General features: G+C 39.4%; 2 protein-coding genes across 2 annotated transcripts; both read left to right on the top strand.

Annotated features, from left to right (window-relative positions):
• Positions 1 to 1,297: 1,297 nt before the first annotated feature.
• Positions 1,298 to 21,665, top strand: ptpn2a (protein tyrosine phosphatase non-receptor type 2a). Its single transcript, XM_038306258.1, has 9 exons — positions 1,298 to 1,354; positions 3,585 to 3,675; positions 3,763 to 3,863; positions 3,955 to 4,053; positions 8,458 to 8,595; positions 14,333 to 14,542; positions 15,219 to 15,383; positions 16,563 to 16,747; positions 20,175 to 21,665. Exons 1-9 carry the CDS (start codon positions 1,298 to 1,300, stop codon positions 20,359 to 20,361), a joined length of 1,233 nt encoding a protein of 410 aa, XP_038162186.1. The 3' UTR covers positions 20,362 to 21,665.
• Positions 21,666 to 27,105: 5,440 nt separating this feature from the next.
• cep76 (centrosomal protein 76) lies at positions 27,106 to 46,508 on the top strand. Its single transcript, XM_038306237.1, has 13 exons — positions 27,106 to 27,326; positions 30,793 to 30,948; positions 33,058 to 33,142; positions 33,242 to 33,466; positions 33,556 to 33,741; positions 36,376 to 36,473; positions 37,085 to 37,213; positions 37,455 to 37,643; positions 42,587 to 42,753; positions 43,732 to 43,891; positions 44,039 to 44,212; positions 44,583 to 44,800; positions 46,198 to 46,508. Exons 1-13 carry the CDS (start codon positions 27,264 to 27,266, stop codon positions 46,334 to 46,336), a joined length of 1,989 nt encoding a protein of 662 aa, XP_038162165.1. The 5' UTR covers positions 27,106 to 27,263; the 3' UTR covers positions 46,337 to 46,508.
• Positions 46,509 to 72,089: the final 25,581 nt, after the last annotated feature.

Here is a 72,089-nt window from a genome sequence, read left to right on the forward strand (position 1 = left end):
GGAGAGAAATATCAGCTGTGCTGCTTCCATCAACACCCTTGTTTGTAGATGCTGGAGATCTGCCTGTTTTTCAGTGTAGTCCTGTTTCTCTAGCTGTGACTAAATGGATGTGTTCTCTTCATCCTCTGACATGGGAGCTGGCTCAGGGCTCGTCTGGCTGGCTGTGTGTTTCCTGGACAGGGCCGCCTTTTACAGTTGCCTTTTCTATCTCTGCTTCTGTCTCCTTGAACCCCAGTCGGCCTCAGCAGATGGTCGCTCACACTGAGCCTGGTTCTGCTGGAGATTACTTCCTGTTAAAAGGGAGTTTTTCCTCTCCATTGTCACTACAGGCCTGCTTAGTGTGAGGGATTGCCTTCAAGTCAATGAGTCGATGCAATCAGCTGGTTTTCCTTAGATAGAAAACTTTTAATCAATCTGACAGTATGATGTGGTTGAATTGTAGAGCGCCTTTAGATAATGTGTGTTTATGTGAATTTGCACCATAGACATAAACTGAATTGAAATAGAATTGATAAGCAGTCATTAAAAAAAAAAACTAATTTAAATCCTGAAGGGTTCAGTCCAATCTATACCTTCTAATTATGTGTTATTTAGTCCCCAGCATTCTTCAGTTTGTACCAGCCACATTGGTTTGATGCTTTTTTTTTATTAGGGTTTATTTAAAAGGGTTTTCTTTGATTTACTCATGGTTACCGTAAGGAAAGCTGTTTTTTTCCCACTTAATTGGGTTTAAACAGTGTCCTTAACTATCATATTTCCTAAAATTCAACTAGAAAAAGGATCAGAACATAGAAAAATGATTTATTATCTAAATGTCTACATATGCTCATTAACTGTTATTCATCTGGATTTAATTAAAGTCTGCATGAAACTGCTTATCTATCAGCAATCAAACCAAAATATTGACCACTTAGAGAAATAATCACATAACATTGATGTGAAGGGTTTGATTGAAAGTAGATGTAAGAAGGGATTATATTACTAAGTAGGATTACGTAGTAGTCAAATCCTGGGACGTCATTGGCTGTCAGATGATCACATATCAAATGAAGCGTCTCCAGGTCAGGCTCATAATAACTAAGCTGTTAGGGGATCAAAAGTGCGAAACGAGCGACTGAACTGAGCAAACCTGGCAACCCGCGGGACTCACAGAGGAGCCCACTGACTCCCCGCAGGGATTCACCAGGTCACACAAACTGCTCCTCAGATGGCTAACCGACAGCAATAAGTTGGAGAACGGTGCCGAAAACACCCTGAGGTCACCCCGCTGACTTCTCTGCTCACCAACCGCGCCGTAATGGAGCGAGAATTCGAGAAAATGGATTCGTCCGGAAAATGGCAGAACCTTTACAATGTAAGTCTGGACACCGAGGGCCTCTCATGTTTCTATGACGATCTGTTGGTAATTGACTTAGCCGGCTTCATCTGTCAGACTCATCTCCCTGTGTTTGGATGCTCTTTTGGTTTTATTTTTGCTCGTATTCCGATGCTGAGTAGTGGGTTTTATCACTGTGCGTGGCGCAGACTGAACCCGCAGCAGTAGCCGCTAGCAGCAGCGCTAACTTCCGTAGCATCTGCAGCCCTCTGCTGCTGGCTGACGCTCGCTGACGTCAGCTGCAGTTTCTGAGAACTCAGCAAGACTTCCAGAGAAAGGCGCGTGTGTTTTATCAGCAGTCTGACACGTTTAGGTGAAGTTTGGTTCCTCCTGAGGACCTGCAGCCCTAACCCTGTTCGCCTCTCTGGGCTGAAGGGAGGTCAGAGTCAGGAGCAGGTTTATTTATTAGTTTGTTTATTAGACTCTATGCTGGTGGTTTTATTTAACGTTGTACAACTAAAATAAGAGCTTTAAGCGTGAGTTTTTTTTTTAAACCCGTTAAGTTTGTTTTGATATAAAGTTGACTGACAGCAGCATGGGATTTGATTTAAGCTTTAATATATGGATGATAATATTTCTGCAGGATTTGAATAGATTAACTGAATGAATGATGTGATAATTACAATGTAGGTAAATTCAATTCAGCTTAATTCACAACACATGTCATCTCAAGGCACTTTACAATCCATCCATCATCCATCCATCCATCCATCCATCCATCCATCCATCCATCCATCCATCCATCTTCCGCTTATCGGGGGTCGGGTCGCAGGGGTTGCAGCTTTAGTAGGTAGGCCCAGACGTCCCTCTCCCCAGCCACTTGGGCCAGCTCCTCCAGGTGAACCCCAAGGCTCTCCCAGGCCAGCGAAGAAACATAGTCCCTTCAGCGTGTCCTGGGTCTCCCCCTGGGCCTCCTCCCGGGGGGATGTGCCTGGAACACCAGATGCCCAGTCAGATTGATTGAAAGTTTTCTAAGGAAAGCCAGCTGATTGCATTGACTCTTCAGCAATCCCTCACACTAAGCATGCTTGTAGCGACAGTGGAGAGGAAAAACTCCCTTTTAACAGGAAAAAAACCTCCAGCAGAACCAGACTCAGTGTGAGCGGCCATCTGCTGAGGCCAACTGTTAGAGTTTGAACTGAACACAGCCTTTGCAGCAAGAAGGTTCCAGGTTTGATTTCTGCCCCTTTCTTGCATAGAGTTTGCATGTTCTCCCCTGTGCTTGCGTGGGTTCTCTCCGGGTACTCCAGCTTCCTCCCACAGTCCAAAAACATGACTGTCAGGTTAATTGGCTTCTCTAAATTCTCCTTATGTGTGAGTGTGTGGTAAATGAATGGTTTTGTGTCTCTGTGTTGCCATGCGATGGACTGGCGACGTGTCCAGTGTGGACCCCACCTCTTGCCTGTTGACAGCTGGAGCACCAGCACCCTTTGTGACCCCGCTTGGGATAAGCGTGACAGAAAATGGATGGTTTGAACTAACAGATTCTGTAGAATGGGAGGATAGAGGTAGAATGAAACAGAATGTGGGGAAAAGGGTCCCTATGTCCTCCAGCAGTCTAAGCCTATAGCAGCATAACTATAGAGATAGCTCAGGATAACCTGAACCACTCTAAGCTTTATCAAAAAGGAAAGCTGGAAACATAAAGATATCATAAAGATATCACTCATTCAGTTGAGAATCTGTTTCGAGATATACAAAATAACAAATTATAACAATTAATAATAATAACCAATGCCCTTTATTATCAGAATTTTACATAAATAAAAAGCACTATTCCCTTCAGCATTGCGCAACATTATGAAATAAAGTAAACAAATAAAAAAAAGATTCCAATTCTGCACTAGAAATATACTGAATTTTTGTGATGCTGATCAGGCATGTGAATATCTTTCATTTCAAGGATAAAATAAAGCAATTTAGAGTTTATTTCTCCAGGCTGTGATTAGTATTGCTTTGCCACATTGAAAGCCACCTTCTCCTTGAAAAACCTTGAATGTGTGTAATCGCTGCCTCTCCATCCATCCACCCACATGCACTCTTAAGGTGTAGGAAATCTATTAGAAAATGTTTTCCCTTACGACATGCTGAGACTGTCAGTGAATTAAGCAAAGCTAAGTGTCTGTGATAAAGATCTCTCTGTATGTTTTATGATGTTTATCTAAATCCTAATAACTAACCGTTCGGTCTGTCTTCCTCACTGCATCAGGACATCCGCAACCAAGCCATTGAATATCCGTACAAGATAGCTAAACTTCCAATGAACAGGAATCTGAATCGCTACAGAGATGTCAGCCCATGTGAGTCTCTTCAGCAGCTTTCTTTTATGACGTAGCTGAGAATCCCATCGTTGTAATCACCTGGCTGCCTCTTGTTTCTTTCATTAGATGATCACAGTCGAGTAAAGCTTGAAAACTCCGAAAATGACTACATTAACGCAAGCCTAGTGGCTGTAAAAGAAGCAGAAAGAGCTTACATTCTATCTCAGGTAAGGATGCTCACTGTCTCACTTTTTTACTCAATATCTAACAAACATTTTAACCTCATGTCTTTGTTCCTTCTGTGTTTGTCTGTGGCAGGGCCCTTTGAGGAACACGTGTGGCCATTTCTGGTTGATGATCTGGGAGCAATGTTCTAAAGCTGTTATAATGCTCAACAGAGTGATAGAGAAAGGATCTGTGAGTAACTCCACAGCTGATGCTGACTAACATTTTACATACAAGGACTGGGGTTGGTACAGAGTACAGCACTCACTAGATTTACACGTGAGGTTGAAAATATGTATACCCCAAACAGGTTTAGTCATTTCCATTCAGTTTAGAGGTGGGGAAGAAGGTTTTAGAACTCATTCATCAGAAATCTTGAAATACCGGTACCAAGAAAATTCCTCTAGAAACAAAACAGCACATGGTATATAATATTGTGATTTGGATTTGATCTTTACGGTGGCCGGGAAGTGCAAACCAACATTACAAAATCTAAAAACAGGGTTCCTGCGAGTCCTTAAAAAGTCTTAAAAGGCATTGAATTCTTCAAAATAAAACTAAGGCCTTAATTGGTATTAAAATGTCTTAAATTAGTCTTTTCAGGTCTTAATTGTTAAAACATAAATAGGATTATTTTTATTATGATTTATTTTTGTAATCTAATTTTATAAAAAATAAAAAATAAATAAATAAAAATAACGGCTCGCCATTATTGGTTCCGTCCCGATAGCGGAACCAATAAAAGGGTTGTTGCGGCCGGGACATTTGGGAGATGCGCCATTTACTTTTTGTCTGGATAATATGAGCAAGTGTAAAAGTAATGAAAATTGGCTCCAGCCAAGAGTTTTCTCCATGGCTAAAACCAGGGAACATACATGAGGCTCAGTGGATTTTGTGCAAGAAGCGATTAAAGCTCGGAATGATGGGAATTAAGGCAGTGGAGTCGCACATGCGAAGTACGAAACACAAAGCGTCAAAATCGAGTTACCGAGAAACAGCCGGTATTTCTCGGTGTAGTTCCACCCTTGTCTCTGCAACGCCTCCACTTATCACCAAATCAAACATACTAAGAAAACGATGCAAAGAAAAATAGCTGCAAAAAAGACTTAGCACTGGTTATGTTGTGGCTTTAGAACTGATTTGTTTTGTTCCCTGCTAAAACAAAGTTTGTGGATTCAGTTAAATAATTGTTAAAATATATCTGTCATTTGTGTGTTTTTAGCTTTCTTCCTGTATGAAACATTAGTGCAGTGGTTTATGTTAAAATAAACCTTTGCGTTAAGTTGTTGCAAGCAGGTTTTTCTTGTGTTTCTTGTGAATTTGGTTTTACATTTTTATTTCAAGTTGCATTAAAAAGTCTTAAAAAGTCTTGAATTTAACTTGCCTTATGCTGTAGGAACCCTGAAAAAACTTTTACAAGTTCCAAAACAAATGACCATTTTAGGAATTCAACCGGAAAGGGTGGGAACTAACTCCGAGGCTGAACCGGTCTTGTACGAAATTCTGTTTCTGTTCCTCCTGTGTCGGGAGCAAGCATTGCAGCCAGAGAGGCGGCGCTGACCATTTTTACGGCGCTCCTGATCGTTTCTCGGTAAAAACAGCTCATATAATCATGTCAACTTTGCAACATTCAGTTTGATCGGTTGCTCTTTTTACTAATTTGTAAAATAAATACATTAACGAGGTCTTTTTACGCTGTTTTGTGTTGTTTTTTTAAACGCCAAGAGAATCGGTATTTCTCCAACTTCTGTCCCTTCAGCCTGACAGAAATAAACTTCAGTCACCAAACACAGATTTCCAACATGTAGTGTATTTTAAATTTTGTATTGCTGATTTAAGAGGATGGAAACTGGCTGATAGCAGGGCACACAAATTAAGACGTCCTGCGAAGATGAGAGGGTAGAATTTCTGGTTAATCCCCTTCTAATGTAAAATATGACAGATTGCTGGATTAAGGACATTTCTAGTTTAAACATATCACACATCAATTTTAGAGAAATTGGAAACAGTTGCTCTTTATTTACCTCCATGGGAGGAGGAGAGGAGAGAATGGATGTTTAAGCTAACTGAAATAATCTGTTCCTCCTCCATAACATCGGAAGAAATTAGTGTACCTGCAAGTCTTTAACCGTGCTTATTCCTATGACCATCAACACCAAATCCTGTGGATTTGGCCATATTTACTCTTCATTTGCCATAATTAAAAGAGAATGAAATAATGCCTCTCTGGCTGCAATGTGCACTCCTGACACAGGGGGACAGAAACAGAATTTCGTACAAGTTCCCACCCTTTCCGGTTGAATTCCTGAAATGGTAATGTTTTTTGGGACTTGTAAAAGTGTTTTGAATGTTTTTTATTTGTTTTCTGAAAATGCTATTTGTTTAGATTTTTAAAAAATGTAAATTTGTTTTCTGAAATGATAATTTGTTTTGGAACTTGTAAAAGTTTTTTTAGATTTTGTAATGTTGGTTTGCACCTCCTGACCACCGTAGGTCTTTCATACCAATACATTTTGTTCCATTATTGATGCAGCAAAGAACACATTTTTTTATTAGAAAAAAATAAAATGCAATCCAGAATGAAACTTTGAAAAATGCTCCTTCTACAGTGAAAGGCCTGCCCCCCCAGAAGTAAAGAGAATGTGCTCTGTAAAAAGCAACCCGAACAGACTGCAGTTTGTTCAAATCAATCTATAAAACAGAAAAATCATTCATATATAATAATGTATACAGTAGCAGTCATTCAAAATGGCCTTTCCCAGTCAAACGGCAGCCGAATGGAGGACAACTGGAGTGACCCCCTCCGTCTCCTGGGCGTGTATATTTCTTACTCTGACTCCACCCTTTCACTGAATGACAGGGTCTGACCAGGAGATGACGCTTCTCTTTAGATCGTAATGTCCACAAATGAAAGAATATTTTAGTACAAAGACGTTTAAAAAGGAATTGTAGGGGACCAGCCAAGGACCCATCAAGGAAAGTGGGGAAATTTTGAATACCTACTACTGTATATGTGTGTGTGTGTGTATATGTGGCAATGATGTAAGAGTTGAATAAAGTGGAACATGCCCTTTCAGACTGCAATGGCTTTGAAAATGATCCGATTAAACACCACATATGGAAGCGGTTTTAAATCAGATATTTTGGAGGTGAAAATATCCGGATTGAGGCGTACAGACTGGTGTGAAAGGTTGGATATTGGTTAGAATTGGGTTGCATGTTTCTGTAGTGCAAACAGCCTTTTTTTAGGTGACAATAATTAGCAGGAACAGTATTTTTTAAATAAAATTAAAATGTCCATCACCATCTCTGATCTTATGGCTTTTCTTGCCGTGGTATTTTTTGTTCATTATGCTTTGCAGGTATCTCTCTTTACTTAGTGTCTCTGCTTTGCTTCTCTGACCATGAAAACATTTTTGTCAAAGTTTAAGATGGCAAACGGCTTCACTGTCATCTCTATTGTTCGTGTTTAAAGAAGAGGCTGCTTGGTGCCCTCAGTCCTGTAGCTGTTAACAGATGTAAATAGTTTGACCCCCCATCACTGCACTCAACACTTGCTTTGAGCCTTTTTTAAATTTTGAGTCAGCAAAAATGCTCTTTCTTTAAAAAAAAGTCCCAGCAGACTTTCTTCGGTCTTGTAGGTTCAAATCAAGTACTGACCTTTCCCCTTCCCAACCCACTCAAACCAGCCACACTGGTTCTTGTCAGCTTGTTCTTATGAACTTAAACATACTGAGGTCTGGGGAGTTTGGAAAATGGCTTTTTTCTTAGATTTCATTTTATTTGTATTTTTTTTTTACACTGATTTCATATAAAAAAATTTCAGAATGAATTTTTATAATTGCCTTCTTTTCAAATTCTGTTTACAGATCCCAAATAGAAGTGGTTTTATTGCTTGTGAAAATTTAAATGGCTGGATGGAGTTGCTTTCTTTATGCTAGCATATGCTGCTGGACCTGGTTTCCAAATTTGAAGACATTTCTCTTCCCATCCAGGAAGCTTTTTCAATTTAAAATGTCAGAAATAGTGTTGATTTCGAGGTTTTATACAGTAGCCCAACAAAGCCTTGTTTTTGTTTTGAAAACATGCAAATTAGACGAAGGGCTCCACCCATTTGTTCTGGGGGTCGTTTGGCTTCTTTTACACTCTGACAAAAGATTAATTTTCTTGTTGCAACCAGGTTTCTGTGAGACAATGCGAATCCTTTTGATTTCCACAAATCAACTCGTTAACCAGAAAAAAGAAATTGAAGGAATCTTGTCCTCAATAAACCATATTTAAATGTTAAATAAATGCTGAAGAAAAGAGATACGATCTCATCTGTGGATCAGTCGTTTCAGTGCGTTGGATTTGTTCCTACTTGCCGTCTGAGGTTCTATATTCAAAGCTTAACTTGTCTTCGTTTACTAGTTTGTTTTTGCACCGTACTTTTATATTCTAGCTTAGCATGTATTAAAAACAATGCAATACATCATGTATTATCTCTGAGTTTCTAAACGTCACAGAGCCGCTACCAGTTTTGGGTTAGATTTAAACGGCTGCAGTGAACGCACGCCGTCCTGTCCAAGGTTGATTTTATTTGTTCTGTCTCCACAGGAAAAGTGTGCGCAGTACTGGCCCACTCCAGACGAGCCTCAGATGTCATTCACAGATACAGGTTTTGTTGTTCGACTGTTGTCAGAGGAGGACCAATCCCACTATACAATCAGGGTGCTAGAGCTAGAGAACACAAAGGTGAGCATGAAACTAACCACGGATGCCGCTGCTTAGAGAACTAATAGCAAGTGTCATCATTCTGTTTAGCCCATTTCTACATGTCGGCCCTAATGTCAGATTATGAGGGTAAAATATTCCTTCAAAAAACACAATGTTAGCTTGTATCGGTGAATAAATGTACCACATCAAGCTAATAACTTCTACAATTAATATTTAGATAAGTCTTATTTTGAAAGATGATCATAATTAATAAGTAAAAAAAACAAAACCTAATGATTTATCGTCTCTCTTCATCAGATTGGTTCACTTTGACCAAAGTTTATTTCTTTATCAAGTTTCAGTTACATTGTAATTGAAAGGGCTTGACATGATGACAAGAGAAGTTTGAATGATAAAGCAAAGTGGTTAAACTACAGACGCTCAGGGATGGAGCTGATGGATGAAATACGTTTTTTATGTGCTACAAAATTAGACTAGCATTAATAAACCAACACTGTAACTTTTCACCAAACTATTAGCTTAAAGGCATAAAGGAGGATGTTCTTTTTCCGGGTGGATCATCAAAATCAGTGCTCCTCCTAATTGTCAATCATCCTTCAAAACGAAATTTGGTTTTGTTCAGCTTTCAGACAGTAAACCAGCAGCAGTTATGTTTACATAAGGCCATCCTACGTGCTTGTTCCCATTTTCATTTACCAGCAGTGAGTCTGACATAATGGAAGCTTTACTAATCTTCTTTTGGAAAGTAAGCTTGTATGAGCGATGCAAACAGCAACTTTTAAACAGAGTGTGCACAAGTAGAAACAAGCTTGTGCATTCTGTCGCACGAGTTTAATAGACGTTTCGTCTCTGGAGCGGGTACAGGGTTGTGCATGTGTAAGAGGAGAGTCATATGAGATGAAATGAAGGTTTTTTTTAGGCCAATATTGCTGCATATCAATGCTCCACAGAAACTCCCCCGGGGTCGGATCCCTCTCTAAACAGCCGTCTGAGCTTCCCTTAAAAACTAGAGATAACTTGGATTAAAGTTGTTTTTAGCAACAAAGCAAATCTGACTCTTATCTGATCAGATTTATTTTTGTTTCTCCGATGTAGGATTTAATCTCGAGGGGTGACCCGGTCGCTGTTTTTACCAGTAACTCCATGACTTCTCCGCCTGCTGGTCCAAAGTGGTCTGCTATCAGAACCAGAACACGGAGGGAGGCTGTTAAATGACAGTGCAGTGTTAACGGTTGCTTTGTCTGTTTCTGAAACAGACCAGCAGCTAAGTAGTTGCTGTGATTCCTTTTATTGTGATTTAGTGACAGCTACATAGAACAATATGGGGCTTTTTAAGTTTCCCCAAATTCCGCTTTGTTCACTTTTAATTTTACTAAATCCATGTGAACTGAGCAGAAAATACCTTATGGTTATAATTAATAAGAGCATTTACTGCGGCCGTTTCTCAATATGTGTACTTGAGCGTTCACATGTGCTCGTGAAACCGAGAACGGACAAAGTCCCTAGATGTTGTTCTCGCCCTTCCCCCTTTACCCAGCATGCATCAGAGCAGACTTGTCCGTTCTTGAGATTGACAGCTGTCCCAGCATGCACTGCGGTAGCAGCAGCTTCCAGGTTAGCACTCACAGAGCTCAGAGTATGTAAGTTGTATGTAAACTCAGAGTAAGTTTAAAGTTCTGTTTTCTGTGGTCGTTCTATACATTTTTGTTTCGAGATCATTTAAAGGGGTCATAGAATGTAAAACCGAGTTTCCTTTGTCATAGATGAATAATAGTTCAGTGGGTGAAATGGACGTACAGAGAAGGTCAAACCCCATCGACTCCTCCTTTCTCTGCAAATCTCACAATTTTAAAATTCCATCATAAAACGAAGTCCTGAGTTGACATAAACCCGGGGATGTTGCCTTATTGGAACGGTTCACAAAATCCACGGTTCGGTTCGGTTCATGGTTTCGTGGTCAGGGTTTTCGGTTCGGTATATATTGTTGTTACACTGAAAAATTAAGAAATTAATAAAAAATTATAAAAATTAATGAAAAAATAAAAATGAAAGAAATCAATGAAAAATCCCCAAAAATTAATGAATTGTAATTTTTTTTAATGATCCGCGGAAACCATGGATCATTTCCGCATGTTTTGCTGCTTTGAATTTAATCATCTCGCGCATGCTCTCTACGATCTCCAAGGAACTCAGAGTGGAGCGGACGGGAGCCACAGAGGAGGCTGTAGGCTTTGCTTTGTGCAGGCAGTCTGGAGCGCAGCGGGGCGGAGCGCTGATGGAGTATGTGGGACTTCAGGGTTAGCCTAACATGTTTGTCCTGTTGCCGTTAGCATAAACAAAACGTGTTGCACAATGCTTGCACACTGTTGCACTTTTATCCACAACTTTCTTTCCGCCGTCATCGTAGGTCACTCTAAATGCAAAGTGGTCCCATACAGCAGACCTATAAAGTGCTGCTGGCGCGTCTTCCAACTCCTGTTCTTTCCCACTCGCCATACCCACACAATTCTCCACAACAACAGATTTTTTTCTGCTACACCCGGCTACGCTGCTTCACTTCTTCTTCTTCTTGTTTACTACTGGTGGTTGGCTTTGGTCGCAGTACCGCCACCTTCTGCTCTGGAGTGTAAACGCTTCGCCTATGAGAAAAAGGAGCAGAGCACGAACCGAACGCAACACACGCGAACCGAACCGAGACAGTCGAACTGAACGGTTCGGACGGTTTTCATAAACCATTCCATCCCTAATAAATATATATATATATATAAATAAATATATATATATATATATATATATATATATATATATATATATATATATATATATATATATATATATATATATATATATATATATATATTAGTGCTGTCAAAATTATCGCGTTATTAACGCGTTAACGCGAGGCCATTTTAACGGCGATAATTTTTTTAACGTGAGATTAACGTTATGTGGTTTTATGGTACAATTTTCCAAGTACATCCCGCTGCAGCCTGCGGGAAGGCGGGGCTATTTTCCCCCAGTCTATGCATTTCTCATAGGCTTCGAGAGCGGAGCTCCTCAAGGGAAAAAGACGCTGATACACTGGGTAGCGCTAGTGCCTTTTCTTTAAGCCCCACCACCAACAAACAAGTTGAGTGTCTGGTAACTAGTAGCAACCTGAAATACGCTGAGAAAACAGATTACTGAGGTGAAATGGAATCTGCTACGGCACTCTTGCCGCATGTGTACGCCACAGCTCGGTATCGCGTGTGTGTGGGTGGGTGTGTCTGTGTGTGTTCTCATTTTTGTTAAGAGGCTGAAAAGTAACTTTCTAGAGCATAGAACGTCCATCTAGTGATGTCGGTCTATTGATTTTGATGTATTGATTGAAAATTGTTCATTATTATCTTGGTTAATTAACATCTAATGTTAACTGTACTACATTTTATAGCAGTAGGGTAAAATGCTTGTCTTTGTTCAAAAGACTGTATTAACTGTAAAGACTGTCTTTTACATCAGCCTGTTTTCAGGGCCTTTTTTTTTTGGCTACATATTTGTTATTTTTTGCTACATGCCTCCCCATCTTCTTGCCATATGTTTCTATGGCATAAATCAGTGTCTGTGACCTGTTTTCATTTAAAAAAAAGAACATTGGGACAAACCTAGCCTGTATGTATTTTTTTGTATGTCATCGAGAGTATTTAAATTATTTTCAATCAGGAAAAAAATGTGCGATTAAAATGCGATTAATCGCGAGTTAACTCAGGCATTGATGCGATTAATCGCGATTAAAAAATTTAATCGATTGACAGCACTAATATATATATATATATATATATATATATATATATATATATGGGAGTCAAGGGTACTTGTTGATGGCATTAAATTTGTTTCTAAAAGCCTTAAAGGAGCATTAAAGTAGAGTTACTCATTCCTGTATACCCTGTACCCTAAAAGTTCCTCTTTTTTTTTTTGGTATTTGGCAAAATTCTGATTTGATCAATCAGTGGATGATGGAGTGTTGACTGCTTGGCCACCGACTGGACCGGACCTTAGAAGAGAGCCCTGGCTGCCATGAGGGGGGCTAACAGAAGCCAGGGCTAATGATAGCCCGTCTGCAGCAGCTCTCTCTCTGCATAGCTGTGTGTGAAGGACCGCTGGCTCTGATGGCGATTTTTTTTCTTTTTTATTTGGCAAAATGTTCATTTGATTTGTGTTTATCTACCTGCGTTCATTATTATTCCTCCACTAAATGAAAAAAGTATGAATTTATTATGATCTAGAGACTTTTAATAACAGAAGATGAAATGCAGCTCCAGACGAGCTGAGCATGTGGTGATGTCATCAGTACGCTTCTGTTCCAGACCAGTTGACCCAGATTTATGCTGCCATCTCCCGTTCTCCCAAAGTCCACACTTACCTGTGTTCTTGTCAAGAACATACTTGTCGAGGACACGAGTCCGTACTCGCGTTATTGTGAATTCAGAAATGGCCAATGGCTCCACACGGTGACGGCGAGCAAAAGGAACCTATGCCAAAAAACCAAGAGCTCCCCATATCTATTTGAGAGCACAAGTTCACCTACTTTTACCCAAAATGCTCTCATTCAAAACTTCTGCTTTCTCAAAAATATCTTCTCATCTCCATCAAATATTTGTTTCTGCTCTCAGCTCTAATGCTTCTCGCAGAGAAGAGGTTGCTTGGCGACAATCTGACTCCATTCTGAGAGAGGGCAAAAAAAAACTCCAGAAGCAGAGCTAAGGGGTCTGCAAGCGTATCTTTGACTCGAGCAGATTGGTTTGCCACAACAAGAATATGAACAAAAGGAAAATATTTGTATAAGAAGCATCCAGTCTGAGAGAGTTGATGGAGAAGAGAATATATTTGATAGGAAGCAGAAGTTTTGAATGTCAGCATCACATGTTTTCAATGCAAGTAGATGAAATCCTGCTCTGAAAGCAAGACTGCGGTAAATACTCAGAATCACATCAATCCGACAGGAAACTGGAAAATCACAGCAACCGGAATTTCAAAACCAACTCACTAATGACGACTTTATTTGCCCAAAAATTGTCTTATATCTATTTATTGATGAGATTATATATATATGAATGTGTATATTATTAACTGCAAACAGAAGTACTGGGCTGTGTTTACATAGGTTATAAAAACGCACCAATACTGGCAACAAATAAAGCGTCTCTGCGCTCAGTTTACTGAACTATTGTGGAATATAAGAGGTTAATATTGTTCCAAAAGTGTAAAAAGTAACCATACAAGCTTTTGTATTTAAAGGAGACGCCTGTAGACTCCTCTCCATGGACATTTGGAGCATTTTATTGGTGCAGAATTATTACCATGATGCGGCCATTATGTCGCAACCATGAATTCATGCTCCTTCTCTGGGCTCTCTGCTGTTTTATGAGCCTGCAGCTTCACTCATACTCAGGTGTGGACCTCTTTCTTTGCCATTATGTCAACTTTTGTCACTTTGAGAAAGGAACCAACCTGAGAAAGTAAACTGCATGTGAAATTTCTACTTTTTAGAAAATCCCGCCTCTTAAGATTGTACTGATTTCTTTCTGGTTGTGGATTGTAACCTTAGCAACGCATCTTCATTTTTTTTATAAGCAATAAGCATTTGCTTCTTGTGGGCTTCTTTAAAGTCTGGTTTTTATCCCACCTGTATTTTTCTCTGTTTCCTGTTAAAGCAGCAGTGTGGAACTTCTCCGTGCTGCGTGTCATTCATGGCTGATGTCATTTGTTTTGCCAGACCGGGGAATCCAGACAGATCTACCACTTTCACTACACCACATGGCCTGACTTTGGAGTACCCGAATCTCCTGCATCCTTTCTCAACTTCCTCTTCAAGGTTCGGGAGTCAGGGTCGTTGGGCCCGGAACACGGCCCCTCAGTGGTGCATTGTAGCGCAGGGATCGGACGCTCAGGGACCTTTGCCTTGGTGGACACCTGCCTGGTACTGGTGAGAAACTTTCACTGTTAATAGATTTGACGTTATAGAGAGCGATTGTTCAGTGTTTGATTTAGGAGCAAAGGGTTTAGGAGTTTGTGAAGTGATCCATGCTCCACAAGATGAGTCACTCATGAAGGATGATAGCTGAGGGCTACAGAGAGAAGTTGTGGCATGTTGGTTCTAAGCTTCATTCAGTAAATGTTTAGTTTGTGCACTGAGGCAGAAACATTGATGTCAGTGATTATCTGGAAATGCCTTCCAACAACCTACCATTCACATGCATTTTAACAGCAGGAACACTTTGTCTATCAACACTTGGTGTCGATTTTTTTTTCTCACTCTTTAATTTCAAAGTCAAAGATCATGTAGAACTGGATTTTCTTTTCAATTGTTTTGTGTTTTTAAGCAAGAGTTCAAAACTTAACCCAAAGCTCATAGGTGCACTGGGGTGCACCTATGAGCCCACTAGGAGGTCCCAACCGCCACATAGGAGACCTCTGGTTTAGATAAATATTTAACCCTTCATTATTTTTATTTAGTCTCTAAACAGCTTTAAGGTTGTGACATTGCGACCCTGTAACATCCTGTTAAGAATTCAGATCTGAATCACTGCTGAGTGGAAACACTGACTTAACCTCTGAGTCTCTCCTATTTTATTGTATAAACGGATAAATCTGCTTTTCAGATGGACAGGAGTAAGAGCTCGTCATCTGTGGACATACAGAAGGTGCTGCTAGATATGAGGGAATATCGCATGGGCCTGATCCAGACGCCAGACCAGCTGCGCTTCTCCTACATGTCCATCATCGAGGGAGCCAAAAACATCCTGAGCAACGTCGCCGTAGAACAGGTAGCTGGACCTGAACTACAGAAAAAGGGATTTTTGGACACTGAGACCACTTGGTGTTACAGAACCACATGATAAATGTGCCTCAATGAGAAGTATCCAAACCAGCAGGTATGCTAAGCGCTTTAAAACATACAAAAGATGCATGACCCCAAACAACAGGAGCAGTTCTGCTGTTTCAAGCCTCTGGTTTACTTTGAAATTGATCACAGGGAGAAAGATGTCAGTGATGAGGCCTGAAGGATCTCATTTGTCATGGTTGCATCAACCGGATCAACTGACAGGATCTGAGTCTTTGTAGTCGATGTCCTTATTTTAAGTTTTACTAAAAAGTCAAACAAAGCATTTATCTTCAACCCTTTTTACAGTAGTAGCCGTTCAGAATTTCCCCACTTTCCTTGATGGGTCCTTGGCTGGTTCCCTAAAATTCCTTTTTAAGCATCAATATTTGTGCTAAAATATTCCTACTGTCATGATTTGTGGACATTAAGATCTAAAGAGAATCTCCTGGTCAGACCCTGTATTTCAATGGAAGAGTGGAGATATGGAAGAGTAAAAAATATGCACGCCCAGGAGAAGGAGACGTTCACCACTAAAGCTGGAAGTTTGCTGCCATCCGGCTGGCGTTTGCCTGGGAAGGGCCATTTTGAATGGCTGCTGCTGTACACGCAGATGCACTCATGCCGAGGCTGAGTGACCTCTGAACTTTAGCTACATGTTTGTCGTACGCAGGTCTGTAAGGAGACAAGCCTGCTTAAAAGAGTCAGATTTGTTGCAACGTGGTGCTGATGTAAAGTAAACTTCAACAACATGTAAATTTAAAAATCATCCTGTGTGACCATCCAAATAAAACAACATTAAAAAGCTACAGTAGCTACGTTATTTGGGTTCTAGTTATTTCCTCCGCAGGTTTGATCATCTTTGGTTAAACTCTGAACTTTGCTGAATATTGATGCAAATTGACATCTTTAGGAAAAAGATTAGACTGGATTTATAGTCAAAATTAAAAAATCCCTTAAAGACACATAGTCATGAAATATGTTTATACCAAATAGACCAATTATGATAATGGCGACGTACTAAAAGTGTCCTGATGGTGTTTGTGTTGTTCATTTTTAGCCTAGATATAGTTTTGATATAATGAATATTGCCCAAATGTCTGCATCTCATCCTTTATGGCAGATCTCAGAGGAAAGGCTGCTCAGAGATCACCTGGAACCAGAAATGGCTCCTCCAACGCCTCCCCCCAGACCCCACCTCAATGACAGCAGGCCCAACGGCCCATGCTTGGACCCAGAGCCCAGCGCAGGAGACCCCGCCTCAGCAGGAGATCCATGCCGCCACAGTGAGGCTGATAACTCTGTGCAGTAAGTGATTGTTCACCATGTTTCAGAGCCTTTTAAAGTCAACTATAGGCAGAATATTCACTTCTTATGGCATCTTAAGATGTTTTATGTTGCTTATTATTTTCAACCCAGTAGAAAAGGGGCGTGGCTTCACTGGGTGCTGCCCTATAGCTTCTGCTCAGAGAACAGAATTCATTAGGATTACTCAGACATAAGTGAATGAAGCCAAATCTCACTTTTGGCACAATGAGGGAAAAACACAAGAAGTGGATTTTACCTTATAAACGTCCTTTAATTCCCTAGGATCATGCAGACGGGACGGAGTGAATTTTGAATGTGAGCATCACAAGTTTTCAGTGCAAGTAGATGAAATCCTGCTTTAAAATGAAAATTGCTACTCCTGGTGTTGGCAGGACAAGTCCTCCATTAGAACGCGGGCTGAATTCAATTCTATTCTATTTTTGCTGGACACAGCAGCAAGACTGCAGTAAATACTCAGGAATCACATCAATCCGACAGGAAACTGGACAATCACAGCAGCAATCACAATTTCAAAACCAACTCACTAATGACAATTTTATTTGCCTAAAAATCATCCTATATATTGCTGAGATTATTTATAAGAATGTGTATATTATTAACTGCACACAGAAGTACTGGGCTACGTTTATGTAGGTGATGAAAACGCACCAATTTTAGCATTAAAGTAAAAAGTAACTATACAAGCTGTTTTATTTAAAACAGACACCTGTCAGCTCCTCAATGCACATTTTGAGCATTTTATTGTAAATGGGAAATAAAAAAAAATATTTTATATAGCATTCTATAAAATGCAATATAAATAGCATTTTATGCTACTCGTACTCAATTCACAAGAACGCGAGTACGGACTCATGTCCTCTCCAAGTATGTTCTTGAGAAGAACAAAGGAAAGTCTGGACTCTGGGAGAACGCAGCATACATATGGCTCAATTGGAACAGAAGCGTACTGATGACGTCACCTAAAGCTCGGTTCTTCTGGAGCTGCATTTCACCTCCTGTTATTAATAGTCTCTAGATAATAATAAATTATTACTTTTTTCATTTAGTGGGGGAATAATAATGAAAACAGTCAGAGAAACACAAATCAAATCAACATTTTGCCAAATAAAACAAACAAATCGCCATCAGAGCCAGCAGTATTTCACTAATGGCTATGCAGAGAGCGGTCCGCTGCAGGCAGGCTGTGGTCAGCCTCGGAGCTCTGCTGGTTGCCGCAGTCCTCTTAACTTCAGAATAAATAAAAAAAATTACACATTAAATGGGTAAATGGGCCATATAGTGATGCTTCAAAGGATAATCATCTTAAAACGTACTTTTTATGAACAACAGCAACAGAAAAGAGAACTTTTAACTTAATACTCAGTTCTGTGAGCGCTCCATTAGAAGCTGCTGCTGCCGCAGTGCATGCTTTGACAGCTGTTAATCTCCAGATTGGACAGGTGTGACCTGATGCATGCTGGGACAGCTGTTAATTTCAAGAACAGATAAGTCTGTTCTGATTTTCCTCACGTCTGGGGGGGGGAAGCTTTCCCTTGGATTGAGGAGCAGAGATGCATTTCTATTGGTCCTCATCGATGTTAGCAACATTTTTATTAATCAAGGAGTGTTTGGATTTGGCTTGCAGTGAAGTGAATGTGATCTGTGAGTTGTAATAAAAAAGATGCAATTTGCCAAACTCAATTAAAAATATAAAAATGCAAAAGCAAACTGCAAAAGCAAACATAAAACAACATTTTATCAGAAGAAAATACAGAAAATGAATTTGAAAATAAGAAATAAAGGGGAAAAACAAATCTGAGAAAACAGCAAAGTTACTCTCCAAATGTTATTTAGGGCTGAAACGATTCATCTGATTATTGAAATAATCATCAACTAATTTACTTAGTGATTAATCCTTAAATGGAGTATAGAGGACCTAAAAATTGCCTTTAGCTGACAGAGCAACCCGCTCAAAGCAGTAATTATATAAAAATTGTTAAAAGATATATAAATATTTTGCATTTAAAATAAAAAGATGTTTTTGTCTGTCAGTATGCTCTATTCAGAACTCCGCAATTGGAAAACTTTTTGTTTCACCTATTTTAATTTTGTAAAAAACTCTTTATGGCCCCTTTGGCTATCTGATTATTAAATCATTAGTTGCAGCCCTAATGTTATTAATATATGGTATTTTTTACTTTCAAATTTCCATTTACAAAATGTCCTCGGTAACACTTTCTATTACAGTACATCAATAACCAAAAACATAGCAAGTTACTCTATATTACTTGGTAACAAGAATTTTGGTAAGTGTTGTGCTTCAAACTTCAGGCAGACGAGGTAAAGTTGGACTTCTTAGATTTCAGGCATTTATTACCAGGAAACTCATTCATGTCACAGACAGCAATACATTTATGTGTTATTATCTAGTAAAATGCAGTTTTTCACTTGACATATAACAAAAAAAACTAGAAGACAACTTCAGTTCAGTTTTATAACGCTTTAGTATCTTGATCATAAGTTACAATGTACTTTGTAAGCCGTTGGTAGGTGGTGGCCACTAATAGAAACTGTTATGTGCTAACCTAATAGCAACTACCCACCAAAAGTCTCCATCGTTACTTAGTAAAATACAGTTTTGATAATAAAAAAGATAATTACTTTTGAAATTATAAACCTTCATTTCAGCGTAAATGCCAAATAAAGGTTTTCTTGTTACGGTGTAATGTAATGTGGCCTGCTGTTTTATTACCGTGTTATTACATGGTTATTGATGTACTGTAAGTGTTACCATGTCCTCTTTGCTTGCAACAAGAATGTAACAAAACTTTCCCCATTTATGATTTAAGTGAATTTCAGTAAATACTCTGACTTCATCCTCGCTGCCTTGTTTGTCACAGACTGAAAATGGCAAAATCCTGCTTGTTTTATAAATCATAATTTTTTTGAGACGAGCCTAATTTGCAGCCACTGCTTTGCATCCCATGTGTTGGCGAGCATACCCGGTTACACCAGCATACCCATAGTCAATACCCATTTATCCCTTTAAACTACCTCAATGGGCGTGTATCCCTTTAATCATGTACAAAAAAAACCTTTTAATTACTCACCTTTTGGTGTAGTTTTAAAGCATTTGGCGATTTCACCTTAATTAGTTTTTTTTTGTACATTACTAAAGGGACACACGCTCATTGAGATATTTTACAGTCTATTTTTAATACAAACTAAAGGGATAAACACAAATCTGACATCTTGCTTATGCATATTGACTTATGGGTATGCTGGTCTGACGTAGTATTCTGATCTGACAGAACAGCGGCAATCTAATCCTGCACTTTTTTTGTTCTGTTTGCTGTTCTCATGCAGCATTTGTATTTTTTATGCACTGTCTACATATTTCCCTCACTGTTTCTTTCTGGTATAATAGGTTGAGGAAGCGGCACCGTGAGGAGAGGATTGCTGGCACTGCTCAGAAGGTGCTGCAGATGAAACAAAAACTGACTGATTCAGAGAAGAGACAGGAGAAGTGGCAGTACTGGAGGCCCATCCTGCTCAATGTGGGTGCTGGGACTGCCCTGCTCGTCGGTGTTTTGTGTTTGATGTACTTCCAGTGAAATCTCTGGTTCCCCTCAGAAAGCTGACTCCTATTTTGCACCAACACCTTGAATTAGGTACTTCCTTAAGTAGATGTAGATTGTAATCTGTGCATTACTGAGGGTATTTATTGAGGTCAAAATGCAGGAGCACTAGATCAAACGAGTTTGTGTATATTTTCTCATTAGATCTACAAAAAAACAAAACATCTCAGGATCTTGGTGCCAGCACAGTGATTTCTTTCCCTGTCTTTGTCACTGTTCAAGAATGTACTGTGTCATAGAAACATGGCTTCGAATGGAACTTACTAGAGGTGCAGTACACAAAGAAAAAAAAATCAGACAGGTTTATTTTTGCATTCTTTATTTGTAATAATCAAATGTGTGTTTATCCTCTTTGGATACATTTTTACATTTCAAATTCACTGTTAATGACTGTAGATCCCACATTCAAAACAATGTAGGGAGACCCAGAGCCAAGAGGTCAACTTTGGAGTTTTATTTATAACAAAATGCATGTTTTTGCCAGGTTTTCTACAGCACCATCTCTTCTTCCACTGTTCATAAGCAGAGCATCCCATTATTATTTAGTTTTTCTTTTTCCCCCTTTTAAACTTCGCTTCTAAGATGCGTTTTGGTTGCCATGTATGTCATACAAACTGCCAGGTTTCTTGCCATCTGCTGCATGTATTTACCCACTGGTTGGGTCAAAGTTGTTTTGTTCTTTAGAAAACCAAAGCCAAGCTGTCTTGGTTTCAGGACGGTAACAGCCAGGCCAGCTCACGGATGAAAAAAGCCTTGTACTCCCAGAATGTATTTTTTTTTTTTTCCCTTCTTGGATTTTTCACATAACTCAAACCTGTGTTACAAAAATGAAACTATTCATGAAACCCAATGAGGTATTTTGTTGAGTCCTTTCTTTTTTAATCCACAGCATCAACAAAACTCTTTCAGGTTAACGCCTAAAGATCAGCTATAAATCCCAAACAGTCGAAGGTAACATATCTGCAGAGGTTTCCAAGAGTCATTGGTCTGGCTTTGAACCTGTGACGAAGGATTTGTTAACGGTGCGTTTTGTGCAATATCTGAAAATGGTTAATTTCCCAAAGTTCTTTAGCATCAACGGATCCCTGAAATGAGATGTTATTTGCTGCCGTTGCAGCAAATGGATTTTAGTTTTTTATGGAAGCCAAAGATATACTGTGGCTCTTTTTGTTATTTAGAAAAAAATACTCTGCTAAATCATTTCCAAAATATTTTCACATTTAAATGTGTTTATATCCTGTACAAATAAACTGAAAAAAATAAAGAGAGATGCCACATGTCCACATTGTTTAAGCACCTGGTTAAATTTCCCCCTTCAGGCCTCCTTGGTGAGCAGCAGGAGATGAGGAAACAATGGCTGCCCACTCTGACATTGAACTGTTCTCTAAACACATTTCTAGTCTGCAGCACACACATTTTTTAAGTCTTTTTGGACGCTGGCTGACGTGCCTAGATGTCGGCCATCTTGGGTCGGACCACAGTTCAGACAGCTGCTGTCGGAATGAATAGGAGGCGCCTTAAACCTCATTTTAATCACATGAAAGACGAGTCAGAGATATTACAATAATCTCTTACATGTCACAACCAATTAAAACCCAAAACAAACTAAAATATTAAAATATATATTATATATGATGCACATTAACTGATTAAAACACAAATGTTACATATAAGCATAAATAAGGATTAAAAAAACAGATGGAAAAAGGGTTTTGGAAAAAGTTTAGACAAACTTATAAGGACAAAAAGCCTTTAGATAGACACAACATAAATTTACCATTCACTAGGATTTCACAACAAAAAAATGACAAAAAAATAAATTAAAATTGATAAAAAAAACTTTACTCTTTTGTAAATCACATTACAACAAATTTTCTTCTATAGATCATAATACTCATTATCGAAGAGCTATCCTTAAAAATACTGAATTATGATATACTATATAAATATGTACTATTTTTAAAACAATCTTATATTAAAAACTTTGTTTATCATATTAATATTTAATTGCAAAATATATAACTGCATAAATCTCATCCAGATTCAGTTTAAATAGTTTTTAATCTGAATAAAAATTTATAATCTAACTGAAAGGTCATGTAAGACATTAGCCTCGATTCCCACAGCCACTCTGAACTGTGCTCCAATCCAAGATGGCCGCCCTCTAGGCACGTCGGCCTCGCTGCTGACCTCATCCATGTCTATGGTCGACAGACCGTCTTATCGAGGTTGTTTCTGCACTAGATCAGGTCGTCCCAGATCTTTCTCATACAGTAAATTCAGCTGTTATGTCGTTCTTCCATACAGGCTTGAAGTCCCAGTGGGTTTGATTTTTTAAAATTAATCTTCAGAAGACATTGAGGGATTTTCAAGGCAAAGATCTCCAGTGTTTAGAGCATTTCAAAATTTTTCCCACTATGATTTAAAAAAATCCAGTTTAGTCTAAAACATTATTAGACTGGAGATAAGGAGAATATAGAGGATTGTTTCCCTGGAGATCCTACAGTATTACTGCCAGCCTTCCCGACCCATTTCTACCCTTCTACAGATATCATGTGTGATGTACCATGGTGAACATATAGCTGAGACAGTGGAACTGGTAACGCTTTCTTCTGGTGAACACTTTTTCACCTCTGTGTGGACTCTGACTTTCAGTCAAAGGAAGATGTGTCTGGATGATCCAGCTGGGAGAAACAAACTTTATCCAATCTGATCGAAAACTAAATGCTGAAAAAAACAATGTGTTTCCATGTGGTTTTAAGTAATCGAAACAAAAGACTTACCTTTTTTCTTTCTTTTTTTTAGTTTTGTTTTACAAACCTGCTTGCTAAAGGAAAGCTCTGTGTTTACACCTTGAAGCTTTCTCTCTCTGGCTCTTTATCCTGAAAAGAAATCACTCAGGACAAACTCTTTAAATAAAACTAAGTATTAAATAAGCTATAGGTTGTTACTATGATTTCACATCAGTTTATGGCTGCCCTACCTTATCTTGAGTTATCTTTGTTTTTATTAAATAGTAATTGAGTATTTTTTGGTCTGGCAGCCCTCTAATACCTCAATTATTATTGTCATTTCACTGTTTGTGTGCTGCAACATGCTCATCCACACCCCCCAGGGGAGCAAAACTTTAGAGAGACACTGGAAAAATGATCTAGAAATAGGTAAAAATGTCTTAAATCAAGTGTATTTACCCTTAATTTGAGGACGTTAATGAGATAGTTTGCCAATGGAATTAATATTTTTACACTTAAGATAATTAAATAAATGAAATTGTGTTTTCTTATTTTGAGTGTAAATTGTCTCTAAAATGTCTCTTTTACCTCCTCAATCAAAGAAGAAATGCACTTTTTTAAGAATAAATGACAAAAAATCCAGAGCAAATGATGTTAAGAGCAGCTTTAAGAGCTCCTTTTAATGCTTTTTAAGAATATAATTCAGTCACATATTCTGACAAACATCTGATCATCAATAATCAAGTTTTACTTCTATTTTTCTTTGCCTGGATTTCTAGGTATATGTTGTTCAGAACAAGCAGCCTCTTATAGCATAACAGGCCTGAAGTTGCTGTAAGTCTCAATGTATTAAACATAAAAACTAAAAAGACAGTGTGAATGCACTGTCACAAGAAAGTCTTGTTTTCATTTGTGGGTTTTACTATCATTTTATCATTACCAGGTGGACCCTGTCGCTGCTCAAATGGCCAAAAAATAAATGTGTTCCCAGTCCCTGATTTAATCCCAGAAACTTTAAATCCATCAAACAGATCTTTTTAATCTGTGATATTATTTGATTTGGTGTTTTTCTTCCTTCCCTCTTGTTTGTTTAAATAGTTTGACACATATATTTAACTTTTCTTTAATTATATTGAATGGATGATTATTAACAATAGTTATGAAGCACTTTATTAGTCAAAATTACTAATCCAGAAATGAAAGTTTTACATGACAAGAGTTCTACTCTTTCCATTGAGCCATAGTAGAGTATTTATAGAGTTAAATATTTATTTGTAATTATTTAAGTAGGCATATGATCATGGAAATCATTTGTCATGATATAATTTCACAAAAATCAGTTAGTAGTACAGGGTATAGCGATTGAATGTTAACCTATAGGCTTGGATTTCAGGTAGTCCTTCAGAAAGAATCTGGTGGTACAATTAATTAAATGATTAGAGCAACGATGTAATGGAAGATTTTTGTTGTTTTCTTTAAAATGCAAAATGTCGATGACAAACATTAGTGCTCCTGCTGTCAATTCCTAGTTGGATCCCTTTTCATGGAGCCTCCCAACAGTTTACATGGTTGGAGGTGGAGAGAGGGGGTCTTCTTCTCTCTTTATTTGGCTCCACAAATTTCTACAGGATTTAAGTTTAGAGACACGGAAAAAAAGATTCCTCATTTGATTTGACACTGAAATTTGGAACCGAAATGAATAGAATAGAATTTCAAGGCATATAAAAGGAGCATGGCTTAAGCTCACAACAGCAAACAATTTGGCCATAAAGGAAAAGTCTGGTCATTTTCAGAATTCAAACTTCTGAAAGAAATAACCAATATACATAACATTTTTACGGTAATGGATATTTGAAAAATAGAAGCAACATCAGAGATGTGCAAAATGACTTTACAATAACCCCCCCACCCCAAAGTAAAAAAGAAACTGTTTTGAAAAGTATTCATTCTTTTCCTGCTTTGTGTGTCAACTGTCACGGTTGCTAGGCGACAGAGCGTAAGGCGGTAAAAGCCGCATAAGGTACAGCTGTTTGAATTCAGAGGCAAAACTATTCCGGTCTCCTTATTTTCAAAGACTTCAAAGGACCCAGTCCAGGTAGACCGGATGCTTGGAAGACGCTGCCTATAAATTCGAACGTACCCATTAACATTAGCATTAACATTAGCATTAACCTGAGCATTAACAAACTTCTTCTTCTTCTTCTAATGGGGTTTTATGGCGGTTGGCAGACTTGTGAATTGTGCATTACCGCCACCAACTGATATGGAGTAAAGCAAGAAAACAGAAAACGATTCACCCCCCCCCCCCCCCCCCCCAAAAAAAAAAAAAAAAAAAAAAAAAAAAAAAAAAAAAAAAAAAAAAACCTGTGTAACTTAAACCAACATAATACTAAATCACATTTGCCCATATAATTTTTAATTTACTCTAGGTCATCTTAACTCTGCCAGTTTCTGATGGTCCCATCGGTCCTCCCATCATACTTCCAACCATCTCCCAGTTCAAATCTTTAATGTCCAGATATTTTTCTGCAGCCTTCACTATTATTTTGATTTTTTCCGTTTTTTTTGTTGTCTGTGCAGTACAATTAATTACTTCTACCATGAAAAGAACAAAATTTGTCTTTTTAACAATAAGTGAGTCTTCATCAATTTTTTGATTCTCTAGAGGTTTGGAATTTGCCGTGTGTTGAACTGTAGGTTTGGGTTTTTCTGACTGAGATGGGATCCTTTTTGCAGCTTCAGCGTAGGTTATTCCGAGCTCAAATTTCATTTTTTTAATTTCCTCAGACCTTTTGCTTGCTTCACAGCCGCGATAGGCAGCAGTATGTTCTCCACCACAATTACAGCATTTTATTTTAGCTTCTTTTCCACATTTTCCGTACTCATGTTCTCCTGCACACCTTCCACACCTCTGTTTCCCTTTACAAACTGCTGCAATGTGACCGAATTTTTGGCATTTGAAACATCTCAATGGTGGAGGATTGTAGATTTTGACATTATAGCTTATGTAACCGATGAATACTTTGCTTGGTAATTGCTCTTCCTCAAATTTAATTAGCACTGATAAACTGTCAGATCTTTCTCCGTTTCTTGTTGTTTTTAACCGTTTTACTTCTTTTACTTTTGCACCGCTTATGTTTTCCAGAATCTCTTTTTCAGAAATTTTTAGAGGAACTCCTCCAATGACTCCCCTGCTGATCTTTTTGTTCTCCATTAGGCTGCACTGAACTCTTATCCCGTCAATTTTGTTGATCCGTATTGCTTTGCCTTGCTGGGCGCTGTCTCTGCAGTTAATTAGCAGGTCTCCACTGTACAGAATTCTGGCACCTCTGACTTCTCCGACAAGTTTATTGATGGTTTTTGTTAAGTGAACCGGATTCCAATTTGTAAAAGAGTCTGCCTGATTAACGACTTTGAATATGACTTTGAATTCATTTTGTTGTGCTGTGGAATGTATGGAATGATCATCACTGGATTGTTCTGAACTAGATTCCCCTTGAACTGATCTCTGTTTTTTCCGCTTTTTCTCATTTTTTGATGTTGCTATCTTCCAACCTTCATTGTCACTATTTCCCTCTTCCATCCCACAAGAATCGCTTCCTGTTTCCTCACTACTCACGGCCCAAGACATTTCTCCATAAGCAGCTTCAAAACACGCGCCATGCACCAAACGACCATCCACATGCAATCCTCCGGGGCCGCATTAACAAACTACAGAACATCATTTCTTTTGAACTACAAATTTTCTAATGAAAGGGTCCTTTTGCTAGTAGTCGCTATGGGTAAAGACACCCATGCGACCAATGTGAAACCTGAATACATTCTACTGTTCTAAATTATTATTTTTTTTATTAAAACTTTTATTTTTCTATTAAAGGTAGACTAATAGCTTTAACTGGAGTATTTAGATATTTTAAATAACAATGTATAAACTTTTTAATTATGTTGTTTCCCTTTTCTTTCAGGCATTATCATGGACGTCTCACCGCTTCCCCTTTCCCCAAAGTTTAAAACTGGCAGTTGGTTTTCGAGGCAAACAAGGTGCCAGGAGGTTTCCAGTGTTTACAAATATCAAGTACAGCTTGAACAGGAAAGCATAGATGTATTTTTAGTTGCTTTGCTTGTCGCTAAAGCTAAGCAACCATAATGTGTTTACCTCCAGAAAAAGCTTCCGAGTTAAAGCAGATAATACAAAACCATCTGCTGAAGGTGAGTTAGCATCAGTCTTCTTTATCATCATGCGGTATATTATTTATAAGTATTTAATATTCTCTAATGGGGACGGTTGTATGAGGAACGTTTTGAGTCGATCGTATGTCCACTGATCACAGAATATAATAAACTTATACCTGTACTTATTTATCTTTTAATGACAGCACGGTGAACCGTATTAGCCTACTTTTTCTATCATTGCATAAATCTACTGTTATGTTCTGCTTATGATATATTTGCACAGGTCTGGGTAAAATGATGGTTATATTTTAATTACATTTTCAAAGCACATTGAAGAAATTCAGAGTTTAAATCCAGTTTATTCAAAATCTTTCATTTGATTTATTCTGCTATTTGTCACCTGCTTTCTGAAATCTGGACACATGTTCTCTATAAAGCTCAGATCTGTGAAGTTTACCTACAGATGATCTGATCTATGATCTTTCAGCCTTTTGACAGCGATGGTTCATGGTCTTTGAAAATCCACAAGGAACAAAACTTATTCTTTCTGGATTTTTGGAAGAAGTTAGTTTTTCAGGATGTTTTAATTCTAATACTGTACATTATTACCCCATAAAATAGTTCCCCCTCAGTCTGCAGCATTGAAACCCCATGGTTGTTTTTCCTTCAGATGGAAGGTCAGGAAAAGAGGCTTGCATGTTGTGTTTTACATGTATGAGGGATTTGTTTAGGTCATAAGGTGCTACATATTGACAAGCAAACATACATTTGGACATAAATCTGATCTGAAAACTATCATTTGGATTAAACAGTTGAGATTTTTCTTATTGTTAGAATAGAAATGATCAGTGCAAATCTTCTAGAAAACAGTTTTTTAAGGAACCCAGATCCCCCTTAATCTCCTCCACATCAACACCTGGAACCCAGAACCCGTTTGCAAAACATTTAGATTCTGATGGCAGAGCCTGAAGCTGTTAGTGTTCAGGGTAGAAAGGCAGCTGCAAGCTTTTCTCCTCACCTTACAGTTCCTGAAGGAAGTCCTCTCTTTATAGAGTGAGCAATACCCTGCAGCCTGCTCTATTCTCTGGTGGTGGGTAGAAGGGCATGGCTGAACTACCTCAGCTAATACAGGTAGTACATCCTCTGCTTGGCCTTCTTGGTGAGTGCATCAGGCACCTTCAGCTGCGAGAGCTTGTCCTACAGCAGGGCTGACATGATATTATTGAGAGCAGAGCTGAAATCAACGAACAGCATCTCGGTGGAGGTTCTTCAGGAGTCCTGCTGCTGCAGAAAATAGTGAAGCCCATGTTTGCCCAATCATCTACAGACCTGCTGACTCTGTATCAGATCCAGTAATGGATTTAAAGAGGGTCAGCACAAGACGGCAGTCATTCAGTCTGGTGGTCCTTGTTTTATATGGGCAGAGAAACATAAAGCAACTGTAAAAGGCGGCCCCGTCCAGGAAACGCACAGCCAGGCAGACGAGCTCTGAGCTAACTCCCATGTCAGAGGATGAAGAGAGCACATCCAGTTAGTCAGTCAGAGAAACAGGACCACACTGAAAAACAGGCAGATCTCCAACATCTATAAACAAAGGTGTTAATGGCAGCAGCACAGCTGATATTTCTCTCTTGATGGAGTCACAGCCAAACAGGAACAGATCAGATGAAGCTACTATGAGAAAAAGCCGAGAGAGCAGAGCGTTAGAGATTGAACTAACATGTTCTGTAGATTAGGAGAAAAGAGATAAAATGATGAAATAGGGGTCCCTATGTCCTCCAGCAGTCTAAGCCTATAGCAGCATAACTATAGAGATAGTTCAGGATAACCTGAGCCACTCTAACTATAAGCTTTATCAAAAAGGAAAGTTTTAAGCCTAGCCTTAAAAGTAGACAGGGTGTCTGCCTCACGGACTAAAACTGGTAGTTGGTTCCACAGGAGAGGAGCCTGATAACTAACAGATCTGCCTCCCATTCTACTTTTAGAAATTCTCGGAACCACTAGTAAACCTGCAGATTGAGAGCGAAGTGCTCTGTTAGGAACATAAGGAACAATCAGATCTCTGATATCAGATGGAGCTTGGCCATTTAAGGCTTTATATGTTAGAAGGAGGGCTGCAATTTGGTCTAAAAATCTTTACTTTTGTGCAGGTTGATGCTTCTTTCCCCCAATGCTGAGTTAATTCTATAAAACCCTTCTAAACTGAAGACTAATCTGCTGCTTATTAAATATGTGTTGATGTCTGAAAGGCTTCACTAACTGGCTGCTTGCTTTCTTTTGGAATCAACCGATAAAACGATTATTTCACCACATCTGATACCCCTTTACAGGTATTTGGTGATAGTGAGCACTAAAGCCCAATTAATACAGATATGGCAGCGTGTCAAAATGTAAACATGACCGCCACAACAAGCAAGCATGTCGTTATTACTGCTGTTCAAAAAATACCTATTATTTTTTAGAATAAAAAAAACAACCTTGAGTCATGTTTGAACTGATGCAGCTTGGGCTGTGTTTTATTCACCCATTTTTCATTTATATATTCAGAAACTAGATGGTGTTACCTTTCAAATAATGTATCATACATGTAATTTGGGCTTCCAGTTCCTAAGTTATTTGCTTTTCCATTTGGGTATGCAAAATAGGCAAATTTCCCAAAATTAGGTGGATATTGAGAGGCTGTGGGAGCTTTCAGAGGCAGGCTGCTCTGGGCTTTTTTTTTTTTTATTATATCCTTTATTTTATGACAAATAATCCCCAGAGTTGTCCTCAGATCAGAGCACCCGTCTTTATTAGCTTACTCAGCGATTCCCGGCCCAGCTGAAGGTGTTCAGGGTGAAAATGAGGAGAATAATAATGTCCCCTGAGCTGCCGACCACCTGATCGACACATAATCCTTTAGACTTCAAACTGGTCTGTTTGACAGTTAGTTGTTGATCCAGGCAGTTGGAGAGGCCTCCACTTGAGTCTGCTGGAGATGCTTATCGAATAAATCGTCGTCTTAAATGTGGGATGTGATGGGAAATGGATGATCTTTCTCTGGCACTTGGAAGAAGTGGCAGTTATCAGACATCTGCTGGATTCTCACAGCCTGACCTGCGCTGAGGATACGATTGCACTGAAATGGAGTTAGCAGTTCATTTGATTCCAGGGGGAGAAAACCCTGGAAAATTTAGCTTTTATGTATTTTACTGTGAAAACAAGAGCACGCTATAATTTAGGAAGTATTTACATTTTTGGCACAAAAACTAGATTAAGGATTAACTAAGGTTTAAGTTTAGTAGAAAGACATTTTTTTATTTTATTTTCCATTATCAAAACATGGATGTGTAAAATATGACACCTAATACTGCTTAGTCAGGTTTTATAGATGCTTTCATGATGAAACGTCGCCGTACAGCAGATCACCTGTAATAAAGCTCTATCATTTTCCTCCGTTCTTCTTTCCATGTCATTTTCCCAGAGCAGAAATAAAAATGTTGACGTTTGTCTTGCTTCTCAGATGGACATCCACGGGAAGATCCGAGAGGTGCTGGCAGAGACTATAAAGGATGATCAAGGCTCAGGGCATCAACATCTGTCTGAGGCAGACTTTGTTCAAGCTCTCCAACGAAGAGGCATCATCGACAACGTGATGAAAGACCTCCACTTTACCCAGGTTTACCACCAGACTTTAAACTCACTTAGCTGAGACTTCAGTAGTCTATTGGTTGGATTCCATCAAAACTGAGTTAATTACAGGGTGTTTAACCCTTCATAGGACACTCAGTGAAATGCTTTAAAGTCAAAATTTCAAACCAATACTGTTATTGGAATCCAAGACAAACCTTTTTACCTGTGTAACATAAAAAAATTATTTTGTTACGTCAAAAACTAATGTCAATGTAATAACAAGAAATGCCAACCTGCCCAAATATATTAGGAAAAATAACCAAAATGCTTCTATAAGAACTCCATTTGTAAGGGGTATGCGAAGTGTTAACTGTGCAGGAGCATTAATTGAAGCACAGTTTCTTCCATTGAATAGTCAAAACTACTTATCCACACGGTATTAAAATATTGACAACATTAAACAATTAAAAATTTACTGTGAGCTGAAGTTAAAGTTCCATTTCTAAAATATGATCTATGAGAGCAAAGCTCTGCTTAAAGCTTTACCTTCAACATGTAGCCACCGAGGCTACTTTTTCTCCTATATTTATTACTCAAGAATAAATTCTTCTGTTTAAAAATCACTTTATAGAAGTTAGAGTATCAACTTAAGCTATTTACTGAATTAAAGTGTAAAAGTATAATTATTAAAACTATTTTATAATTATAAAAGTAAAGTAATGCATAACAAATGTTAAAGGAATAGTACACCCAAAACATGATTAGCCTTCATTTTCTACTCACCCCCATGCTGAACAACAGTCTGGAGTACTTTTTTGATATCTCAAATGCATCTGGAGATCTGGGAGGCTTCTTGCTGTCTGCTGACATTCAAATAATGGAGGTCTATGGTGCCCGAGGCAGAAAGGTCCATAAAAGTCCACAAAAAACGTGTCAATATTCCTCCATACTGCTCGTCCAATGTATTCCAAGTGTCCTGAGTGGGTAGCATCCAGAATTTACTCGAGGATTACTTAGGATTTCCTAAAAGTCCGCGCCTGCGAGTTTGCGAGTCTACAGAAACCGCGGCAGACCAAACCAGATGAAAGTGCGCATTCAGCTCGGCAAAGAACTCATGCTCTTCCTCAACACTGAAGTCCTCAGACATTTTTCTTTCGTTGTTTCTTTCTTTGCACAGGTAAACAGCACATTTCTTCTTCTACGTTTCCATTATTGGCAGAGCAGATGCTGAATGCGCACTTTCATCTGGTTTGGTCTGCCGCGGTTTCCGTAGACTCGCGAACTCGCGTCGTGAACGCGCAGGTGCGCGCTTTTAGGAAATCCTATACACTACTGTTTATGCTCTAAAAACATTCTAAATGACTTCGTTTCGAGTAAATTCTGGATGCTACCCACTCAGGACACTTGGAATACATTGGACGAGCAGTATGGAGGAATATTGACACGTTTTTTGTGGACTTTTATGGACCTTTCTGCCTTGGGCACCATAGACCTCCATTATTTGAATGTCAGCAGACAGCAAGAAACCTCCCAGATCTCCAGATGCATTTGAGATATCAAAAAAGTACTCCAGAGTGTTGTTCAGCATGGGGGTGAGTAGAAAATGAAGGCTAATCATGTTTTGGGTGTACTATTCCTTTAAGGACAGATGCTTTAAACCTTATACTGGTTGCTGTGCAAATGCATTAAAGGAACATTTTCCACAATTCTGAAATTTTTTTTTTTCTTTATTCTAACAGGCTGCAATGAAAATGTACTTAAATTAAAAAAAGACTAACAAGCTTATTTTTAAAATGTAAGGAGTAGAAAGTAGAGATAATAATAAAAAAATGTAAGTAGAAGTAAAAAGTTGTACAAAAAAATAATAATTCCAGTTAGTATAGATAACCAATATTTCTGCCTAAGTGAGATAACAAAGTATTTGTACTTTGTAACTTGACATCTCTGCCTACAAACAATGTAAAACATTTCTTTTATGCCTTAAAATTATACAACTGATTAACGGAATTCCCCCTAACTCCTACTGGCCAGTTAATCTCCCTGCAACTGTAGACATTGATAACTGCTCTAAATATTTTTGCTACTATTGTGGAGACTTTATTTAAAGTTTCTGTCATGCTGAATACCACTGACCGTTTCTCACTTTTTATGGTAGCAAAATGCTACAAATATAGAAGCAGAATCTCCTCCCAAGCCTGCTGCCCATAATGTTGACCAGGATAGGACTCATCTAAAGAGAAGTAAGCAGCATGACTCATAATACATGAGCTAAATGAATGGAGCTGCTCCCCTCATCTGTGTTTTAACAGACTTTGTCATTTGTTTTGATTTGATCTAAGCTAATCTTGATCCATCAAGGCGATACCTTTATCTTCAAGTACTTGGAGGTAAGGCCTTTCTCGAGCACCTCCAGGAATCGGAGCCTTTACCTGGTCAGGTGTGTTCTACGTTTACACTCTACCTGCACTTCCGCAACCAGAGGTTTCGCTCCAAACCAGTTCCCTGTGCATGTGATCCTGACCTGAAGGAAGGCTTCCTTCTAGAGATCCACAGGGATGCCGTTGGTAAGAGGAAACCACCTTTACTGGAATCAATCATCAGATGTCTGTCTCAGTTTTTTTTTGTTTTCTGGCATTTGTTCCTGTTGTTGCAGGAGATGGAAGCAAGATGGTAGATGCAACGACCATGCTGTCTATGTGTGATCCAGTTCACTTTGTGCTGATCAAGACGGACACTTCCAGTGAAACAACGCTTGTCTCCTCTCACTTTCTGGACTGGAGGAGAGTCCTCAGCTCGCCCAGTTGCAAGACATGTTTCCCTGTAGAGCTGATGGGAGTCGGTGAGCATCACTGGATGATGATGAAATAAGATAATGTGTAAAACTGCATCGTTCTTCATGTTTTTGCACTAAAGCCATAAAAAGTATTTTTTAAGATTTTTATTATGTGATAATGCCAGTCCTTTATAAAAACCCAGTTTCTCCCTGTGATGAGAAGCTAGGCGGGTTTTTCTCATTCTCACCACTCAGAGAACAAAAGGATCTGTTCTTGAAGCCAGGTCTTGGGGCTTCTCGCTTGTCTGCACCGAGATTTTCCTTCAAATTGTGTCTTAGATCCTTTTTTTGTGATTTTTCAGGATTTGGATCAGAGTTTTTTGTTAGGAAGAGTCCAATGACCAACTCCACTACTTCTTTCCCATCTTTCATAACCGGAGACACTGATTAATCCAGGTGTGTCTGGCCAATGTCGTCACGGTTACTGAGGTCATGCACATCTGGATTAATCAGTATGTATTAACCAAGAGGCAAATTAGTTTTTCTGTGTTCTGTCTCTTGTGACCTCAGGAACTGGAAAAAATTTCTTGGTTCCTGCAGATTAAGCGACAAGCAGCAGCCACTCCCTGTCTCCCTGGGAAACGCGTGGCCCAGCCTGTTGAAGCCACCTTTAGCACCTGGCCTGCAGGAGTGACTGCAACTATTCCTTTTTCAGCTAATGTCAAAGTAGTGAAAATGTGTTTTTCTGTGGGAGGTCTCAGACTTTGTCCAGCCTTCCTAAAGAAGACTCTAATCACCAAATGTGGTTTGATACCACGCTGCAGCCGCTCTTGTGTTTACAGATGCATCTGATGCTTGAGCTGCTCCTGTGTTCAATGGCAGCGAGTGGCTTTGCCAGGGTTTCCACGGGTCATTAATAATCAATCAAACATTATTTTTTTAATTAAGGCCTTAATTGTCATTAAAATTCAACAAATGAGATTATCGTGGCATTTAAAATGCTTTATTTGAAAAAAAGAAAAAGTTTATAAAAACAATTTCATTAGATATTTCATATTGCGATTTATAACTGCGCAGAACTGCTTCCGGTTGATCGTAAAAGCCGTATGTTTGGAAAAGAAACCTGAGGTGGAGAAAAAGCTAGAGAATCAGGGGAAAAATGCCAATTTCAGCAAAAGTGGCTGGACAAGGAATTCAAGGAACAAGGAATGGTAAAGACGATGAAGGATTTTGCTGTGTGATATATATATATATATATATATATATATATATTGTGATATATATATATATATATATATATATATATATATATATATATATATCTATCTATCAGGGATGGAACGGTTTATGAAAACCGTCTGAAGCGTTCGGTTCGCGTGTGTTGCGTTCGGTTCGTGCTCTGCTCCTTTTTCTCATAGGCGAAGCGTTTACACTCCAGAGCAGAAGGTGGCGGTACTGCGACCAAAGCCAACCACCAGTAGTAAACAAGAAGAAGAAGAAGTGAAGCAGCGTAGCCGGGTGTAGCAGAAAAAAATCTGTTGTTGTGGAGAATTGTGTGGGTATGGCGAGTGGGAATGAACAGGAGTTGGAAGACACGCCAGCAGCACTTTATAGGTCTGCTTTGCATTTAGAGTGACCTACGATGACGGCGGAAAGAAAGTTGTGGATCTAAGTGCCACAGTGTGCAACATTGTGCAACACGTGTTATTTATGCTAACAGCAACATGACCAACATGTCATGCTAACAATCAACATATACCGAACCAAACCAAAAACCGTGACCATGAAACCGTGAACCGAACCGTGGATTTTGTGAACCGTTCCACCCCTAATATATTTTCTATAGACACTGTTTGCTATATTTGCTGTAATAAGAAAATAAGAAAGTAGTTTTAAAAATTTTTATGCAAGAATGTCCACCTCCAAACACCATCTGTTCAGTCAGTTAATCAAGATTACGATCCCGCCTTTAAAATATTTCAGTCAGAGGCGCTGAGACCCCCACATACCGGCAGTGCGCTGTCACTGGGAATCCCCCAGCAGCAGCTGCCTCAGGTTGGTCGCCTCTTGGGGTTTTTCAGCTGTTGTTTGTGACGGCTGTATGTGGTACAAACTGCAGGAACCAGAATAATAAAAACAAACATATTTTGCAGGCAGATTTTGACACTTATCCTTAGTTTAGTTGTTAATAAACTATTTCAGAGGAGTGATCATAGCGCTCTGCATCAGCAGCGCTGAGACGGTCTCCCTGCCAGCTCGTGCGTCGGGCAGCAAAAATTAAATTTTTCCATCAGCGCATTACCAGCCTCAGAAGCTCATGAGCTCAGGACCTTCTGATGCGCCTCAACAATTGACTTTGCATGTAAACCCTCTGCTTCTGCTGTTCAAATCACGTAGCATAATATTACATAACAAATTAACATTCTGTAGTTTCAAATGCAACATTTCATCATCATATGTTTGTAGTTGACTTAGAAGGCTTAGAAAAACAGCATGTAGAACCTTTAGACTTTAAACGGCACATCTATGAAAGTTTGCCTCGAGCTGTATGTAGCTACGCCATCTGTCCAATATTTGGGTTTAGTTTAAAGTATTTTTTGATGAAATAGAACTTGCAGCATAGAGTGGGATTTGCTTCTGTGTCGTCTCCTGTGATATGATGAACATACAGCTTTGAGTGAAATGATTGTGTGTCACCAGGTAGTGAGAGTAAAATCCCTGCAGGCATTTTGACCGTCAGCCTGGAGCTCTTCCCTCCTCTCCAAGAGACTCTGAGCGCCGATATCATCAGTACACAGGTAAGAGCAGCAGGACCTGTAGAACGGGGTGATGGACTTGATCTATAGTCAAAAATCTATGATCAAGATATTTTTAGTTAATATTGCAATGACCAGAAATAGTAAAGTATGCCAATTTTGTTTCCTCTCTGTTTCTCATCTGGGCATCAATTCTAAAAATACGACTTGCTCAAGAAGAGTTTCTAATGATAAACTTAAAATGTTATGATGGATTATCTTTCACAATAACCAGTATAATAATCTGAGATAATCCAGTGTGGATAATAAGTACAACATTTAATAAAGGTTTATGATAAATGTTTAAGGAAAGAAACATGCTACTTTGATATGAGCCGTTAAAAGACCTCATTTGGTCCATCTAGATTATTTTATCGGCATCAGCCGCTCCAGACTTTCTGTCTCAGTGACTAAGAGACTTCCTTGTACTTGTGGTTTATTTATTTCCTTTATTTCTGAATGAGCTTAGCCGCTGTGAGAACATGAGGAATTATTACCACAGAATTCCATTACTGCTGTCAGAGCCGTTCCTCCCAGGAAAAGCCATCAATGAGGTCCTGTGAAATATGAACACACTGAATGGGGATGCTGATGTCACCGAACTCTGCTTTTAGCAATCACTGGAGAGGCAGAGAACGGCAGAGAAGGAAAGGCTCTTCCTGGTTTACGCCAAACAGTGGTGGAGAGAGTTCCTGGAGATCCGATCGTCTCACCAGTCCAAACTGGTCAAGATCTTTGCTCAGGTTTGGCTTCCCTTTAGAATTCAAAGAACTTTGTTTTCTTATATCCTTCCCTCTTTTTAAGGTATTCTTGTATTTGATCCATTTGACCTTTGATTCTGTACCCACTTTTTTTTTCTGGAGGTCAATAATACAAACAAAATAAGGGAAAAGTTGTCATCTTTTCTTATCATTGTCCCTAAATAGTTGAGGCCTTCCCTTTTCATTTCTATACTCCTGAAATGTTTTTCTGTGCTTTTCACAGGATGAGAACGGGGTGAACAGGCCAGTGTGTTCCTACGTACGTGTCCTACGGGCCGGCCGCCTGCTGGAGAGCCCAAGACAGGCCGCCCGGTTCGTCAGCCTTCTCGCCCATGAGCGAGCCCCGGTGGTGGGAGGAGGGGGCAAGCAGGAGCAGTGGTGCACACTGATGGCTTTTCTGTGTAGAGGGAAGGTGAGTGACTTCGGCAGGCGCAGAGCTAACAGAACTGGCAGCGTTGAGAGGCAAGGGCTCAAACATGTACGGCTGTAAGCCTTCTAGACCAAAGGGGGCAAAGAACTCTGTTTACATGTATAGTTAATACAACTATTCCTTATTTGTGCACATTATGTTTTTCATGAAAATCCATACGCCAAAATGCCATCAGAACATAGAGACATATACCCCATTTACACTACCCTTGAAAAACCATGCCGAGCTCAGTAACTGAGATAACTTATCGTGTGTAAATGGAAAGCAAACTGAACTGAACCGAGCGAGACACAACCGGACCGAGCTAACTGCAGACCAGTTCCAGAGGTGGGCTCAGCTTGGTTTTTCCCTGGCTCGGTTTTCTGATAACAAGAGCGCATGAGCAGAACGCGTCATCTCCGTCTGGCTGCACATCGCGATTCACACTCCATTCCAGTAGTTGGCGGTAATGCCCCTCCGGAAACAGAAGAAGAAGAACGACTTCTTCTTCAACTATAAACAACAATCAAAATCTTCTCCACGCAACATTTTAAATAATGGCATTTTAAATAATAACACCGAAGTACAGCAATAATAATCAAGATTAACTTTCTGAATGTGATGGCCGCCACCATTTTAATTTGCTTGATTCCATCCTTCTTTGTCGTCTTCTTCTTGTGTTTTATGGCGGTTGGCAAACAACTTTTGGTGCATTACCGCCAACAAACTGCTTGATTTCCTCCCTTAATACTGGCAGCAATACCACAGATTGTCACTAGGAGGCGAGGAGACGAGGAACCGAGATAGCGTGATGTGTAAACGGTCGTCAGCTCGGACCGGTCTCGGCATGGATCGGTTTTTCAAGGGTAGTATAAATGGGGCTATAGACAGATTTATTTTGTCCTTTTGTATACACGAATGTAAACAAAGAGAAAGAGATTCAGTTTAAAACAGCTATGGAGAATTCAGTTTTTTAAATTGCAGCCTTGATAAATACATAAAAAAAAATGCTTAAAAAAATAAAGAACGCTTATAATATTAACCCTATGTTTAGCCACTTTTCAGACCCCTCTGGCGCTGTTATTTCAAAAAAGTGCCTAGCGCCAAACTTTTTTCTGCTACTGGCATCAACATATAAAAGCACCAAACTCTGCTCTCCAGAGCAAGTAGATTGGTAACCCCGCGTCCTGCTCTCCTCTATCTTATCAACTGTCATGATTCATGCAGCTATTATTTCATCCACATGAAAAATGGAGAACAGATAAGCAGATCATGACTTGTCTACAGTGAAAAGAAGGACTGGGTTATTTACTTTTCACTTCGCCTTTTTGGAAACGCAAAGCGTAATGATGGGAAAAAAATCTTTCATTCCTTCATTCCAAACAATATTTGGATTCAATACAACACTGCATGCGGAGGTGCTCTGGTGCGTGAACATAGCCTTTCAACACCACTCATGTGCTTCTAATGAAGGTGTATCCAAATTGTTTCAGGCAATCTTTCAGGATTCAGAAATAGCCGAATCTTTCACCTGTGGAAAATAAATCTTGGCACACTTATGGCTGCAATGCTAAGAAAATCTAATACTCCAACTGAGACTCATGCATTATTCCACTTTTCTAAAAAAGAAATATATCCTTTGTACCATATGTACCATGTTTGGTAGCATTTTCCATACATAGTCATTTTTGTAGCATGTGTTTTAGTATCTACTGTTTTCAAATATTTCGAGCCAAGTTCCATTTCACTTTCAGTGCTATGACTTAACATCTTCTCAAGGCCCTTTAGAATACATAGATATTTTTAGAGTCTCTCTCTTTATCGTCATGGGTACTTGTTTATGGCATTATAATAATTTCAAAGAGCATTAAAAAGCATTGAATTAGAGTTACTAATTTCTGTATAAACCCTGATTATGTTGGCCTTCAAAATCAGGAGTATCTTGAAATTCTGTTATAATGTAGAAGATGTAAAGCAAAACACATCTAGACAATTTGAAATAAAAATGACAGATAAATATAAACATATTTAGTGAGATTGCTATTTCATTTCCTCTTTTTTGGAAAATTGTTGAAAAACGGGCCAGGCTAGAGATTAAAACATTTTTTTTTTAGTTTGAGAATAAATATTGTAATGTTACGAGAATGAAGTCATCATACTACAACCCGTTTCAGAGAGAAAGCTTGGAGCTCCGACCAGCATGTGACGGCCGACCAGCTCCACCAATCAGCAACCTGAGTTCACTTTGACATTCTGCCCAATTAACCCCACACTGCTCCTCGGGCGTCGCACAAAGGCAGCCCACTGCTCACCAAGGGGATAGGTTAAATGCAGAGATAAATTTCTCCAATGTGAGGTCAATAAAGTTCAGAATTTGATGCTGGTGCTAAAAGATTTCCTTAGTTGTCAAACCAGAGCCAAAGTATACACTGGAAAAACGATCTTGAAATAAGTAAACATTTCTTAAATTAAGCGTATTTGCCATTAATTTCAGTAGGTAAATGAGATAGTTTGCCAATGGAATGAGTATTTTTACTCTTAAAATAATATATTTAGATCATATGCACTTTAAATAATACAATGCAATTATGTTTTTTTTATTTTAGTCTAAATTGTCCTGTTCCATTTGCAAAATGTCTCTTTTGCTTCCTCAATCCAAGAACAAATGCACTTATTTTAAGAAAAAATGACTTATCTAGATTTTGATTTTTTCCAGTGTAACTTCACATGATGCTCCACATTCCTCATTTTGGGGAAGACGGTGCTTCTTGTAAGAGTTTTCATAAAATACAACTTTATTATCGTAATATTTGGACTTTATTCTCCTAATATTATGATTTTCTCGTAATTTTATGACTTTATTCTCGTAGTATTACGACTTTATTCTCATAGTTTTATAACTTTATTCTCATAATGCTATGATTTTATTCTCATAATTTTATGATTTTATTCCCGTAGTGTGATTGATTTAACTGTACTTTTTTTTCTAAATCATCCTGTCCTTAAACCTGGAACGACGTTCCAGTATCTGGAAAGCCTCACAAACTCTGCTAACCTGTCTCCACTCACACCCCTGTTCTAAATATGGTGGATCATCCTATTTCTGAGGAAAAAAGATTAGTCTAGAGTTGACTGGCTGCTGCATTTGATAGCGGGGAATTTCCTAGACCTCCACAGGATGAATGCTCAGTGCTTCTCAGTAAGAGCCTGGCAGGATAGACACAGCACAATTCCTACAAAGTGGCCCTTGTCAGCTTTGATTTATGAGTTTCATTTCAGGGAAAATTAATTTAGCCTCATCAGACTGCAGCCTGTTCTGATGCTACCATCCATAGTAGCACTTCTGGGGAACATCTATCATTCTGACTTGCCCACAGCCAAAGCCAGCACACAAAGCAGCAGCTCCCTACTAAAAAACCTTTTTACTGGAAAAGTTGCACACGTTATATTAAAGCATTCTACTGTTTAAGCTAATTTGACAACATTAGAACTGATTTCCTTTCCTTCTGAGATATTGTTGTCTCCTTACATACTGAGGTGGAAAAGTGATAAATTAGTTTAGCCTGTTAAAATGGCATCCTTTGTGTCTAAATCGATTATAAGCAGCGTTTCATTCTATTTTATCAGCACAGAGGTCAGTGTTAATCTATTGTTTCCTCACAGCTAAGGAAATATTTTGCTTTTAATTCAGCAGTAAGTTAGTTTAGATGAAGCAGTATACGTAGCATTCAGAAAATCAGTCCCAGTAATTCAGGAAGCTAGTTTTCTAGTTTTCAGCAGCAAAAACCTTGAGCTGTAATTTTTCGAGGAAAACACTCAAATATTCTGATCATCCCGTCTGCAGAGGCTCAAAGGAAAACCGAGAATTTAATTTCAGCGTAAAGGAAAATTATTCTTGTTTCGTAAATGGATGATTACTGAATCTGAAAGGAGGTCATCTGATCTGCCCATCTGGACTCCTTGGTCCTGTTTAGTTTTCACTTTGGGTTTTCAGTTACGCTTGAATTTATGTTATTCTGTCTTGTTTTTAGGATTTATATCATTTTTTTATTTTTTTGTTTTGTTCCTCCATTTTAGTTTTTTCAGTTATCTCTTTTGTGTTTTTGGTATTTATTTATTTATCGTCTAGTTTGTTATATTTGTTGTTTCTGTAATCTATACATTATGCTCCTCCATGGCACATTAGTTTTCTACTTTACCAAGTCTGTTTCCCATAGTTTACTTTTCCCTTGGTCATTGTTTTATTTTTCCTTTTGTCATATTGGTTCCCAGCTCTATTGTTTTTTTCAGTTACTCTCCGTTGCCCCCTTGTGTCACTTTCCTTCCCCTTAGTTTTCTTCTAGGTATTTCTCTGCGCACCTGTTTGCACATCCTATAATTGAAATGGATGAAACTCCTTTGGAGTGGGAGTCGTTTTGCTCCTTTTATTAGCCTGCAATGGCCAACAATTCCCTTTACGATCCACTTTCAGAGACATAGACAGGTATAGGGCAATGGAAGCTAACCAAAGAACCCAAACGACCCCCTATACCAAAGGGGTGGACCCATTCACCCGTTTCAATTTGCATGTTTTCTAAGCAAAAGCTACTGTAACTCTACTGCAACTCAACACTATTTCTGACATTCAAATTGAAAAGGTTTCCTGGATGGGAAGTGAAACGTCTTTAAACTTGGAAGTAAAGTCCATGGATTGTTTTTTTTGTGTGACTTTTTTGAAACAAACCTTGTTTGTATGTCTTAAATGTGCGTAGCAATCTTGGTAGACCACAAACAGTGCAAAACCTATTGTATGTGCAAAAAAAAAAAATTGTATATGCAATTTAGTGCCTCTTATTTGAAGGGTTTGATCAGGCTCTAAGTCTATTACAGAGAGCAAGAAGATGTTGTGGCTTTAATATTTACAAGTCCCCACAGATCCCAAAACATCACTGTTTGTCATACCACAGGGAGACTGTGAGGACCATGCCACTCTGCTCTGCAGCCTTCTGCTGGGCTTTGGGCTGGATGCATATGTCTGTGTGGGTACCAAGGCCAAGAGTGGTCCACATGCCTGGGTCCTGACACGCGGTACTGATGGAAGCATCACTTTCTGGGAGAGCCTGACAGCACACAGGTTGGATTGAAATTGAATCTCTTTATAAATGTAACAGTTGCACCTTTTTGATCTGGTTACACTTTGTCCAAAATTAAAACACGTTCAGGAAATCTTTTATTGTTCTTAATATAAAGCTGATATAAATATGAATCCATGCATGGATGGATGGCTGGATATATTTTATTAAGATTCCTTGAAACAGCCATCATAGAGCTGACATAAGCAGACACAAGCCGTTTACTCACGCAGCCTCATCTGTGCTTCTTTAACACAGGTCTAAATGCATTATTGCCACCTTTACTCTCTAAGGCTGGCTCTTTTATAACTACACTCTAAGTGAGCCGCATACAGTGAGGCAGCAAATTAGATGTTGGAAATTGGCCTGTTTTTCAGTGTAGCCCTGTTTCTCTGACTGTGACTGGCTGGATGTGCTCTCTTCATCCTCTGACATGGGAGCTGGCTCAGAGCTCGTCTGCCTGGCTGTGTTTCCTTGACGGGGCCGCATGTGGAGCTGATCTATAGTTGCCTTTTGTATTTCTTCTTCTTTCTTTATGACTGCTTCTGTCTCCTTGAACCCCAGTCGGCCTCGGCAGATGGCCGCTCACACTAAGCCTGGTTCTGTTGGAGGTTTCTTCCTGTTCAAAGGGAGTTTTTCCTCTCCACTGTCGCTACAAGCATGCTTAGTGTGAGGGATTGCATTCGAGTCAATGAGTCGATGCAATCAGATGGTTTTCCTTAGATACAAAACTTTGAATCAATTTCCCCGTGTGATCTGGTGATCTGTAAAGTGCCCTGAGATGACGTGTGTCATGGATTGGTGCTAAAGAAATAAACTGAATTGAATTATCAAAGTTCAGTTTTCCTTCATCAAACATTATCCATATTTCTGAGCTACTGAACAAGAAATTAGCAGGGAAATTTGTAACCAAGTGGTGGTAAATTTAAATCCTTTTTTTTTTTTTTTTTTAATGATTTGACTTCTGTATTTGTAATCAGATATCTGCACCGACCAATTGATCCAGACGCTCCCCCTCTGGCCCCCCAACCGAAATCCTCGGCCCCTTATCGTACCGTGGGCTGCGTCTTCAACCACCAGACCTTCCTGGCTAACTGCCAGCCTTCTGATGCTGTGGAGCTTTGTGTCTTTGACTTCCAGGTAGGATCATTGGCTGCTCAAACCTGGTGGATACGGCAGCTACATTTATGTCCACCACAATCTGTAACAGTCCATGAACTTACAGCTTGTTTCAAGCTAAAATAGGATTGGGTCTGTGAGGATATTTTCAAAGTGTTTTTCCTTTAGAATCCGTCACGCTGGAAGGCGATGAGTGAAGAAGCTCTGAAGTCTGTCTGTGCTCCAGGATCCACCACATCTTTACCTCCTCTGCCTCCTCTCTGCGCTCCGTCTCTGGATCCTGCTGTGGCCAGCAACCATTTGGAGTTGGAGATGCGCTTCCTGGTGTCAGAGCATAGAAAGGTAAAACTCAGTAGCGGACAGGGTGTGGTTTAGCAGTAGATTTACCAGTTTACCACAGGGCCTGAAATTCATGGCAGGGTAGCGGGAACAGTGCAATATATGCTCCAACCCCATAAGTCCAGTTTTTATAATGCGGGAAAGTCCCTCTTTAAAAAGATCACAGCAATGTGAAATAAACTGAACTGAATGTCTTTTCTGTCTAAATCTGCTACACTTCCTGCCCAGTTTGTGATAAATTAATGAAAAAAAAAAAAGAGAAAATGGAGGCTGTAGCTGTGTGGCTCAGGAAACTGGATGTAATCCCTCTAAGTATCATATGACCAATTAATGGTTGAATAACTTTTATTTTTTTTTGGTTCATGGTCTCCAGGATCTTGATCTGACCACAGTGTGGGACGACCACCTCTCCTACCTGCTGTCCTCGGCACTGTCGGCTTATGAAATGGAGCGCTGCACCGGCGTCTCCTGTGGCAACGAAGAGTTCCAGGACGCAGTAAGGAGGGCCGTGCCGGACGGACACACCTTCAAAGGGTTCCCCATTCACTTCCTGCACCGCAACGCTCGCAGAGCCTTCGCCACCTGCCTCAGGTCAGATCTTGCTCTAACACCCTGGTCTTCTGCTCTAATCAGCTATTTCTTAGTGTTACTCAAAGCAAAAGTCAAAGTGTTTTGTTAAGTTTAGGGGGCTGCACAGTGGGGCAGTTTGTAGCAGTGTTGCCTTGCAGCATGTTATCCCCATGCTTATGTAGATTCTTTCCAGGTACTCTGACTTCCTCCCACAGTGTTACCCCAAAATTCCACATCCTCCGTGACTCTGCTCCGCTCCAGACCATCTGTCTAAGGAACTCAAAGTCAGAGAAAAAGATGGAAGCAGGGATTAAAGTATTCTGGCCCCAGGCTGGATTTCCGGCTCGTAGCGGTTGCCTGTGGGTAAAAGAAATCACTAGAAAATAAATTAACCGTAAATAAGACAATCGAAATCCCTCTTGCATTTGTCAGCTAATGGTAGCAAAAGAGCACTCTGAAACTAACAGCATTAGCCAATCAGAAGAAGGGGGCGGGTCTTAGGAACGCGTGTACCTCCTCCTCTCGTTTCTTGCTCAAGTCGCCAGATAGATTGTGGTTCAGTGCTGAAGTTCTACATGGAAATTCACCTTGTGCCGTTAACGGCTCCATTCAACAGAGAGACGTGTAAAAAGTCAAAAAATAAATAAATAAAACTTTGTATTTGGAGAGAAAGACCGAAGGATATAGAGAATGGAATTGCATGGAGTGGGCCTAATGCAGTTCATGAACTCTGGGGAAGATGTCACCACCATCGATAAAGGTCTCTGATATAAATGGCGCTGGGCATTGCTGGAGCAGACAGGGCGAGATGGCGAGCTATTTAGCAGCTGGTGCAGGAAGTTAGGTGAACTAGGCGCTTGCTTCTGCAGGCTGTGCTCCTGGAATGCTTAACAGCAACACAGGATATAGATGCACTTTTGCCATCTTCTGGCCGTTTTTGGTATTGGATTTTTGAGAGTCAAATTTAGTCGTAAACCATTCATGAAATCTCTGATCCCATGCCCCCCACATCCCTCAATATGGCATGAAAAAGGCTTGCGTTGTTTTTCTCTAATCTCTGTGGAAGGCTTCAGGTTACAGCACCTTTGATGACGTCTGGTAGCAGAACCCAACCTTCTCGCAGAAACCCAAAGTTAACCCAGCCTGACATTAACTGCTGTACTGTAACAGTAATATGACCTTCCATAAAGTCCAGGGGAAACTGAACCAAACTCTGGTGTTTGTGTATATATATTTGACTGTATAGAGTCAATGAAGGCTAGAAGATTTTTTACACATGTTCACACAATTCTGTTCTTAGAACTTTTGAAGTTTTTCTAATAATTCATTCTAAGCTCAAAATTAAAGTGGTGTCCATGTCTGCAGGTGAGCGCAGACTCCTGACAGTTGTTTTAATAAACTACTCTCCTATCTTACAGGTCTCCATTCTGTGAAGAGATAGTGTGTTGCCGTGGCGACCATGTGAGGCTTGCCGTTCGTGTCCGGGTTTTTGTGTATCCTGAGAATGCCTGCGCAGTGTGGATGATGTTTGCCTGTAAATACCGCTCTGTGCTCTGACCGCCTGATGTCCTACGCTGCACAAAGACCCCTGCAGGACGCACGGCTCCACAAGAACACTGATCTGACCTCAGTAAACTTGAGGAAAGATTATTTTATAAATCACTAGAATATTTATGTTTGAAGACATTTTTTTTATTTTTGCAAATAAACTGAAATTTTAACAACTGCACACTTTTTTATGGATATTATTGGAGCACATTGGTCTTGCTTTTATGCTTCAAGTTGCAGTGGTATATATATATATTTATATATTTTATTTTTGATAACTTCAGCTGATAAGTTTTCGTATTCCAGCTTAGGATACACACAAAGCAATGTTTTTAATTCCTAACTAGAAAATCACTGAGAACGCCAACCTCAACCAAGCTGAAAATTCTTTCCCAAATTGTGGCTCACATCTATAGCTGATCTGCATCATTACTAAATTAAATTAATAATTCCTTGCCTTGAGGTGCACCGTGGGTAAAAATGTCCATAAAATCTGTTCATAAGTTTTTTATGATCCTAAAAAAAACCACAGATGTTTCCTCTCTTTTTTTGTTTTTTGTTTTTGTCTTCAGTGAAATACCTCCAAACTTTTTGAGTCCCATGCTGAGGCTGTGGTAGTGATGGGCTCAGCACCTCCGATGCATCGGTGCATGCATGTTGCCCACAGAGCAAAACACAGTATTGGTGCGTGTGCCGTTTCAAGAAAGTCATGTGACCGATACAGGAGTTGTTTCTAACTGACTGACTCACTAAACTGTTTAAAAATGTTTCTGTCATCATGATGCATCTGCTAAAAAAATGTCTCATCTTTTGCGGTTTATAATTAAAATTATCAAGAATTTTGGAGCAGCCTAAAAGGAACAGGAACATTTCAGCCATTATGTTTTCATTTTAATTTTCTTGTTGTGTCATACTTTTCCTCTCAGTTATCACTCAACTTATCTGAATTTAATTTGAATTCAAAGTTAATTTCTCTTAGTTTACTTTTTTAATGTCCCTATTGTTTTAAAAATATGATTTAAAATCCTTGTCATCAATCACATTTTCCCCTAAATGTTCATGTTATGATATATGTTTATCATAGTACTTTTGTATCTCTGCTTCTGTCTCCTTGAACCCCAGTCGGCCTCAGCAGATGGCCGCTCACACTGAGCCTGGTTCTGCTGAAGGTTTCTTCCTGTTAAAAGGGAGTTTTTCCTCTCCACTGTCGCTACAAGCATGCTTAGTGTGAGGGATTGCCTTTGAATCAATGAGTCGACGCAATCAGCCGGTTTTCATTAGATAGAAAACTTTAAATCAATTTCACTGGATGATCTGGTGAACTGTAAAGTCACTTGAGATTACTTGTGTTTTGAATTGGCGCTATAGAAATAATCTGAATTGAACTGAATCAATTCAGTTTGGTCTGTCAGATAAGCTGCCTGTAGCGTCTTTAAAGATCCAGCAGGTGTCTGTATCCTGTGAGACAGTATCAATACAGTTTGGCAATGTGTCGAAATGCTTCAAGATGCCTCATTAAACCAACACTAGGCTGTCAATAGTCACTACTGCCACACTATTGTTTAGTGGAGAACTGCTTATTCTGTCAAATAATCATTAAAAAATATTCCTGTATCCAGATTATGATTTGGATTATCACTGATTATTTGGCATGAGGGAAACCTCTGATAAAAACATCGTTAAAATCCATCCATCCCCAGAAAGATAAGCTCCAGCTACAAACATAACCTCCAAGTCTAGGAATCGTAACTTGTAAAAAGAAACTTTATAACTGAAAATAAAAAAACATAAAAAAAAAAACTTTAAATTTTTTATTTTCGCCCACACCTGATCATCTGCCTCCATGTTTCATTGCATATTCTTCCTACCGTATCTCCATCCACCTTCTCTCTGCTTTTCCATTTTTCCTCCTCTATAAAAGCTCCATATTTCGCATGCTCTGTCCAAGTTCTTCTACGCACTCTTACAGCCTTAAGGCTGCACCATCTTCATCTTCATCTTGGGTTTTCATGGCAGTTGGGAGCCAGCTAGGAGCATTACTGCCCATTATTGTCAGAGTTCGATCAGAGAGCGTCTATATATCTTGTTTAAACTGTCTGCACGAGGTATAAAAATAATGTTTCCTGGCAAAAAATTACAGGAACAGTTAACTGATGAATTCCTTCTTCTCTTAAGTCTTTCTCCAGATTTGATCTTTCCTCGTTGTATTTAAGTGTGAAGACATTTAAAATTGTTTCTTCCATATGACATTTGTCACATAATCCTGTTTTGTGTTTCCCAAATAAATGTAATGTACTGCTTAAATTGTCTCAACATGATATTGTTCGCTGTTGTCTTGTCTTTCCTCTCATTGGAGCTGCTTTCTGTACATTTTAAACTGAAAATCACCCCTGTGGTTCTGCTTTCCATATAATCTGCCACTGTTTCCCAACTTTAATCCATATCAGTAATTTTGCTTATTTTTCCAAGTGGCGTATTAAAAATCAATATAATTTTTGCTTCATGCTTGCTGTCCTAATTTATCTGCTGCTTTTTTCCCCTTTAAACCTAAATGTCCTGGAACCATAAAAATAAAGCTGTTTTTAAAGCTTTTTATTTGTTTGTCTGTTATGAACTTTTTGTTTGATTTTATTGAAATAGCACTTTGCCCATCTCTGCTCCTTTAAAATGTGCAAAGAAAGAAAGCTGATCGATTGAAAAGTTATGAACTTTTTCCTGAACAAGTGTACTCCTCTCTCTCCCCTTTTCATATGAGCTGGGGGGATTTACCATTAGGCAATACCAGGCAGGGATTGCCTTCGAGTCAATGAGTCGATGCAATCAACTGGTTTTCCTTAGATAGAAAACTGAATCAATTTGACTGTATGATCTGGTGAACTGTAAAGTGCCTTGAGATGACGTGTTGTGAATTGGCGCTATAGAAATAAACTGAATTGAACTGAATCAATTCAGTTTAGTCTGTCAGATAAACTGCCTGTAGCGTCTTTAAAGATCCAGCAGGTGTGGGTATCCTGTGAGACAGTATCAATACAGTTTGGCAATGTGTTGAAACGCTTCAAGATGCCTCATTAAACCAACACTAGGCTGTCAATAGTCACTACTGCAACCCTCTTGTTTAGTGCAGAACTGCTTGTTATAATAAACTGAATTTAATTGAATAGGCAGTTACCTTTGGCCACAAGTTCCTGGGGGCCCATCAAACTCTACAGATATGGTTAATACAACTATTCCTTATTAGTGCCCATTTTTTGATAAAAATCATTTTTGCTAAAATGCCATCAGAATGCTTATCTTAATTGTGTCCGCCTCCTGCTCTCCTCCATCTTGTCTGCTGTCATGATTCATGCAGCTATTATTTCATCCAAATGAAAAATGGAGAACAGATAAGTAGATCATGGCTTGTCTACAGTGAAAAGAAGGACTGGGTTATTTACTTTTATCGTCGCCTTTTTGGAAACACAGGAAGAGGCAATCAGCTAAGTGAGCTTAGTGCTGGAAAAAAAATCTTTCATTCCTTTAGAGACAGCATGAAAAGTAATCTGAATACAAAACATAGACAGGAAAACAACAAGAAAAAGGCCCCAAATTTCCTAAATCAGCCCCTGCATATGAATCATATCTTCTCTCATTCCTTCTTTCTCAGCTCAAGGCTCCTTTCCACCTGCTACCTACACTCCCTTCAGATCCCAGTGTAAACATCCATCCATTTTCCTTTCCAATCTCCAGCTGTCTACGGGCGAGAGGGCGGGGTACACCCTGGACAGGTTGCCAGTCAATTGTAGGGCAACACTGAGACAAACAGGACAAACATCCATTCACACTCACACCTAGGGGGAATTTTGTGAAGCCAATAAACCTAACATTTTTAACTGTGGGAGGAAGCTGGAGTACCCAGAGAGAACCCAAGAATGTTCAGGGAGAGCATGCAAACTCCATGCAGAAAAACAGTGGTCCGGGACTCAAATCTGGAACCTTCTTGCTGCAAGGCAGCTGTGCTACCCACTGCTCCACTGATCAGCCAGTTAAATGACAAAATACAGTTTAAACACTGTAGGTCATGTAGTCTCCTGCCAGATTTCCACCTGTCTTTACTACATTGATCCCTGGCGCTCACCTGCATCGGTCTAACATGTTAGTGGTCCTCAAGACATTCCTAACTATTTCACTGAATCACATTCACTAGAGTACCATAGAATACGTTTAAATTGAAATCAAAATGTGAGTGAGCCTATTTCAGGGATACAGAATTATCTGGGAGCAAGTAACCTCAGTTTCTGGGGATTTAGATTTCTAAAAAACAATAGTCATTATTCTGTAATTCAGCAAATATAAAATGTAGCTTGTGGAGACAGGTGTTTTGCAAAGTTTAAATATTGCAGGAAAAAAAGAAGTCATATTAAGTTGTAATACAGAAATAAAACTCTAGATGGCAGAGTAGGACTGAAGATGGCTTTTTGGATGCTGCTGTAGGTTAATATTCAGCTATAAAAAAGCTGCTTTACTGAGTGCAAAGTTATTATAAAATCAAGATGATTTAAAGGAATAGGCTAGAATATTGTGTACATATATCTGGAACAGTATTCAGTGACTTTACAATATAAAAGCCAAATTTCTCTCAAAATCGTTAAATGAGAATTCCGGTTTTTAACACTTTTAGCCCATTTTCTGTAGTGTCCAGGATGAAATCGAATGATCGACACCAAAATTTTGACAATTGGTCCTGTCTCTGCTATTTGGCTCATGTAGAATCCCCCTCTGGCTGCTTCAGAATGGCTTCCATTGTGCATGTCCGATAATGTCCTTAAAACAACCTTAAACGTTCTTTTTTTTAAATATGCTACTCACCGGGTCGTCAGCGCTGTTCAATGACGTTCCAAAAAAAGTTTCATAAAGAAAAAACGTTCCTGTAGTGTTTTATTTAGCATTTTGTAAATCCCATTGAGTTCTGTTGGAATAGTCAATATCCCTCCACCACCGGAAACGGAAATGGGGCCTGTTTACACTTAGTTGTAGTCTTTTCGCAAGGCCCAAGTGTTTCTGCTTCACTCTGTGTACTCCGACGTCGAGGTGCTAACGTCTCTGTTAAACACTTTCAAAAACTCTGAAAATGGAATACGAAAGGTGGATTCTTGAGGAGGACATATTCATATACATTCCCAAAGTATAGAGACATTGTCGCCAACTAGTGGTCTGGAGTGTGCAACGCTTCAGATTCGAACGGGAAGCGGGAGTTTATAAGCGGTTGTGATGTATCGGAAAAAATAGTTCTGGGATTTACAAAATGCTAAATAAAACAAGACAGGAACGGTTTTTCTTTACGAAACTTTTTTGGAACGTCATTGAACAGCGCTGACGACCCGGTGAGTAGCATATTTAAAAAAAAGAACGTTTAAGGTTGTTTTAAGGACATTATCGGACATGCACAATGGAAGCCATTCTGAAGCAGCCAGGGGGGGATTCTGCATGAGCCAAAAAGCAGAGACAGGACCAATTGTCAAAATTTTGGTGTCCGATCATTCGATTTCATCCTGGACACTACAGAAAATGGGCTAAAAGTGTTAAAAACCGGAATTCTCCTTTAAGACCTCTTAAAGGGGTTCATAACTGCCATTTATATCAATTTAGTTTTACCAGATATTTACTTTTTTATTTTAGAAAAAACTAACTTTGAGACTTTGAAAGAAGAGAGTAAATAAAATTCCCTTAATCTTATCAATAATGTAAAACAAAGGGGAGAAAAGGGACAGTGTTTGAAACCAAATGTCTAAAAAATCAGTCTATTTAATTACAGAATTAGTTATTCATTAACAGGATGTTATTAGATAATTATAGTATATATAGAGTACCTTATACGCCCAAAATGTAGGTCTGTAAATATTAAAGAAAAAGAATAACATACAAAATGACCAATAATGAAGCACCTACAGCATAAGAAAAGAATAAAAAAGAAAAAGAACTGATTCAATTAAGTTTACTTCTATAGCGTCAATTCACAACACGTCATCTCAAGGCACTTTACAGTTCACGAGATTATACAGTCAAATTGATGCAAAGTTTTCTATCTAAGGAAAACCAGTTGATTGGATCGACTCATTGACTCAAATACAATTCCTCACACTAAGCATGCTTGTAGCGACAGTGGAGAGGAAAAACTCCTTTTTAACAGGAAGAAACCTCCAGTAGAACCAGGCTCAGTGTGAGTGGCCATCTGCAGAGGCCGACTGGGGTTCAAGGAGACAGAAGCAGAGACACAAGCAGCTGTAAAAGGCGGCCCCGTTCAGGAAACACACAGCCAAGCAGATGAGCTCTAAGCCAGCTCCCATGTCAGAGGACGAAGAGAGCACATCCAGCCAGTCACAGTCAGAGAAACAGGACTATGCTGGAAAAACAGGCCGATCTCCAGCATCTATAAACAAAGGTGTTAATGGCAGCAGCACAGCTGATATTTGTCTGCAGGATGGAGTCACTGCCAAACAGGAACAGACCAGATGAAGCTACTATGAGAAAAAGCAGAGAGAGCAGAACGTTAGAGATTGAACTAACAGATTCTGCAGAATAGGAGAATAGATAGAATGAAGTAAAATTATGAAATCGGGGTCCCTATGTCTTCCATAAGTCTAAGCCTATAGCAGCATAACTGATTAAAATGTAGCTTAAAAAATTAGACAAAATCAATGAAAATATATTGACATTTTTGCTCAAACGGAGCAAAAGCTGAATATAAAAGGTGTTTTTAAAAAACGAACTAATAAACTTTTCAGTTTTATCTATTCTTACTGAAAAGGGAAGATCTTTAGGAACAATAAAAGCTTTTGGCTAATTTTGCCACATAAGATGAATCCAAAGAAAATCTAAGAGCATCGGAGTTCTGAGCATGTTTAAAAACTTTAATATATTGATTTTTTCCAAAACTTAAAACCCAAAATTAAAATAATCCTAAATGTAGGTAACTGGTGAGGGAGGACGGTATGCAGCTAATCTGTTATCGGTGTAATCGGCTTTATCCATTAGGGGCGGCAGCATTTTGGATCAGTTGCCAGCTTCTGTTATAGTATTAAATGTTGAAGGCTTCTTCCAATAAAGAGCTGCATTTGTGGACCCCCTCCCTGCTGTGGATCTCACTCGCCAAGTAACATCAGCCTAAACCCTGACAGGAACGATGTGAGGATGGCCAATTAATTCGACTTTCCTAAGAGCTAATTTGCAATTCTGCAATTGCCCCAGAGTTGTTGAACATAAGGTTTTAGGAGGTAAGCAGAGAGAGAAAAACAATGCTAATGAATTATTCTCCTCTTTTTTTAGTGTCACACAGATGGGTGTAAACTCTTCTCTCCTTCTCATGAAAGTTTTTGATGAAGTGAGCTCAGCTACATTTATGACATTCTGTCATTTCTGCTGTTTGTTAACAAACTTTCACAGCTTTATTTGACAGCTGCTAAACCTTCCAGGAGTGGATTCACCAGCAAACTCACCTCATTGTCAGTCTATGCAATGTCAGATATGATAAAAACCTAAAAGCAACAACTCAGACCACAAACCTAAATCAGAATAACATTTATTCTAAGGAGGGAATCCTGCAAAGTCAATGACTGGATGCAATCAGCTGGTTTCCCTGAGATAGAAACCTTTAAACCAATCCGACCTGATCTGATCCAGTTGTTTCTATAAAGAGCCTTGAGGTGACATTTGTTGCAAATTGGCAATATTTAAAGAAACTGAGTTTAATTTAAACTTTATAACATTAAAATAAAATATAAAAATAAATGTGAAAGGGATTGAGAAATGAAGAACCTTTTTTCTTGAAAAGGAACTTGAAAACATGACTAAGGTTTAAACCGTATATTAGAGCAGCTGAGACCAGCAGGAAAAATCTGAGCCTTAAAGGAAAAGTCCCGTCATATTCAGAATTCAAACTTCGGAAAGTACTTTAAATATCAAATTATTACATACTGTTCAATAAGTGTTTTTAATTAAGAGTAATTTTTATTTGAATGTGTTTTACTGGAGGCATCCATGTTTCTCAAAGAACTCTACTGCCACCTGCTGGTTTGTGACGTCACGGTGCGGTATCGGCTGTTGATCAAGTCCCAGTGCTGTATCTGATGTTTGTCACAACGCGCTATTATCCAAATCATCTGGAAAACATTCTTCTTCCAAATGTTGGCTACATATTACGTGTTTTTTCTCTGGTCAGAAGTTCGATGGCAAATCCTCCCTCTTCAAGTTGGCAAACCAACGACGAACCCGTCCGTGGTGAATTTCTCTGCTTCTGTCTCCTTGAACCCCAGTCGGCCTCAGCAGATGGCCGCTCACACTGAGCCTGGTTCTGCTGGAGGTTTCTTCCTGTTAAAAGGGAGTTTTTCCTCTCCACTTCCACTACAAGCATGCTTAGTGTGAGGGATTGCATTTGAGTCAATGAGTCGATGGTATCAACTGGTTTTCCTTAGACAGAAAACTTTGAATTAATTTGACTGGATGATCTGGTGAACTGTAAATTGCCTTGAGATGACATGTGTTGTAAATTATATAAATAAACTGAACTGAATTGAACTAAATGGATAAATGGGTATTGACTATAGGTATACTGGTCTGACTGGGTATTCTCATCTGACAGAAAATTGGATCTACCTCAGAATATGTATTTGAATCAATAGCATGGGAGCAGGTTTGCATAGGGACCATAGGGACATGTCTCTACCAAAATTTTGGATCGACCTATTTGTCCCTACCAAATAATTTGAATCGAATAACATGTTTATAATTTACAATTCAGCGTGGTGGATTCTTTTTCTCTCAAAGCTCCACAGCTCCGTAGCTGCTGCTGCCGCACCGTCTTGCTGCCCGGTCTTTCTTGTCCCTTAAAGTCAGTAACTGTGCTGTTTAGCTCCACCCTCATTGGTTGTTCTTCCTTAAGTTCCACCTTCTCTCTTCCTGATTGGCTGTTTTCTGGTCCGTATGCATGGATGCGTGCTTGGAGCACGAAATAAGAATTTTATTCACGCTAGTTTGTTCATTTAATATTAGGCTATATAACTAGTCCAAATGAAAAAAAAACTTAATTCTATCTACACTAAACAGATGAAAGCTGCTGATTGCTGATTCTTAGCCACAGTAAACTGAAAAGAAAATGTGAGGGTTTCCCTTTTAACAATACTTCAATGCAATTACTGTTTTCATTTTATGACGACTCTTTCAGGAAGTTCAGCTATAAATAGCAGGTGTTATTTCTTTTATAGAGTATAACAACACGAGATGGTGCCTAAACATCTGATATTTTTTGTTTAGAAAGCATAATTACGGTTCCACGGTTGCTATTACTTTGACTATTTCTACTTTTAAAAATATGTTAAAGCCACTAACAAACAGAGGAACACTATTTACATTGGTTTTATTTTACATAGATTTCCACACAGTCCTTAAGTTAATTATTACAAACATTAGTGTTTAGTAAAAATGCTGGATTCCGGCTGTTTATTTTGAATATTATTACATTTCAGAGAAGATGGTTTTACATTTTCTTTTAATAATTGTTAAAAGTGATTTTATATTGAAATAGATTTAGTCCCATTCTTAGTGTTGTGTTTTGTAGATGATGCCACTAAATGTAAATACAATAAATGTATTTGCGTCCCTTGAATGTGTTATTTTGCATTGTTTCATGATACAGAGAGAGCGTTTGAAAAATAAGAGTGTTTCACCTGTTTACCTTTGCACAATTATATATCTTCAAAAGAAAATACAGGATAAATCCACATATAACGGGCATATTTAGACTATATTTGGTTAAGTTGGCACATATTTACCCACTTTCTTAGTCACTAGTAATTTTAAATGCAAACCTTTTCAAAGTGGAAAAAAGTTCCAATTTCTCATTAATCAGAACCAGTGAGGCTTCATTCATTGATAAACAGCATCAAGTGTAGTGCTTATAAAATTAGCATAAATGTAGCAAGAAATGCTGCTTTTCTCTTTAAACGAAATGCACCCTGATGCTCATGTCAAGCATAAAACAAGCATGCATATTTTTGCATTAGGTGCATTAGGTAAAATGACATTAATGAAACAAGCCCAATACTGTCCCTACCAAAGTCGAAATCAAACCTTTGCCCTTGATCAATAGGATTGTTTTATTTACTTAGAAAATGTAAGATTCAGGTTAAAGCGAAAGGTTGATGTGCCACCAATCAGTAGATCCAACTAGTTCTTTTTCCATGTAAGTATAACTTTATGCAAAAATCTATTAAATCTAGAGTCAGTTCATGTGTGAAATGATGCCAGTGCTTAAAAATAAATGTGCCGTGTACAGTTCAGTTATATGTTATGTAAAATGAAGCATGTCTCCTCTGCAAATTCTTAGATTGATTTGTGGGTTTAAACCTCATAGGATTTCATGCTGATAAGTTGCATCCACTCAGCATATAAATCCTCTTGCCAACTTATAAGTAACAGCACTCATACCTGTAAATCGACTGCACTGCTGCTCCGTAAGGGGGAACCTGCTAAATCACCTCATTAGTTCATCGTCACTACATGGACCTAATTCCATGCAGCCTATGGGCCTTGGGCTTTGTTTACGTTTGTCTCTTAAATGAGAAGACTAATGGCATACTTCCTTATCAGTTGTGTTTTTCAGTAGTGGTAATATATCTGCTGACAGACACTGATGCATCAATTAATTACTGTATTTTATTCGTTTAAAAAGAAGCACTTAGACATTAAGCATGGCTGAGATTTTACGTTGCCTGAGCTTGTTGCCATTCGACATCTGTAAGAAAAAAGTCTCAGATCTAAATTAATATTACTGAGTTTTTGCATAGCAGTTGCACCAAAAACTACAAAACATTCCAAATGACTTACAACTACTCTATAATAATATATATGTCTGCTTTAAACCTTCAGTCATGTAAAGACGTTTCTCTGACACCCTTCACCTCTTTTCTTTTCCATTTGGTAAAGAGAAATTCCTGTAGGGTGTTAAGAGAACTGGGAGTGACAGAGAGAGGAGCGCTGGGCATTAGAGAGAAAAAGCATTGCATGGCCTGGAGCCTAACGAGTAATAAAGTCATTAATTCAGCTGATTAAGTTGGCCTTTGGGTTAAAGAAAAATCATATCCGTCTCCCTTTGAGATGTGACTGGGGAAGCACAGAAGAGGGAGAACTCAGCTAATTAGTGCTGAAAAACAGAAGGGGGGTTAGGGAGGGAGATGGAACAGAAAGCAGAGGAAATGAGGGTGTGTACGTACGCGTGTGAGTCTGTGTGTGTAAGAGGAGAAGGAGGCAGAGGGGGGTATAGATAGGTGTATCGACTGAACTACTAATGAGGCATGTTTGGGGTGAGGGAGCGACACGCTCATCAAAAAGCTGCTTGCCAGGCTTGCCATTTCTCTCAAAGAGTTTGCCTGGCTACCTTTGGGGCTGACGTTACCACTTAATGATGCGAACAAGTGAGAACGGGGAGAAGTTCAGGTGAAATGTCAGTTTGCTCACAGTTTAATGAGTTTATCGTTGGTTGCAGGAGAGGAGAAAACATCCAGAAATAAGCAACAGGAGATGTTATCAGAGAAAGATGCCCCCGGGGTCTCCTGACGACAACTAAATAAACATATTATTAAAAAAAAAGTCAAAATCTATTGTTCTCTAAATGCATGTAAATAATCCATTACTGTGAACGTCTCCTCAACATGTCATCCTCCTTTTCAGCTTCCCTGAAATGACGTCTGTCTAACTCCTGTGATGTTCTCGGATGTGTGCATCAAGCAGCAGGTTTTACAAAGCTGCACTGTGAATTGGAGTAAGGAGTCAAGCCTTTAATACTGAGATGGATTATAGCGCATGGGAGACAGCGAGAGGAAACCGGAGCCTAATAAGGCAAATGGCGACGTCTTAAAAAGTGGGATTATTTCAAGTCTTTAATCTCTGCAAGACTAATTAAACATTTACTGCTAATTCAATGCCATGAATTGTTCATATGAAAGCCTTGAAAATTATGTAAAATGTTTCACAATTTATTAAATGATCAATGGAATGATTGTGTTGAAATACCAGAAATAAAATTATAATACCAGATATAATATCAAGTAGATGAATATATGATGGGTTATATTTCTATATTAGTTATTGCTCATACTAGGTTTATGTTTTTTACTATGGATTCTTTTGCTTCTTGGGAATAATTAAATGGTTTCCAAACTCTAATCTAATCCAAAATCTATATTTAATTTACCATAATAAATTCTGTTTTTATGAGTAAAATGCAGTTACTGCTGAGTTCTTCAGACATAGAGCTCTTATTTTGGGTTATTAAAGCCTATTACACAAGGCAGTTAAAGTTGTCAGGTTTGCAATATAATAGAACATTTTATAGTTAAATTAACTGTTAATAATCACATTACTGAGGTGTATTCAGTTGTGAATGTAATTAAATATCATTGAACATATTTAATATTTCTATTTGCTCCTTATCAAGTCTTAAATACGTGACATCAGAGGTATTATCTCTGAGAATGCAACGCTGAAAAAAAGAACAAAACTCCTTCCTTATCCTTCCTTTAATCCTTTATTTTTCCCACAGTGGGGAAATTGCAGCATTGCATCACAGTGAACAGTGCAGTAGGAAAAAAAGAAGAATACAAAGTATAAAAAATATTTAAAAATATATAAAAATATACATTAAGTATATACAGACAAGGCAACACTGGTATTACGTGACCACAGTAAAGTTCTGTGCAAATGATTGACTGTATTAAATTATTGCAGAGTTAAATAGATATGAGTGAAGTATACAATAGATATGCAATAATAACAAGTAAAGTGACGGTGGACATATGGTTGATACGGAGCTAGCATTGTTGGTTATAAAAACAAATGACAAATTTCCATCCATCCATTTTCTTCAGTTTTATCTGGGGCCGAGTTGCAGAGGCAGCAGTCTAAGCAGAGATGCCCAGACTTCCAGATCCACACACACCTCCTCCAGTTGCTCTGGGGGGACCCAGAGGCGACATCAGGCCAGCTCAGAGACGTAGTCCCTCCAGCGTCTCCTGGGCCTTCCACGACGCCTCCTCCCAACAGGACATGCCTGGAACACCTCCCGAGGGAGGCGACCAGGAGGCACCTCAGCTCACCTCGATGTGGAGGAGCAAAGACTACAAGCTCCTCCCGGGTGAGGGTGCGCCCAGCCATCCTGTGAAGGAAACTCATTTTGGCCGCTTGTATTCGCGATCTTGTCCTTTCGGTCATTACCCAGATCTCATGACCATAGGTGAGGGTGGGAACGTAGATCGATCGGCAAATCGAGATCTTTGCCCCCCGACTCAGCTCCCTCTTCACCACGACAGTCTGATACAGAGACCGCATCGCAATGCCGCACCGATCCATCTATCGATCTCACAATCCATCCGTCCCTCACTCATGAACAAGACCCAGAGATGGTTGAACTCCTCCATTTGAGACAAGGACTCTCCACCGACCTGAAGAGGGGAGTCCACCTTTCTCTGGGGGAAAACCATGGCCTCGGACTTGGAGGTTCTGATCCTCATCCCGGCCGCTTCACACCCAGCTGCAAACCGCCCCAGTGCAGGTTGAAGGTCCTGGTTTGATGGTTACAAATTAACAAAAGGTAATCATAAAACAACCTATATGAAGCACAAATTTATAAGTAGAAATCATATATTTCTGAGTATGAATTACATTGACAGAGCTGTTGCACTCAATTCAATTCCATTGTCCCTGCTTTGCCGCTCCTATTCAGTTGATATTTTGTAGTACTCTGGTAGAATATGCAAACTCCATGCAGAAAGGGAAGGTTAGCACCAGAGGGGCCAGGCAGGATTTGATCACACAGACTCCCAAGAGAAAGTCGTGGAAGCTTACCAGTTGGCGGCATAGCCACATATATATAGTTTAATATTATGCGGAACAGTTATTGAAAAAAGTCAAGTGGACCTTTTATTTTTCCCAGAAAGAAGCAGGTGAGAAAAGGCCAACTCATATTTTTGCAATTTACCATCCTCACTACTTTTCTCCCATCGTGTGAAAGAATCTATCAAACACACTCTGGTCCACATATCTTTCTACTGAGGCCGTGCTCTTCTTCCCATAAACTTGTAAGACTGTTTTTGCGATTCAGCCATTTTTAATTGTGCAGAATGAGAGCTTGAGGTAGCTGAAACCAAAGCTAACTAGATATAGAAACACTAGAATTGTGCCAGGATGAGCAGTCCAATAGATAAGAGGCTTCAACCACATTAAAAGTAAAGTAATTCACCTTTAATGTAGACTGCATGCATGTCTAAATATGTGTGTTTTCTTTTCCCTGTTTGAATTGTAGATTGATGCTAAAGTGCTTCTGCTGCCTGCCCTCAATGGGCCACCCCTCAGTGCACACATGCTTTACCACCCCTATCAAAAGTCAGTGGCTACACCTCTGACTAATGGGTCAAAATAGAAACAAGCTTCGAAAACTCAAACATCTAATAGCAAATCAGAATCTCTGACTAACCTATGGTGCATGCGCTCAGACAGTAAGAGGAACAGTGTTGTCAGATAGAGTTTAGGTCTTCCAGCCTAAACATCTGTTAAAAACCGCCACATCACAAAAACCCACCCAAAAAAAATATTGTTATATTTACTGTGTGAACATGAACACACTTCAGTTCAACCTAATTCAACACCACATGTCAAAACGCTACAATCAAACAAAACCTGTCCAGAGTTCTCCCTAAAAAACTCCTCTTTTTACATTTAGAAAAACAAACTATGATCAGTGCGCAAACTCAAATATGCTAAGCTTATTTTTACATAACTGAAATAATAACTTTTATTATGGTTGATTTTGAATTCTTACCTTTAATTGCTGATGAAGGTTCTCAGTCATCCAGGTCATAGTCATTCCGTAAAAATTAAGCTAACGATGGAACCAAAGGACCCATTCATCGGTTACCATTTGCATGTTTCCGAGCGATACAAGGCTTTGTCTATATAAGACTCAAACTCACTGCGGATCCAGACATTTGAATTGAGAAAGCTTCCTGTAGAGGTGGCGAAATGTCTTCAAACCTTGGAAACCAAGTCCAGTGGATATTTTTTGAATTTACGGGACTTACCTTTAATTCTTATTAGATTGTCGGCTGGAAAACTGAACTTTTACTCCAGTGAACTATAATACAATCCACTGTGATTTATGATCAGTACGTGGTTGAATGAAATCTCTCCAATAACTGTTGTGGAGGACAGAATATTTCTGCATCCATTCCATGTCCAGTTCACATTTGATTTAGGGAGGGTGATGAGTTTAATTGCATCAAGCGCAAAATCTCAAAAGCAGTGGTTTCCTCCAGCATCTTGAAAAGATTTCTCTTCCAACCAGAATGCATCGATCATCACCGCAAGCTTTATCACACCAGATCCACCTGCTGCTAAAACTAGCATCATTTTTGGCGCCACTACAGTAGTGCTCTGTTTAAACACCCTGGTAGATGAATAAGCCAATTAGTGATGGAGAAAGGTCAGCGGGGCTTTGCTATGAACCAGTAATAATGAATGATTGGTTGAAAGTGTCAAGTATCTCTACCCGCCAAAAGCATTTTTTACCCCAGAAATCAAAATGAAAACCACCCAATCTGGCAAGACTGAAGAGAAAGCTGGGGTATCTGGGGAACCCCATGTGTGCACGAGAAGAACATCGATCCTTATGCTATGATTAGAACCCAGAACAGAGCTGACCTCTACCTCACTGTTTTGCACAGGTTTAAAACAAAATACAACTAAAATAGCTGCAAAATGTCTACATAAGGAGATTTTTTAAATTCAAACCAATCTAATCAGTTTAGTGTTATAGATTCGAGTGATTTAGGATTTCCTTTTTGTATCTCTGCTTCCTTGAACCCCAGTTGGCCTCGGCAGATGGCTGCTCACACTAAGCCTGGTTCTGCTGGACGTTTCTTCCTGTTTTTTCTCTCCACTGTCGCTACAAGCATGCTTAGTGTGAGGGATTGTCTGTGAGTCAATGTGTCGATGCAATCAACTGGTTTTCCTTAGATAACTTTGAAACAATCCGACTGTATGATCTGGTGAACTGTAAAGTGCCTTAAGATGATATGTGTTGTTAATTGTCGCTATATAGATAAACTGAAGTTGAATACCCAAGAGTTCTTAATAAAACCTTGCATTGGCTGTCACACAACTAGAGGTACTGTGAGTAAAATATGGTTTAAGCTAGCCTCTCATTTCAGCAATTAACAAAGATTTGGTCATTATTCATTTGCCATTTTAATAGGCCTGGTATTTAGCAAACATGAAGAAAAACTGCACAGTGGGGCTTAAATGTCCAATGCAACCAAGAAACTTTAGGGTTAGCATCCTGTCTACAGCCTGGGTACATCTGGTCCTGTGGTAAAGACAGAGTGAATCCTTTGTCAGCATCTACAAAGGCAGAGAAGGAGAAGAAAGAGAGAAAAGGGGACTCTGCTGGATTTCTTTACAAACCGATTCAAAGGACTGTCTTATGGAGTCTTTTAGAATTGCAGAGTGTCTTCTGCAGTTGCAGGCAGGGTCAAACAAATGGGCTCTGCAGAGGCTGCCAAATAACCTTGGCCTCTGCTATAGAAATAGTGGTCAATCAAAAGAGATGGCCGAGGGCAGCAAGCCATAAAGCAGCAGAGGAGGCCAAATATGGCAGGGAGAGAGAAAGAGGAAGAAATAGTTCAAAAAGGGAGAAAAATGAAAAGCAGAAAATGTGAAAATGAGACACCGGCTGGAGGAAATAGGTCAGATGAAGGAAAGATGGCAAAAACAAAAAAATAATAAAGCCATTAACTTATACAATTCAATTATTTTGTTTAAAAAGAAAAAAAAAATCTTTCATTAAGGCGTTGTTTGCTAGGAGTTCTCACCATATCTGTGTTTTATTTACACAAAGGATCAGCTCTGTATTTTGATCATATTCTTTCCAACAGCTGCAATATGCCACATACTGTACAAATCATACTCTGTAACATGTTATGTTTATTAAAGCTGAAACTTCTCTTCTTGAAGTAGCTATACAACAACTGGATACAAAATCATAAGTAAATAAGACAATATGTCTTTAAATAATACACTCACCGGCCACTTTATTAGGTACCCCATGCTAGTAACGGGTTGGACCCCTTTTGCCTTCAGAACTGCCTCAATTCTTGGCATAGATTCAACAAGGTCCTGGAAGCATTCCTCAGGGAGTTTGGTCCATATTGGCATGATGGCATCACACAGTTGCCGCAGATTAGTCGGCTACACATCCATGATGCAAATCTCCTGTTCCACCACATCCCAAAGATGCTCTATTGGATTAAGATCTGGTGACTGTGGAGGCCATTTGAGTACAGTGAACTCATTGTCATGTTCAAGAAACCAGTCTGAGATGATTCCAGCTTTATGACATGGCGCATTATCCTGCTGAAAGTAGCCATCAGAAGTTGGGTACATTGTGGTCATAAAGGGATGGACATGGTCAGCAACAATACTCAGGTAGGCTGTGGCGTTGCAACGATGCTCAATTGGTACCAAGGGGCCCAAAGAGTGCCAAGAAAATATTCCCCACACCATGACACCACCACCACCAGCCTGAACCGTTGATACAAGGCAGTATGGATCCATGCTTTCATGTTGTAGACGCCAAATTCTGACCCTACCATCCGAATGTCGCAGCAGAAATCGAGACTCATCAGACCAGGCAACGTTTTTCCAATCTTCTATTGTCCAATTTCGATGAGCTTGTGCAAATTGTAGCCTCAGTTTCCTGTTCTTAGCTGAAAGGAGTGGCACCCGGTGTGGTCTTCTGCTGCTGTAGCCCATCTGCCTCAAAGTTCGACGTACTGTGCATTCAGAGATGCATCTCTGTAAACCCTAGAGATGGTTGTGCGTGAAAATCCCAGTTGATCAGCAGTTTCTGAAATACTCAGACCAGCCCTTCTGGCACCAACAATCATGCCACGTTCAAAGTCACTCAAATCACCTTTCTTCCCCATACTGATGCTTGGTTTGAACTGCAGGAGATTGTCTTGACCATGTCTACATGCCTAAATGCACTGAGTTGCCGCCATATGATTGGCTGCTTAGAAATTAAGTGTTAACGAGCAGTTGGACCGGTGTACCTAATAAAGTGGCCGGTGAATGTATGTTACTAATATCTATTTACATTTTGGCAGTTTATCAAGTATTTGGAGGTTTTTTATTGGTGAACCTACAGGAATTGCAGCTCAGTTCAACTAAAGCCTCTCTCGGCTCCAGCTTAAAGGCACACTATGCAACATTTTTCAGTTAATTAATGTGTTCCATAACGTTATGGATGATTAAATGAGTCATTTCAGGTTGAACAAAGGTATTCTCGGCCGCCCTGGTGGTCTGTGGGGGAAATACTGCACTTGCAACTGCAGGAGCACCGACACGCACCCACAGGCTCAGAAGTCTCGTGAGAGTCAGTCTTGCTTTACGGCGAGAACTGCTACACGCCCCCAGTTAAAAGCATTCTCGTTGCTAGCACAGTGGCAATCTTTGTGCAGTTATGCTACGTTCACGCAGCAAAAGCAGCAAAAGCAGCAAAATCGCGTCTGCTGCTTCATTTTTGCTGCTTGTACCAGTTAGTTCTGACGCGTGGCTGAAGCAGCTTGGCTGCTCTGGCTGCACGGTGCAAAAGTGTGTCTGACGCGCGTTGGACGGAGCTTCACTATCCTTTCTCTGCCTTGCAGCTATATTTGCTGTGATCAGTGGGAATAAAGTAGTTTTAATATGTTTTTAAGTGAGAAAATACACCTGAAAACGTAATCAGTGCAGTCAGTTCATTCAGATTATTATCCTGCCTTCCATATTTTTTCTGTCGGAGCCGCTCAGACCCCCACATACCAGGTTTGCGCCGACAGCAGGGATCCCAGCATCAGCAGCCTCTGGCCGGGTTGCCTCCTCGCGGTTCACCGCGGCAGCTGGTAGGTGTTTTTCATCTAAATAATCCAAACTGCATATTCTGCCAGCAGATTTCTGCATTTTAAGTTAATTTAGGCGTCAATAAACTGTTTAAGAGGAGTGATCATCAGCGCTGTGTCTTTCTCCCTGCGTTAAACGCACCCGACGCGCTGCTTCAGCTGCTCAGACGTGCTGCGCCTGCATCTCAAAACGCGCCGCGGGACCTTTTGCTGCGCCTTGACGCGCATCAACCATTGACTTTGCATGTAAACTCGCTGCTTCTGTCGCGCCAGCTACGTCCAGTGTGAACGCAGCATTAGTCATTCGCTGCTAAGCTCAAAACAACCGCGCCTGGCTTGACGGAGAAACCAGGAGAACAGCTGTGCAATTTTACTTTCGCCCTCTGGGGGGAGCCTCCCTGTAAAATCAACACCGGTTGCATAGTGTACCTTTAAGTTGGGCATTCAGTGTATGATATTTTCAATCATTGCACAGAGCTACAGCTCTCACTGTGGTTTCGTTGTACAGTGTGAGTTCACAACTCACAATATGTGAGCTGACTGTGCGGCCCGACGCTCTGATGCGATCTACCTGCTCACGCTGTACGTCTAAAAGCCATGTCGGACTCAGCTCCGTAATGAGATGGTGCTAATCTGACTCATCTATCTGGAAACCAAACAAGTAGAAGAGGAATATGAAGCTCACTAGAGAGAAACGCGCTGCCTTGGCAATTTGTGAAATTTTGTGCTGAAAGTCCTAAAAAGAAAAGGTGATGATGTATTTGGACAAAGACATGGCTGAGCAAACGTGGCTACTACGGTCTGTCAGTTTTACAGAAAGTACTCCATTTTCCTCGCACCCCCGCCATTTTCTTACGCTGTGTGGCCTGATGCTGTGATGCGAATCTCCCTACTCACACTGCACGTCCAAAAACCGCAGAGAGATGGCGCTGGTTTGATTCATCAATCTGGAAGAAGAACAACAACACCCTTGTTTGCACATGTGCAGTGCTCGAGGTTCTGGTAAATTGGCCCTTAGACGCTCGTAGCTCTGCTTCAACAACAGCAGGATTTGCCCACGAACAACTTAAGACGTGTTTGATTTTCTCCCGACTTACGATTCCTAATCGGGAGGTGGTCATGAGAGGCGAATCGTCCATTGCTACCCCCCGTATACTACACAACGCAGGACGCATGGTGAGGCTGAAACTTGGCACGATCCTAAAATTCTCACACGAGAATCAGTCTGAAAAGAGCAAAAAAATCGTACAGTGTGTGCCTGGCTTAAGTCTTTCTTACCTTTTCTTCACAGGTCCTCTGGTGGGCTGTGTACTTTTGGCCTGTTTCAACTCAGACCTTCGTAGTGTGGACATTAATGGGTCTACTCGTTTTGAAGGTTTTTCATCAGTAATGGTTACTTTTATGTTGTGCTGTCACTCTCACTCTTTTTATGTATCTTGAAACAACATGCTGTGCATACATTTGTAGGTTTTCTCTTTAGTTTCCCTTTCTGTTGTGAAAAGATGTCATTTCACAGTAGGCTTATTGCAGATTAAACTCCCTTAGAGCCATAAAAAAATAACAGCTAATTAGGCACACCACACATTGTAGTAAAGTAAAAAAAAAGTCCAAATGAAAATGCTTTTTCAGTGAAATACAATAACAATTCAGTGAATATTTATAAAATGTTTCACGGGAGACCGTTGTTAGGGTTGCTGCTGTGTAATCCATTACAGTCTTTGTATCTGATGAGAGGAGCCATCCTTCATGCTGCGGCGCCTCAGACCTGGTAGGAACTACCACACTGACGGGAAAGGCTTCTCTTTGGCTTCTCCATCAGAAACAGGCCTTATTGTTTAGCAGTCGGAAATCATCCTGTCATGCTACGTTCAGACCACATGCTGCAGAAGCAGGAAAAACGTGCGTGCTGCTTCTTATTTGATGCCTGTATAAGTTTAATTCTGAAGCGCAGATGAAGCCCCTTTGCTGCTCTAAATGCACGGTCGAAATGCGTGGGTCTGATGCAGGTTGGGCCTTTGCCTGTAACAATGGCGGATGAACTCGAAAGAGTTGCTTGGCTTATTTTAATGAATAATACGTTCAGACTGCAAGCACTGGAAGCAGCAAAAAGCTTTTGCCGTTTAAGTTTTAATGCTTGTCCACATTAAGGTCAGACATCACAGTAAAGTGTGTGCAGATGCGTCTGATGCTTCTTCTGCTCCTGTTTCAGTGGCAGAGAGTAGCTTTGCTATACTTGCTGTTATAAGTGGGTAAAAAGTAGTTTTAATATGTTTTTCAGTGAGAAAGTCCACCTGAAAACTTAATCTGTGCTGTCAGTTCATCAAGATTACGATCCTGCCTTCAAATATTACTTCGCTGTCTGTGGAGCGATGTCACTGGAAATCCCGTTCAACATCAGTTTCTGGCCCGATCCCCTCTTGGGAATCTTCTGCTATTGTTTGCGGTAACTGGAAGTTGTTTTTCACATACGTAATCCAAACTGCAGGCACCAGAACAATAAAATGTGACATATTTTGCCAGCAGGTTTCGGCATTTTAAGTTAATTTAAGCCTAAATAAACAGATTCAGAGGAGTGATCATAGTGATCTGCATCAGCAGAGCTGTGTCTGTCTCCCTGCCAGCTCCCAGATCAGCTTCGCTGATTGGTTGGTGGGGCGCATTGAGCAACAAAATTTCAATTTTCCCAACTCCAGCAGCTGCTGCTTTTGCAGCACGTTGAGCGTGTCAGATGCCCGGAAGCTCATGAGGGAACTGATTCGGCTGCTCAGAACCTTTTCCAGCATCTTGATGTGCGTCAACCATTGACTTTAAATGTAAACCAGCTGCTTCTGCTTCCTCTAGCCTGTGCAGTCTGAAAAGAGCATCAGGCTCCCAATCAGCTTATTTGCCAAATCTGGATATGTGTAGTTTTTTTAACCAAATGCACTTAACTTAAATGAATTATTTTAATTAGTAAAAAGTAATAGAATTAAGTTTAAAAGTCGTAGGGAAGCGGCTGTTCCAACCGTTGCATTTCCGAATTCTCCCGACTGGTGCCCGACTTTACGCGAGTGAATAAAGTAAATGTGATTGGTCGTTTATCATGGGGGCGGGGCTGTTGCGCCGGAAGGTTTGCAAGGTTTCTGGATTTGGCCAGTTTCTCGGAAGCATCTAACCAGTTAGCAACTTAGTGCTAGTAGGTTTCCAATAGGAAATTTAATTGGGACCAAGTAGCACTAAATTGGTGACTTAGAAACAACACTGTCAAGGAACGCTATGGACAGAGGAAACATGCAAGAGGAGGAAAGTTTAGTGTCGGAGGTCGTGGAAGAGGCTCCTCTGTCATTCCTTTTTTTATTTAGAGGAGGAAAGCGGGGACGAAGATGTTGTGGAAGAGGACGCCAGGGCGGCAGAAGCTTGGTTTGGTGTAGAAGGCTTCCAGCCGTACATGTTTGAGCCCTTGCCTCACAACGCTGCAAGTTCTGTTAGCTCTACGCCTGCTGAAGACACAGACGTCCATCCCCGTGAACACTGGGACGGAACTCAATGGGAAAGGAAATTATTCTGATTTCTTATTTTAACCGTTGCGTATATTAGCTGCGACATATGAATTGGCTGAATTTAGGTGTTCAGGCTGACGTATAACTAACTGGCCTGCATAAGATAATAAAAAAAAAACGACACAGATTTAATTTTTTTTTTTTATATATATATTCTAAATTTTGGGGCAATATGGTCCGATAAAAAGTACATTTATATAAATGTTTAAGCCAGAATGATGTGATATTTAAATATGACTTCCCTACGACTTTAAGTTCAACCTATAATCTTAGTATAATAGTATAGTAGTATTTAATATTACCAAGAATTGACAAAGTTTTAAAATTTACACTTGATGTTCTAAATAGTTTAGCATGTTCTAAACTATTTAGAACATGCTAAATGACACATCTTAACTTGCACTCTTTGGCAGTTGGCTGCAGGTAATTGTGCCACCTTGAAGCGATGTGGTGCTAGCCTTTTTGAAGTGTAAACCTAGCAGGGGTGAAATAACTCTCTGGTACAACGTATAACCATGTAGAAGAGGTGCAGAGAGAGAGAGACTGAATGCCAGAAAGAGGGTAAGAGAGGATCAATGGATGTCCTGAAAAGAGGCTCCAAAGGGAGCAAACATCAGAGAGCAAGCTCCCATTCTCTGATGGAAGCAGTAATGACTGGAAAGAGGAGGAGACAACAGCAAAAGGCAGGAGAAGGAGAAGCTGGGTGCCAGCTCCTATAATAAAATAGAGTAAAAAAAAAAGATAAACTTTCAGAGGAAAATATTTAAGTGAACTCATCCTTCTAAGGTTTAGTCTGATTCATATTCGTCAAACTGTCCCTGCATGAGGTTGCTTCAGCAATTAGGGATTTATGTTTTCAAGGGAGTCCTAATGCTATTTCAAAGGAATTATTAATTAAGAGTCAGTCGTGGCATTTTTTACACCAATTCTACACACCTTCAGTAACAGTAATGGCATGAAACTGTTTAACGTTGAAGAAGTATATATATATATATATATATATATATATATATATATATATATATATATATATATATATATATATATATATATATATATATATATATATATATATATATACATATATGACTAACCTCTGGGTGCTGGATTTGGTGCTTAAAGCACTGATAATTAAACCATGATTTTGTTATTTTTCTTTGCAAAGAGACAAAGCTAAAATAACTTACCTCAGTGTAAAACTTGCTGACTCAGCTGCATTGAAACAGTAACAGTTTTTTGACAAGTGTTACTTTGTCACAGTGGTTTAGAAACATGCTGCTAAATATGCTGTGTTTTTTTATTTTATTTCCAGTTATTATCCAAACCTTCTAAATCACAAACTTATTGGAACATTCTGTTTATCTGAAAAAATATGCTTAATGAATTTTCATCAAATAATGCCTGTTTATCATACAGTTAAAGTGTGTGACTAACAATGAGACTTTGTAAAGCTAAATATTTCCAGTTCTATTAGTATTAGAATCTTAAAATGGAGCCAAACTTTTGTCTACCTTTTAATTCAATGCTGCTCTTCCTGTCCGTGGAAACAAAAAGGACGATAGTTTGTAGAACATATTTTCCAATCTCCCAGAGGAATCCAATTACAGCACTGTTGGGAGATCTGCAAGATTACAGTGTCTCTAAGAAAAAACAATCAGAGCCTATCTGATTCCCAGCGTTAGCAGGGGACAGACGGCTGTAATGAAGTCTCTTATTCCTCCTCTTTTCTCCACCTTTCCCATGCCATCCTCAGTCTCCTTCCTCTCTTTCTGCTTTTCCCTTTTCTTCCTCTGCCTCAATTGTTAGTACTTTCTGTCTTATTTTCTCCTCCTAAGGAGCCTACCTCCCTCTCACACACACCCTCTCCTCCTCGCCCTATTGTTTTCCTCTCTCTATTGCTACTCATTTCCCCCTCATCTTGCGTGACCATGCCACATCAACACTGCGACTGGGGATTACAGCGGTAGACCTGAAGGTGGTGCACGTGCACAGAGAGATGAGTGGAATGGGCCTAGTGGGTCTTTTTTCCTCCTCTTTCCACTTCAGTAAGGAGAGCATCACAGGAGACCCTCTGGGTGGTGCTGACCTTTGGAGAACGCAGCATTTTCGCCTCGCTTGCTTGCTGCCTGGCCACCCATCATACCTCAACCCATTTCTCTACCCGTAGGCAACGCAGCTCAGCAACTGCAGTGCATTGAGACCTCTTAGATGTGTACTTCTGTCTAAGCATTTCATAATACAACCAAAAAACACAGAATAAAGAGAATAAAAAAGACAGAAATGTAGCGGATTAAAAATCTCCCAACATTTTTCTGTAAAAACAGGAGGACTTTTACTCTTTGCAGCTCTCTGTTTATCGACATGCTAAAAGTCAAATGTTCCCCATCAAAGATGGAGCAGCAGCAGCTTGTACCTTTCATCATATCACCCCTGACTGCTGGTCCATAAACAGTGAACAGATGAATGCATTATTGGCACCATTATGTTGAAATGTCAGCATGTCTCTGTGCCGTACCAGGAGAAGAATCGCAGCAAGCCCTGTCAGATATCCTGCAGGTAATGAATTGTTTCAACCGTAAAGATATCTCACTCCAGCGACAGGAAAGAAGAGCTGATATGTTTATAGCTTCATATACATTATACTTGACTTGTGTGTTGACTGTGTGTGTGCGTTTCCATAAACAGAAGGTTTTACTTCAGGAACAATATTTGGATTTTCTTTTTTAACATTTATCTCAAGGTAGCAATAGTTGCAGAACGTTAAGGAATTAAAGAAATTTTACCACAATAGGATAAAAATAAATGTATTTAAGCATATTTTCTACATATTTTATAGGCAAAAATGAAATGTTTCAGATATAAGAAACTACAACAACTATATAATAAAATTCTAAATAAAACAATACATATATATAAATATATGGACGCACTGAATACACTGTATATATCCCATGCACCTTTTCCCCCTTTTGGCACCTTCTTTTGACTATTGAGCGCTGTGCACTGTGAGATCGATAAAGTCTGTCTTGTCCTATTTTATCTTATCTTATTTGATGTTTTTACATCACACAAGCAGAAGGCAGTAAAGGTAAAGCAGGAACAAAAAAGCCTTATTGTAGTTCATAGTTCATCAAAGAGGGAATTCGATTTTAAAGAATTGCTTTTGCCTCCATGCATGCAGGAGGAAATGAACAGAGCAGTCCTCTGCCTGCTTAGTGCCTAATACTCTATAAGGTGAGCATTGGGCGGTCTGCAGACTGCTCCGGT

This window comes from Cyprinodon tularosa, unplaced genomic scaffold, assembly GCF_016077235.1.
Source record: "Cyprinodon tularosa strain WSP-4 unplaced genomic scaffold, ASM1607723v1 ctg577, whole genome shotgun sequence".
In the NCBI taxonomy this organism is placed as follows: domain Eukaryota; kingdom Metazoa; phylum Chordata; class Actinopteri; order Cyprinodontiformes; family Cyprinodontidae; genus Cyprinodon; species Cyprinodon tularosa.

Coding starts and splice junctions, on each gene's coding strand:
- ptpn2a (XM_038306258.1), top strand. CDS start 1,298: ATGGAGCGAGAATTCGAGAAAATGGATTCGTCCGGAAAATGGCAGAAC. Junction 3,676..3,762: donor CTACAGAGATGTCAGCCCAT/GTGAGTCTCTTC, acceptor TTCTTTCATTAG/ATGATCACAGTCGAGTAAAG. Junction 8,596..14,332: donor TAGAGCTAGAGAACACAAAG/GTGAGCATGAAA, acceptor TTGTTTTGCCAG/ACCGGGGAATCCAGACAGAT.
- cep76 (XM_038306237.1), top strand. CDS start 27,264: ATGTGTTTACCTCCAGAAAAAGCTTCCGAGTTAAAGCAGATAATACAA. Junction 42,754..43,731: donor GAGAGCCTGACAGCACACAG/GTTGGATTGAAA, acceptor ATTTGTAATCAG/ATATCTGCACCGACCAATTG. Junction 44,801..46,197: donor GCCTTCGCCACCTGCCTCAG/GTCAGATCTTGC, acceptor CCTATCTTACAG/GTCTCCATTCTGTGAAGAGA.